The following is a 70,237-nucleotide window of genomic DNA, read 5'->3' on the forward strand; positions in this document are numbered from 1 at the left end:
TTTGGGGCTTTGGATTTTTAAATTTCACGTTGCAACAAATGGTGATCAGGCTAAAAGTAATACCTCTCTTATATATAGGCACATGTTGAAGTCAGGAAACATACACATATAATTCACATAGCAAGACACATGCTTTACTAATATGCCTGTAATGCCTGGGAAACACAAGAATGCAAGACCAGAAATGAGTTCCTCCAAGCAACTAAGAGTGCAATCACTTATCACATTGTTTTGTCAGGCATAGTATGCTAGAACATGAATATTCTAGCATTAAAATATGATATTCAAAGCAGGGTTCATAAATCTGAATATGACTTAGCATCCTGTGCACTAGACTCCTAGCTATTGTGTTAAAAGTTTCATGTGTACAAATAAGACACCCAAAAAAGAGTTAAAAGGTTTCATAGTACATCAAGTGGTGATATGTGTATTAATGATGAAAATGATACCAAAAAAGTGAAAACCACAGCTACAAGTAAAAAAGAGAGCCAGATTCTTTCAGAGAAAAACAGATTCGAGTACAAGAGCTTTCAAACACTTTGGCCACTAACGCTGAACAATTCTTAAGAAACAATCGGCAAACCTTGACATGACGGTAACATTTTAATGATTTGCATGTTCAAGGCAAGTGATAACAAAGTTCATAGCACTAATAATCACTCGGAAGACAAGAGTAGTAAAATATTACAATTGTACATATTACGACAGCTTAAGGATTTTGTATGAATTGTAACAAAAATGTCTTTAGTTTTAGGCTCAATCTTACCCAGGCCAAATACATTTTCCACTTGTAGGTTAAGTCTGCCCCAGTCTTTGTTTTATATTTGCAAATGAATGCACAGCTTTAGTTTGGACAGGTGAAAGGAATAACATTCTGAAATTATATCTTCACACTTTTTACTATATAAACACATACATGCCCATTATAGAATCCTATTTATAAAACATCCCTATAGAATACTAGCAGGATTCCTTGGGATCCCAGGATGATCCATTGTGCATGGTTCAAGGAACCCCATTTAAAATATTTAAAATATGTGTGCCTAGGGGCGCCTGGGTGGCTCAGTTGGTTAGGCGTCCGACTTCAGCTCAGGTCATGATCTCGCGGTGAGTTCGAGCCCTGCGTCAGGCCCTGTGCTGACAGCTCGGAGCCTGGAGCTAGCTTCAGATTCTGTGTCTCCCTCTCTCTCTGCCCCTCCCCTGCTCATGTTCTGTCTCTCTCTGTCTCAAAAAAAAATAAAATTAAATTAAAAAAATAAAACAAAATATGTGTGCCTACTTGTTTTTAGAGCTATTGGTGTATCAGGATGATTACAGCTCCAACTAAATGACACGACTTTTACTTACATTCATATTAGTATTAAGTCCTGAGTAGGACAGCTATATGGTCAGTTAATTCAGCAGCTTAACAAGATCATCAAAGACCGGGATTCTTTCTGTCATTCCACTCAGCTGTACCTTGCATATGGGAGCTTCCTTCATGGTCACAAGGTGGCTGCAACAGCTCCAGACATCACATTCCTTATGTCTTCAGAGGGTAAAACCCAAAAACTACAAGAGATAATAAAGACATAACCTCATCTTCTCTTTCTTTCTAAGAGTGAGGCAAACTATCCTGGATGCTCCACCCCAATCAGATTTCTCCTTATAAGGCTAAAAATAGTATCATGTGTTCATTCCTAAACTAATGCACCTTTATATTAATTACAGAATTTTTTTTACAATAGCCAAGATATGAAAACAGCCTGGTGTTTATCAATTGATGAATGGATAAAGAAATTGTGGTATGTGTATATGTATACACACAGAGAGGAATATTATTCAGCCATAAAAAAGAGGGAATCTTGTAATTTATGACAACATGGATTAGGCTTGGGGACATGATGCTAAGTGAAATAAAGCAGACAGAGAAAGACAAATACCCTAGAATCCCACTTGTATGTGGAATCTGAAAAACAAACAGACGAAACACTGAGAACAGATTGGTGGTTACCAGAGGTGGTGTTGGGGGTTAGGAAAATGGATCAAGGGGTCAAAAGGCATACAATTCCAGCTATAAAAGAAATAAGTCATGGTAATATAATGTACAACATGGTGACTATAGTTAGGTCATACTGTACTGCATATTTGAAAATTGCTAAGAGTGTAGATCTTAAAAGTTATTGCCCTAAGAAAAAAAAACTTTCTGGGTCGCCTTCGTGGCTCAGTCCATTGAGCATTGGACTCTTGATTTCGGTTCGGGTCATGATTCCAAGATCGCGGGATTGAGCCCCACATCAGGCCCCACACTGAGCTTGGAGCCTGCTTGGGATTCTCTCTCTCTCCCTCTGCCTTTCTCCCTTGCTCGCACTCTCTCTCTCTCTCAAGACTTATATTTGTGATCATCACTTCATAATACATATACATATCAAATCATTATGTTGTACACCTGAAACTAATATAATGCTGTATGTCAATTATACCTCAATAATAATGAAAATAATAATAAAACCAAACTTCTGAATAAAAAAGAAGGCAGTGAAATCAGTGACTAGTCTAATTCTTAGGTGAACCAAGATTCATCCCCTCGGGTAAGGGAGGGACCCAGCCTTTCTCCAAACCATGCCTGGTAACTAAAAACAATCAGGGTTCTGCTATCAAGGAAGTAGGGAGAGAACAGTTTTGTTAAGTTGACCATGGCATTGCGCAGATTTAAGAACTAGTTGGCGCTGAAGAAGCACCTGTCACTGGTGCATACTTATAAACACTGAAGATGATTTTCAGTTTTGAAGTCACAAGCGGTCTACTGCATAGTTGTTGGCCGTTAAAGAAAACGAATTCTTTCTTGTCTCCTTAGGCTCAGAGCTACTCAGACACGGAGAAGCAGGTTTGTCGAGATGACAGAGGACCAAGGTAATGGATTCCAGTGATGAAACAGGAAATTCATTCATGAGGACTGGGCACACCTCCAAGTTGACTACTGAGCCAGAAATGGAATGACTAGATTTTCCTACTTCTGTGTCATTATCCTCAGTGGGAATGACCAAATAAAGGACCAGATGGAACCTCAGAGAAAACCGTGGCTCCCATCCCATCCCATCCCATCAACCGGCCACACACTTTAAAAGGCAGAGGCATGGACAGGTTATGTAATTACTAGAGATTACATCAGGACCCTGAGGCCAAAGAAAGATCTTTTCTGCACCTTTCTCCAGCTCTGTCTTTGGTGCTCCTTCTTACAATGGTTTCGGTGCTTCTCTGATTGTAGTTCCGTGTATCTAAACCGAATGCTGTACAGGAGGCGCTAAATAAATGCGATGTCATGTTAACACTCAGTTCTCTAAAGAAACACACGGGGGCAGTAAATGTTTAGGAAAAACTTCCAGATCTACCTTCTAGATTTGGAAAGTGTTTAAAAAAGAGATTTTCCTGGGAGGGGGTTGGTTTGTTTATTTGATGGCATTGAGATTGCTCCTCAGTCCGTGTGCTTCAACACGGGACCGGAGATTTCAGAGAAAGTGGTAGTCACCGTGACTCATTTTGGCTTCCAAATATGCCACTGCTGATTATCAAACGCATTCCTTATAAATGGAACGTGTCTTCTCCAGAATGTTCGGTAATATTGAGCCACACCTTCCTTACGGAAGTTAATGAAATTTCATGTCACGTGAACTCATCAACTGAACTTACTGGTGAAGATTTCCTTCAGCTGTTAACATAACCCATTTTCATCGTTACGATTACTGATGAATCAAACACCCTCTGTTGGTACTTACTTCTAGTTTTCACTTCCCCACCCATTTAACGTTTTCTTTCTTATTTCCACTCGTTTCTTACCACTCTCTAATAATTCCCAAATAGTGATTCCGGGGATTAGTCCTGCCTTCCTGCCATCCCCGGTTACTACAAGTGGGGTTCTAATACTGGAATCGTGTGCTGTAAAATATCAAGCAGGCGTCTAGACAATGTTCAAGACACACGAATGAGACAGGTAGCTGCAGGCTTAGTCAGACTAGAAATTTTGTACAGTTTCTGGCTTTTTTTTTTTTATTTTTTTTTAACGTTTATTTATTTTTGAGACAGAGAGAGACAGAGCATGAACAGGGGAGGGGCAGATAGAGAGGGAGACACAGAATCCGAAACAGGCTCCAGGCTCTGAGCTGTCAGCACAGAGCCCGACACGGGGCTCGAACTCACGGACTATGAGATCATGACCTGAGCCGAAGTCGGACGTTTAACTGACCGAGCCACCCATAGTTTCTGGCTTTCTTGTAGCCTCCAGCGGAGGCTGAGCTCATTCGTAGGAAGCAGTCGTGATTGAAGCATCCACATTAGAACCAAGAGCCATCTCTCTAGCACCATCCAGCATCAAGGTTTTCGAGAGGTCACTTCTATCCACACACTCCATTCCCTGTCTGCAATTAACAACAGGGCATCTTTAATCCCAACCTCTGCAAAGCGGGTTGGATACCTAGGTTAACAAACATTTCGTCAAAAAGGTCTGTAATTAATCAGGCCTTTCATCCGGAACACAATCTAGGACACGGTGTCAGGGAACAGGTGTGGTGAGGGGAAAGGCCATCAGCGAGGACACCTTGTCCAGACTCCCTTGGCTACCAACAAGCTGAATGGTGTTGGGCTCAGAACACGTACTGCCAGTCCTGGGCTCAGGAGACAAACACCTGTGGTGAAGGGCATCATGATCAGAGCATCGTCGTAGGCTCTAAAACTCTGTGAAGTTTTGCTTTGTTAGCTTCTCTTTCGAGCAGTAAAAGAAAAAAAAAAGATGTTAAAAATCCTGTCAATATCCCGGGGGTTGTTGTGTAAATATTTGAATGCAATAAGAATATGCAAACTGGCTATGTATTTTTTTTTTTACGAGTTTTACTTAACCTGAATTGCATACGAATTGCTTGAGTGCTCCAACAACGAAGGGAGAAAATATGTAATTAAACAGTTTTTAGGTTTTATCCTTTCTTCGTACACTTGAAGGCTCCTCCAGCTGTAGTTTTAAGATAACTGGAGATTTAAATCAGCCAACTGCTATTGTCTGAGTCTCTGTTCAGAAAAAGTGTCTTGGGGCGCCTGGGTGGCCCAGTCGGTTAAGTGTCAGACTCTTGAATTCAGCTCAGGTAATGATCTCACGGTTTGTGGGATCGAGCCACACTTAGGGCTCTCTGCTGACAGCACCTAGTCTGCTTGGGATTCTCTCTTCCTCTCTCTCTCTGCCCCTCCCTGCTCTCTCTTCCTCTCTCTCTCTCTCAAAAATAAATAAACATTTCTTAAAAAGCATCTTAGTGATTTTGCCTTTAAACGTTCCTGAAGCAAATGAAATTGAGTTTTTCAAAAATGAGGAATAAACTATTTAAGCTGCAGACCCCAGTTAAGTTAGTATCCCATAACTTTGGTATTTTACATAGTAACTGTCAAAGAGGAGAGTCAAGTCAGAAAGGGACCGTGCGTATGAAATTGTCAGGTTCTGGTGTGTGTTTGCATTCACTTCCCAAGAAAAAACTTCCTCTTCCTTTTTCTCAGCACCACACTTCAAAGGGAAATTGTTTAATTCTCATATCCACAACACAAGGGCTGAAATTATCCAATTAGAAAGGCTGTGTAATTTACATTGTAAGATTTGGGGGGCAAAATACATTTTGAGTTTGGAAACAGATGAAGAGATGTATGCCATGCCCATTTTTTTCAAAGCCTCCCGTACTTGATCTGGCCTTGTTAAAGCGTCAACTTAAATTTCCAGTGCAACTTGCCACGTAGAAAGACGTACAGAAAAACACAATGCCAGTGGAGCAATGCCTCCGCCCAAGTTTCCAGAGACATGTTCAGTATCGTTTTATTGTGAAAATGATGATGATAATGATAATGATGAGGATGGTGTCTTCAAAAAATTATTTTTTTTTCTAGACTCGAGAAGCAAGATACATGCATTTTTGATTTTGGAATCTGTCATTGGAAATCCAGAGGTAGCTGGCCTGTTATTCTGAGATCCCTGACAAATAGTCTTGCACAGCTTCAAAACACACCCAGCAAAGCACCTTCCCTGTGGAGCAACCTTTCCAGCAGCACGTGAAAAGCAGGAAGTCTCCATCATTAGGAAATTACAAGAGACGAAAACATGGAACTCTTGACAGGTTTTAATGGCAACTTTAAAGTGTGCTCTTTTAAGGTCTGTGGCCGCTGGCCCAAAAACAGACACGCAGATCAATGGGACAGAATAGAGAACCCAGAAATGGGCCCACAAACATATGGCCAACTAATCCTTGACAAAGCAGGAAAGAACATCCAATGGGATAAATACAGTCTCTTCAGCAAATGATGCTGGGAAAACTGGGCAGCGACATGCAGAAGAATGAACCTGGACCACTTTCTTACACCATACATAAAAATAAACTCAAAATGGATGAAAGACCTAAACGTAAGACAGGAAGCCATCAAAATCCTCGAGGAGAAAGCAGGCAAAAAACCTCTTTGACCTCGGCCGCAGCAACATCTTATTCAGCAAGTCTCCAGAGGCAAAGGAAACAAAAGCAAAAATGAATTATTGGGACCTCATCAAAATAAAAAGCTTCTGCACGGCGAAGGAAACAATCAGCAAAACTAAAAGGCAAACGACGGAATGGGAGAAGACATTTGCAAACGACATATGAGATAAAGGGTTAGTATCCAAAATCTATACAGAACTTATAAACTCAACACCCAAAAAACAATCCAATGAAGAAATGGGCAAAAGACATGAATAGACACTTCTCCAAAGAAGACATCCAGATGGCTAACTGACACATGAAAAAATGCTCCACATCACTCATCATCGGGGAAATAGAAATCAAAACCACAATGAGATACCACCTTACACCTGTCAGAATGGCTAATATTAACAACTCAAGCAACAACAGATGTTGGCGAGGGTGCGGAGAAAGAGGATCTCTTTTGCATTGTTGGTGGCAATGCAAGCTGGTGCAGCCACTCCGGAAAACAGTATGGAGGTTGCTCAAAAAACTAAAAATAGAACTACCCTACGACCTAGCCATTGCACTACTAGACATTTATCCATGGGATACAGGTGTGCTGTTTTGAAGGGACACATGCACCTCCATGTTTATAGCAGCACTATCAACAATAGCCAAAGTATGGCAAGAGCCCAAATGTCCACCGATGGCAGAACGGATAAAGAAGATGTGGGATGTGTGTGTGTGTGTGTGTGTGTGTGTGTGTGTACACACACACACACACACACACACACACACACACACACTGGAGTATTACTCAGCAATCAAAAAGAATGAAATCTTGCCATTTGCAGCAATGTGGATGGAACTCGAGGGTATTATGCTGAGCGAAATTAGTCAGAGACAGACAAATATCATATGACTTCACTCATATGAGGACTTTAAGAGCCAAAACAGAGGCACATAAGGGAAGGGAAGCAAAAACAATATAAAAACAGGGAGGGGGACAAAACCTAACAGGCTCTTAACTATGGAGAACAAACAGGGTTGCTGGAGGGGTTCTGGGAGGGGGGAGGGGCTAAATGGCTAAGGGGCATTAAGGAATCAACTCCTGCTGGGCACATCCGCCGCAGATGCTCGGAAAGACGCAGCTAGTGATCGCCACCTTCTAAAAAGAAGGCCTTACCTCCTATTTCTAAGTTAAAGTGACAAATCCTTGAGAAAATCTCAGCGCGCGCAGGGCAGCCTGTCCTGACATCAGGCAACTAGGACAAACTGAAAGGAAACGGAGCCGCGTCGGAGTCCGGCCACGACCGCGGGCCCCTCCCGGCAGCAGCGGAACCGGGCGAACGTTCAAGGGCTCGCACGAAGGGCACCGGGACCGCGCCCCCCGACAGCCCCCGCTCTGCGTGGCAGGAAAGTTTTGAGGCGTCCTTCCCAGACTTTCGGGAGACTTGCAGCAATTTTGGAGACTCTCTGGCTCCAGCAGCCTCTGAATTCTGAATGGGAGGGAGCCCCGGCGGCTCCCCGCCCCCCGGCCCGCCGGGCTTTGGCGCCAGAGCGCCCCCTCCCACCCCCCTCCACCCCCTCCCCACCTCCGGCGGAGGCCCGAGCGCAGCGGGTTCAATCCGCCCGGCGGGGGCGCCCAACTCCGGGCGTGGCGCCCTCGCCTCCCGCTGCGGCCGCAAGGTCCGGCCTCGGGCCCCCCACCTCCCCGTCCCCCGCGGCCTCGCTTCCCCGGAGCTGATCCGGTCGACGGCACAAAGTGGCGGCGGCGGGAGCCTGGGAGCGCTGCTCGCCGGGGGCTCCCCCGCGCGCCCCTCCGCGCCGCCTGCGAGCGACGCCCACCTGTCTGCCCAGATACCGCCCTTTCCAAGGAAAGACCCTTGTAGCCCGAAAGGTGACGAGGCCCCAGCCGTGGCGCCGCCGGGCACCCGGGCGCGCACCCTGCTCTAGATTGCGTGGCCGGAGGGGCAGCTGCCTGGGAAGCCCCGAAGGCAGGGCGCGCTCGGGGCGGTGCCGGCTGCAACCGGGACCCGGCCGCGCAGGCCGCCTGCAGCCGGGAGAGGCGCCGAGCAGCTCCACCCAGCCAACCTAGCGCCTTTTAGGTACAGCTGGGGCAAGCTTGCCCTAGGGACCGCGTCGGGGGTGTCCGAGAGGGCGCGGCGGCTGGGTGCGCACCGCATCAGCAAACTTAACCCGACGGGTCTGGGAGCAAGATGGATCGGAGGGAGATTTCACTCCCCCGGTGCTGGAAGAAGTTGGCGAATGGCGGGAGAGCTGTGGTCGGACCTTAAATTCCCAGGACGGGTCCCAGACACATGGTCTGAGCGAGTGGGACAAAGCTGCCTAGTAGGGTTCAAGGAGTTGGGGGTTGGGGAGCGGGGAGAGAAAGTGTAGAGGAGGTTAGACTCGGAAGGAAAAAGAATCCCAGAGCTCAGAGGTTGGGTAAAAGTTGTATCTGGCCCCAAGTAAAACCCAGAAACCCAGGTGTGGTTTTAAACTGTATCCTGGCCGACGCCACCGACAGAGGCGGGGAAACGCTGAGTTTGTAGGCTCTTGTAGCACTGATGTTGAACTTGTTCTTAAGTTGGTTAATAATTCTAACGCAAGGCAAGTTGCTTGAGAGATTTACACCTCTCCATACCTAAGACCGAGATACGCCCTGCGTTCCCGAAGGATGGACAGACAGGTAAACGCTGGGGCTCTCAGTTTTTCATAAAGACAAAGATGAATAATTGCGGATTGGAAAGTCAGCCTCCAAACCCTGCCTCAAATACAGGCACACAATTCCCCAGTCAGTGGTTCCCAAAGGGGCTTTGAACGTGCACTAGCATCCGCTGGGAGGGCTGGTTACAATACTGATTTCAGGGCCCTCAGAATTTTCCGCAGAACAAAAGGGGTGCCTAAGAATTCGCATTTCTACTAATAAGTTCCCAGATGGTGTTGATCTTGCTGTTCTCTAGACCACACTGCCCTAAGCCATTGGTTCTCAAATTTGGCTGAACAATGCAATCGCTTGGGATATTTTAAAAAATATTTCTGCTTGGGACCTAACCCCCCCCCCAAATTCTAACTCCATTGATCAAGTGCATCAGGATTTTCAGTCTCTTTAGGTGATTCCAATATAGATCGAAGTTTGAATACCGCTCCCCTAAGTCATTTATTGCCCCAGGACAGCTTGTTTTGGGGGGTGCGGGGTGGAGAGGACAGGACCTTTTCTTACCCTGCTCTTGGAGATTCTGCCAGCATTGGATCTAACTTCCCAGTCCTGGGAAAGAAAAGTCCCTCCCCTTTCCATGTGGACTGTTTTCATCAACCATACAGGAATTATAAAGGATGGAACAATTCCCCCAAGGCCTTAAAAATGCATAGGATACCTTAACATTGATCATTCTGCCTGCCGGGGCTCAGGGATATCCCATTAGGAGCCAAAGTGATCTCTCAGGGTTAGTGATTGCTAGCTTTTCAGACTAACATCGTGGAGACCAAGAGTCCCAAATCCAAGTGCCTGTGGACACAAATTCACCAAATGGTGCCCTGCTACGTTAATGTGGGTTGCAGGGGAAATCACTCCCTTGACTAGGAGAGTGGGAGTGGGAGGAGTGGTATTGGACTTGAGGATCACCTTCGCACAAGCCCAAACTCTGCATTGTATTAATAAGTCGTGAATTACTGATAGAAGACTGGAGAAGTCTTCGCGTCGGAAGGGAAATGGGGAGGGTGGGGTGACAGTGGGAAAGGTTGCTCTTTTTGCCCTTCCGAGGGTGACACAAGAGGCAGGGACACCTCCACCCCAGAGGAAGCCCCCAGAGGTATTCCGCTGGACACAGATGGGTTTGGTTGCCTGAAGGGTTTCCCATCTACCTCTAGACAAGCCAGGAATGGAGATAATCCAAAAAGACTGGATGCCCACAGGGATTTCTTATAACTTCCCAACACTCCCCCCCCCGCCCCCCTCCCTCCCAGCCGTGGCCACTTTCCAGACCATTTGGTCAATATTGCCAGAGCATCCTTAAGGACACCCTCTTCAGCGACGAATTGTGGGGGGGGGGGGACACCATGGGGATTAGAGGGAGCAAAACCCTCCCCCACTGGTTAGGAATTACTGAAGACTATCTTGTGGGCCCTTCCGTGCCCCAACAGGGAGGGAAATCAAGATGGACCTCCTAGTTTCCAAGAACTCACTGTTTTCCCTTTCTGCCCATCTGTGGGGGTTGGGGGGTACGGCATCTTCAGAGACCCCAGGAAAGAAGGCATCCGGTCGGAGACTGCAAATGAGTGGATTCCAAAGAGCAAAGAGAGATTTGACGCTCTGTGGAACCCAGTCCTGGGCAGGGCTCCCCTGTCACACTCGGGGGCCAGCGCTGGGGCTACCGTCTGTCTCTCTCGGCCTGGAGAGACCCTGCCTGTCCTAGCGATTTACTCTGGAAGAGTTGGGAGAGTTCCCCCTTCCCTTTGCTCTCCCTGCTCCCCCCACCCCCAAGCGCGCATACCTACGCGAGCGCGCGCGTACACACACACACACACACACACACACACACACACACCACACCTCGCGGTTCTTCGCTAGGGTTTCCCTCCAGGGCAGATTACTTTATGACAGGGTGTGATAAGTGGTGATTTTGTTCCTCTTTTGATGGCAGGATTGCTTTGTAAACAGAAGCGCAAACTCGTTCCGATAGTGGTTCCGCACCGCTGAGCGGCGGCCGCCCTGGCACAGCGGGCGGCGGAGGCTGCCACTGCACCTGTCGCCTGGGGCCTGGAGGAACCGGGGCCACGCGTGGAGGGATCACGGGCCTATGGCCTCCAGGGCATGTCTAGGGTTTTGGCCTCTGGGCCACCTGTCTTACTGCCCCCTTGGGGCCTTCTGTACCCACTGCTCCAAGAACTCCCAGTTCCGAGTGCAAGCCTTGGAGGCACTTAGGTGAGCACACCTCAGGGTCACAGTTCCTCTCTTCTGCACTCTCCTTGGGCGCCTTTGGTAAAAGGTTTGGCTTCTTTCTTCTGTAGTGACCGGTAACCCTATTCCTTTGCCCTAATCCAGTGGGAGAGTTGAGAGGGCTTTGGGGTGCTGGAGGAATCCCTGGAGGGTCCTGGCGTGCCACGTCACTGCTCAACTCCCCTCGCTTCCTCCTCTGAGTAGTCAAACCTTCTCCCGTCCCTGCTCCGATCCTGGGGGCCAGTTTACTGCAGAGAGGGGCCCAAGAATGGCCCAGAGTTGACAGGCTCTGTCAGGCCCAAGGGCCAGAAAGAAAAGCTTCTGCAGAGGAAGAGGCACCAGGCACAATGAGCGGTCACTCAATCTGTCCCCAATAATCCCTGACCCCTCTAAGGGAGAAGCAAGCTGAGAAACCACAAGGTTGAAATTCTGAGTCAACCCATTGCTCAGATTTAAGTTGCAGTTTCAAAGTGCCTTAAGAAGCGTCCAATGCGGGGAGGGGAGCGCCGCGGGGGGGAGGGGGTGGCACTTGATGGTGAGTGGAAAAAAAGGTGAGTAAGCATCCTCAAAGTTTTGGGGTGGGGAGGAATGCAGTTCAAGCAAAGCTTGACCCTAAGGGAAAGATCCTTCCCGCCGCAACTTGGGAACTCATGAAGTTGGGTGGCAACTTACAGGGTAGGAATAGATTCCACCCGGATATCCCCGGACACCAGGGGCCTCAGAGAGCCTGAGCTCAGCATTACCTGAAGCTAGGAGGTTGGCACAATCTGACACCAAATCTTCCAGCCCCTTCCCGCAGGCTCCCAACGCCTCACTGAGCCGCGCACTGAAAAGTTTGCCATTGGGCCGAGAATCCCAGGACCTGTCAGCTGTGGAACCTGCTTTTCAGTGGTGGCGGCTGAGCAGGGAGAGGGGAGGATAATTCCTGCCGATCTCCCTTCCCTCGACCCAGTTAAAAAAAAAAAAAATCCCACTTTTCTCTGGTTCCCCGGAGGCCGGAGGCCACAGTTCTGGAGGCTGCAGGCTGCTAAGGTGCTGAGGTGGGTCGCCAAGAGCAGTCAGTGGCCTTGGGACAGCCCTGGCACTGGGTGCAGCTGGATCACTAGGGTGGCTGACTGGAGCCTAAGTTTGGGGTGAAGTTGGGAGGTGTCGCCCTGCCCGCGCCCCACCCCCCACCCCATGGCTCCCTCCTGCAGGTGGCAAAGTCAGGATGATGCGGGGCTAGGGAGGAGGTCGAGGTGGGGAAAGGCCCTGAGGGGAGAATCGGGAGCCACGGGGAGGGTCCGCTCCTGGGGAAGAGGAAGATTCCGCGGAGGGAGTCCCAGGAGGTGCAGTTGACCACGAGGTCTGACTGCGGGGCGCCTAAGGAAGGAACAAAGGAGTTGACCCCACCTAGAAGGAACCAGGCTCGGGTAACTATCAGGGTGGGGGGTGGGGCGGAGTAGACCGTCCTTGACGAGGCTCAGCAGCCTTCCCTGAGAGCGCATCTTGGGCTAGCGCTGTGCTGAGCGCTTGGCGCACACACTCCTCTAGTGAACTCTCACAACAAATTACCCATTCTACAAATGAGTAAAACTGAGGTTCAGACAAACTCAGCAACTTGCCTTAGAGCACTCAGCCTGTTGACTGTAAATGACCGAGCTGAGTTCGGACCCCAAGTGGTCATACGCCAAAGCTAACTTCTAGCTCGCGGCCGCTTCCGGATTGCCCCTTCTCTCCCCTCTCCCCCCACCCCGATCCCAGCCACAGCCCCGGTCATCTGAACAGACACCTTCATGCCCAAGGCCTGGGCCGCTTCGCTTCCAAATCTTTCTGTCTGCTCCCATCCAACCCAGAGCGGCGGCTTGCCTTCGCGCTCAAGGGCACTGTTGCCTTCTCTTTCCCGCACAAGCCCTGCCACCCCCCCCCCCAAAGGTACCAAAGTTAGAGACTAGAGGCGCCCCACCCCAGCCCTAGCACACGTCCTCCCGTCCCAGCTCGGCCTGGCCCAGCCAGCCGGGTCCCACGTCCCTCCAGCTCTAGTTCCACGGAGGCGCGCGAGTAGCGAGGCTGCAGGGGCCAGAAACCGTGCTCATTTCTAAGAGACTACAGCGCCCCCCGCCGGAATCTTGAAAAGCTACAGGCGCGTCTTCCCCTTCTCTCTTGGACTTAAAAGAATTCGGTTTTCACCAACCTATTTCGACAGTGTGGAAAAAGCCGGGAAAGTGAAGTGGAAACACTAGGAGTTAAAAAAAAAAAAAAAACACGCCGTAATTTAAATTCTTTGAAATTCTCGCAAGGAAAAACAAAAAAGCACCCACAAACGTGTTGAGCAAGGTTCTAAGGCAGGTCCGAGAAAGTTTTAAATCCACAGTCGGCGCCGGGATGGGAGTCCCGCAGTCCAGGGACGCCCCAAATGCCTAGGCGACACGGGGACTCCTTGAGAGACACCAACCACACCACTACCGCCCAGGCTGGGAGGGTGCAGGGCCACTGAGGCCGTCCGCCAGGGATGGAGGGAGCCTTGGTACCGGGACAAGTCTTCACTCCCCAGCGCGGAGCTGACCCTTTACACACTTTGGCCTGACGTGTCCTAGACGATGTGAAGCCGGTTCTTTCTTTGTTCATCTTAGTCCCCGCGACGACAGCAGGAGGGGATAACCGAGCCTGTCCCGGGAGTTCCAGGCCCCAGCCCTGGATCCGCAGACCTCAGACCTCGCGGCTGCCGGAGTGGGGCCGGCACGGTGGCGGAGGAGTGCGCGGCCCGAGGCTAAGCTCCTCACCCGGGCCTCCCTCCCGACCAGGTGTGGTTCCTGACGGAGTGGCGAGCTCCTCGGGAGCCCCAAATCCTGTGGCTTCTTTTAAATCTCCCTTCTAATTAGAAGCAGCGGTGGAATCACTTGAGTGATTTTATCTGTCATGGGAAAGCAAACCCCAAGCCCAAACCTCAGCTGCCCATCCCAGAACCACCAACGCCCCCGTTCTCCCTTTAAAAAGTTATTAGTGGAAAAGATAAAGGGCTGGGAAGCCATAGAGGAGTGGGGGAGGGGCTCACCTTAAATAGAAGTGTAAGTGTATGAGTGTGCAAGTGTGTGTGTGCGTGTGTCTGCGGTGGGAGGAGACTAGACCTAGAAGCCAGAAATGAAACAATCGCGAACGTTTTCACCTACTGAGAAACACTTTGATCTGGGATCGGACGCTTGAAGCAGCCCTGGGGCTCGCAGATTCGGATCCGCGAGGGCCGGGGGGTGTCCTGAACCTCGTGGGCCGGTGAGGAGGCCCGGACCGGGGTCTGGCCCTACAGCTTGCAGCCAGGTGCGCGGGACCTATCCGGTCGGGCCCAATCTCCGGGCCTTGCTCTCTTCTTCCACCCCACCCCCACCCCCCCCCTTCCCGGATCCTTCCCCCCTCGGGGTGGAGACTCTCCTAGCCCCAAAGTTCCGAGGGGGGAGGAGAGTCGACGGAAGAGCGCGTAGATGCCCCCATTGCTTGAGTGTGAAAACACACCCACTCACGCTCGCATCGCGCCCTGCACACCCCAGCAGGCAGTCTGCCTCGGTTCCCCGGTCAGGCACTGACCGGGAAAGCGGGTTGGGGCTGTTGGGAAAAGCAGGAGCTGATGGCGAGATTGCCGCGGCTATAAATCCATCACTTCCCAGGTCAGCTCTGCGAGGCGCTGGGACTAGAGCTGGCGGAGTGAATTCCTGGGCTAGCGCGCATGCGTCGGCAGGTAGCAACCCAGCTCTTTATGACCAGGTGAGATGTTGGTGAGCAGGTAAAAAAGGAGGATTTGCCTAAGCGATTCCAGGGAGCGGGCCCGGCCGAGCCCTCCAGCCCATGCCCGGCGGGGACCCGTCGCCAGGAGCGCCGAGCCGCGATGTCCATACTTGCCAAAATGGGGGACTGGCAGGTACGGGGGTTTGCCTTGGCTGGGGTTGAAGTGGGCGGGGGTGGAGCGGGGGAGGGGGCCGGCAGGGGGGGAGGCGGAGAGGAAGAGCCTTGGCCCAGGGCAGGGAGAGTCGTAAGTGAGGCGCGCCTGGCAGCGCCCAGGAGTGTTCCCAGGAGAGAAAGAGGGCAGAAAAAAACACGCGCTGCCGGCGGCCCGGAGCTGGGGAAAGTCCGGCGCACGCTCCACAGGTGGCCCCGGGGGGTCACTTGTGGTTTGCGCTAGAGCTTTTCATGCCCCCCCCCCACAGCAGAAACAAGGGTGGATGACTAATTCGGGAGGGGGAAGGGCGCCGGGCGGGGGTTGCAGTGCGTGGTAAGGAAGGTTCCCGGCTCGGTCCGCCCTCCGTTCTTGCCCTAGACCCCAGGGCTACGCATGTGGTGGGGTTCTGGTGCACCTGTCTTCCTGCCTCCCAAGTTTGGGGGACCTAGTGGGGGGTGGAGAATGCAGAGGGGTCCGGATGGACGGGTCGCGCCGGCGAGAATGTTCTTTGGGGAAATACTTAAGAGTTTGCACAAAGTTTAGCCTCTCAGTCGGAGTCGTGAAGCTCGTTTGCGCCGCTTGGGCTACGGATTGGGGTGACTGGAGGAGGAGTGGATGGTGGGGGATAAGGCAGGTCCAAAATTCTTCCAAACGAACGCCTGCCAAACTCGGCCCTACTAGGCCGCCCGTATTACAAGGCCAACTGGGCCCTGGACCTTGGGGTCCCTGAGCTGCGGACCCGACCTAGGCCACAGGAGCATTCTTGTAGCTCTCGGCTTCTAACTTCCAGACATTTCCCCTACGGAAACCCGGGCAGCTCTGGCCAGGTTGGTGAGGGTAGCAGCCTCTCTTGTCTGTGGCCAATTTCATAATGGGAGCTGAGGGACCCTCTCCCCCCCAACCCCCAACCCCCAACCCGGGGCCCAGAGAGGCCTGGTTAGGGCGAGATTCTGGGTGCCTAGAAGCCTGTAGGGCAATTCGAACAGAACGCCCTGAACTTCCAGAGAAAAGTCGAGGTCCTGCTCTTTCTGGGGCGAGTTCCTTTTCTTGTTTCAGACAGGTCAGAGAAGTCCCACCTTTACCACATTCCCTGGAGTTGGGGAAAGGAATTCGTCTTGCAATTTTTATTTCTTTCCTTGTATTTATAATTTTTATTAACACTGAGCTTTTTTCTGCCTCTCCCCCCAAGTTAAACCTCACTGAAATGCAATTTCAGCCCCAACGTTAGACTGCCTTTGGGGTTTAAGGGTGCAAATACCCACACCAACACAAACGTTAGAAATCCACACTTCTTCCTCCCTTGCCCCCGTGGGCCTCAGGACCCTACTTCGTTCTCTTCTCTGGAGGGTGTAGACTCCGGGAAGTCTTTGGCTGAGGGCTCTGCAGGTTTCTCCGCAAGCAAGCCGAGTGGACTTCACAGCAGAACGCCTCGGGTCTGAGAAAGTGCCAGTAGCACAGCCTCGGTGGAGGTCCGAGCTTCCAAAGGGCCTCAGGTTCCGAAGCGGTGAGATCCTGGCCTCAAGGAGAAGAGAGTGAACCCTGGGCCTAGCTCCTGCGGGCTCACAGTTTGGCAAGAGGTGGGAAGCCTGCCTCTAGGGTGGGGCCCATGGATTTGGGGCCTGGAGGGGTTGGATCCTTCAGGCTTGGCCTGTTGGGCTCTTGGGTCCCACTGGGTGGTGACAACCAGAGAAAATAGCCATTCAGGCCCCTTGCTGTCTCTTTGTTCCTTGGGTGTCTCCGTCTCACACTGGTACTCATTTTTCCCTCCAAGGCCCTCTCCACGCCCCCACTCGAGGCCTGGACCCCCGACCTCTATCCCCAGGCCTGGCGCTACTATCCCGGGGCGCTGGTGAGGACCGAGCATTGACATGCAATGAAGCGACTTGTCGTGGTAATGACGTTCACACAAACGCGGCTCGGCTGGCTCCAGGGGCTCCTGGGGCTCGGGCTTGGGCCTTTCTTCAACGCCCGTAACTCGGGCGGTGGCGCTGAGCCCGCAGGCCCCAATCTGCACCTCAAAGGCACCCTCGGCGGGAATACAACAACAGTGTAGCAGCCCCCGCGGGTGCGGAGCCAGAGATCTGCGGGGCACGGGTCAGCCGGGGTGGGGGTGGGGGGCAGTGGAGAAGATAAAGGGCCTTGAATGCCTTCCCCAGCCAACAAACTGAAAAAGCGAAACTTGAAGTTCCCTTAAGCACACTGTGGCGACGGCTGAGGGTGTAAAAATCCCATGCTCCCAGGCTTAGGATTTGGCCTACAGATCACGCTCGGCGGCTGCGGCTGCCGTTAGGAAGGTGGAAATGCTCGCGGCGGCCCATCGCCCGACTTCTAGGGACTTGTAGGCCCCGCGGTGCGCGGAGGGCCCCGGGGCAGCCCCTTAGGGTGCGTGGTGCCAGCCCCGGACGGTCACCGTTTCCCCCGGTGGAGCGGACTGTGTACAGCCACAGAGCCGTGCTAGGTGGCCGAAAGGAGCGTGGGGAGCGCCCCGGCTGTCCGGGAAATGTCCCGAGCTCTAAATCCCCCTTCAAGCTCAAGTCTTCTTCCCAAGTTTTGGGAGGGGCCTCTGGCCTACTCTGCCTAGCTTGAGGAATTTGCGGGGGTCACCCAGAAGGAGAATTGCCCTTTTACAGATTTGGGGGGAAGGGGGGTTCTCCCTCTTCTCGTCTTCCTTCCACCTGTTAAGAAATGCTCGAATTGTTAACAGCCTCCGCCCTTCTGTAAGGACACCCCGTGGAAACCCGGGAGGCCTGGAAGTTTGCAAGAAACAGGCCTAGATGGAACCAGAAGTCATTACTAGAGCAATTCGGAGGCAGACCTACTACTGCTTAGTGAGTTTGCAGTATTCAAGAGCGAGAAAGACACACAAAAACTTTTTCATGGAGGACAGATGAGGAGCTCAGCCAGAGAAATTAATTACTCTGTATTTCGAAGGATTACATCACGTCTTTCTTGTTAGTTTCTCCCTTAAAATAATTTACTAAAACAGCAGAGAGAGAAAATAATAATAATGATAATAATAATAATAATAATAATAAGCCCCGGTGGGGCGAGCAGGTCCCTGTGTGGAGCCGGAGAGCCCAGACTGGCCAACCTGGACTCGGGGGTGGCCCCGGGGCCTCCGGGTTCCGCGTCAGCCGGGCACTGCGCCGCGAGCGCGCCCGCTTTAGTAACATCACCAAATCATGAAGGAACTCTCCCTGCTTTAATTAAAAAGGGGGATCTTGGGAAAACTGGAGCAGATTAGCACAGCGAAGAGTTGGTTCCCAGCGATTTATTTTGATGCATGAATGACACGGCGCACACATGTCGGTATATCGGCTCGACTCCAGAAGCGACTGTGAGACTCCATAGGAGTTCTGTATTTTGTCCACATCGCACCTAGGAAACCCTTAGCCCAAACACCACGTTGAATTATCAGTCAGCTCTAGCTTCATACAAACGAGAGGAAAATCATTTAACCCCTGGAGCTGTCAACTAACCTCTTCAGGGTACAATTTTTATTTTACACGCGGCAATTAAAGGATCGCAAACCCCAGCCGAGCCACTGGAGCCGTTTGGCAAAATCTTCAACTTGGGGGTGGGGGGGGGGGAGCGCAAAGCCAATAAAACTCCCAAGGCGCTGGGGCCCGAGGTGGAGGCTGCCGCGAGCGGAGGCGATCTCTTGTTGGGCAAAAATCCTGGAGTGACTTTGCCGGTCTTGGTTTGGTGATTATATTTAATTGCGAAAGGGATAATAATTTCTAATAAAATTGGACGGGGCCGAAAGCACCGCGCGGTTAGCGGTGGTAGGGGTGAGGGAGAGGTGCTGAAAGCTGGGCCCCAGGCGCAGCCGCTCGGACCCTGCACAGTGCAGGTTTTTTGTTGTTGTTGTTGTTGTTGTTGTTGCGGAGGGCATCTCCCTGGAGGAGGAGACGGAGAGGAAGGGGAGTGGGGTGGAATGGGGCAGCGGCGGGGGCTGGGGGATGACTGGGGCAGGGGCGCGCGGCTGGTCTCCGGGGAGATTCCGTCCGCTCACAGGCAGGCGTGCGCTCTAGGAGCAAGTTCGCGGCTTGGAGAGGCCTTTATACCTGGGTCGGAGCGGCCGGCCGCAGATTGCGGTGCTGGCGAGCAATTGGACTATTGTTGATATGCTAATGAGGCGATTAGGCTGTTGGTAAAGAGCTGGAAAAGGGAAAAGTTTCTACCATTAGAGGGAGATCTCCGAGCGCACACGGGAGCTCTTTCCCTTCTCGCCTCCTCCTCCTCACCCTCCTCCTCCTCGCCCTCCTCCTCCTCCTTTTTGCCCTCCTCCTCCTCCTCCTCCTCCTCCTCGCCCTCCTCCTCCTCCTCGCCCTCCTCCTCCTCCTCCTCCTCCTCCTCGCCCTCCTCCTCCTCCTCCTGCGCTCACCGCCGGCAGCCGGCACTTTGCGCTTACCCAGAGAGTAGCTCCACTTGGGTGCGAGGCGGAGAAGGGGGCAAATCCGTTCACGCCGATCCATGAAAATGCTTTGGAAACTGACGGATAATATCAAGTACGAGGACTGCGAGGTAAGCGCGGCGCCGGGTATCTTTGCGGCCGCAGGCTCGGAGCGCTACCTTCCCGCTCCTCCTCCTCTCCTCGCAGCCAGCTGCGAAATGCGGGTGGGACAAACTTTCCCCAGCGCGGCGCCTGCCTCTCCGATTCGCCCGAAGAACGCAAGGGAGAAGCTGGAGAGGAAGGATGTGGACGCTGCCTTCTTTCATTTCCCTCCTTCGAAGCTCGTGTCCCACTTTACCCCCCCCCCCCCATTTTTTTCCTGACCAGTTTTGGGTCTGCCTAAGAGTGGAGCGAAGACACGAGCTTGGGTTTTTGAAGCAGTTGCTGGCAATTAGGCACGCGTCTGTGCACCCGGCGTGTGTCTCCAGCGAGATCCTGGGGGCTCGACTCACCAGGAAGAGAAAACCCCTTTTCCTCTTTAACTTCCTCTCCGATCTTTAATATTCCTTCTTTTATTGATTCCTTTTTTTACTTCCTCCCTATCTTCCCCCTCCCCCCCCCCTTTCTAAAAAGGCTCCTTTCTGTTTGGAGAAGGGGCCCGCACACTTCTCCCTGAGCTGGGTTGCACCTCCCGGTTATGCGGTTCAGTTTGGAATCACTCCTCTCCCACGTTGCTTCGGGGCTCGCTCCAGGTATCTCTGTTACTGAAGAAGTTGTAAGCAGCTTCTCCCTCTGTGGGACGCTCGGAGAGCATCCCTGGGGTGGCGGTGGGGAGGCTGCGCGGTGCGGAGCCGGCCGGCCGCGGGGTCCTCCAGCTTCGGCCCCTGCAGCCGCCCGGCGCTCGGCTGCGTGACCGTGGGAATCCTGGCGGGGCTGCACGGGGCCTCTGGTGCGGGGAGCCCGCGGGGCCGATAGAGCGCGCCTCGTTGGAGCCCGTTTTACAAGCCAGGGTCTCCGGAGCTCGGCTTCTTGCGGCAGCCGGGGAAGCCCCAGCACCGCCGCTCCGCCCGCGGGAGGCGCTGGGAACCCGCCTGGCTGCGGCGGCCGTGAACTCCTTCGCAACCCCCGCTGAAATACGCGGAGGGGTCACGGGAGGGGGAGGAGGGCCGCGGCCGATGATTACCTAAATAGGTGGTAGTCCCTGCCTTTGCTGTGTTGTTTTGTATTCTCTTTTCTTTCTCTTTGACATTTGGAGCTGGAAATGTCTGGCGCAGAGGTCTGTGCGGGCGCAGCAGCGTGGGTCTTGTCTTCACTTGAAATCAGAACCCGGGTTGAGGTGAACGATGTGTCACCCGTTCCCTTCCCCCTCTCCTTTCCGTCGGCTATTTTAAATCTTTCTCCTTTCCCGGGCCCTCCCTTCACCCCACGGGGCACGAGGTGACATCCCACGGGGACCGGCGCTTCTCTGGGGGCTCCTGCCGTGCGCGGTGCCGGGCTCAGCGACCCCAGGGCAGACCAGCCGCTTTGTTTTCAGGCCTGGGGTGGGGGGTGGGGGTGGCTCTGCGAACTGGTCCGAGTGCAACTGAGCCCCTCAGTCGAGAGCGAATTGTCCCCGCCAGGGCTGCGAGCCCGAGGCTCGGGCATTTCACCCTCGCGGAGGCCGAGCCCTAGGCGGGCGGGGTCCGGACCTCTGCGCGGCGCTGGGCGCCTGCGACACTCAGGTGGGAGGCGAAGAACTTGCTCCCTCTGAGAGGGATCCTGTGGGGGCGCGTGTGAATGTGTGTAAGCGAGGCCAAAAAGAGAGAGAGGAGAACAGAGTGAGGGCTGTTTCAACAACTTTGACTGCGGTGGGCGAGCGCCGGAGCAGGGATTTCGGGTTTCCGAGCCGGCTCGGGGCTGTCTAATTATGTCGGGGCTCTGCAGGGACACGCAGGAGGCGAGGTGCCGCTTGTTCTGACAACCCAGCGGGCGGACTGGCAGCGGCGGCAGCCGGGCCGCGCTGGGAGAGAGCGAGCCGTGTCATCCGGGCGGGGGTGGGGGGTGGGGGGGGGGCGTCGGGCGGGAGTGGCCCAGCCAGTCGGACGGGTTTGCGCCGGGAGCCGGTGCCAGCGGCGCCCGGGCTGGGCCGCCTAGCGTCTCTGCGCGCCCCGGGCCGCGTCCCGGCTCCCCTGCCCCGGAGAGCCGAGGGCGGGGCGGCAGCTGCCGCAGAGCGGAGCGGCCCGGGCCGTCCGAGGGGAGCTCGAGCGGCGGCCGAGGCGAGGGCCGGTGGTGGAGCGGGAGGGCCGGTCCCGGGCGGGGCGCCGGGCCATGGAGCAGCGGCGCGGCGGCGGGCGGCCGAACCCCGAGTCCCAGGCCCGGCTGCGGAGCGGAGGAGCCCGCGGCCGGAGAGGTCCGGGCAGCACCTCCCGTGCCGAGAGCCCGATGAATGCCCGGACGCGGTCCCCGGCAGCTCCGGCCCGCGACGCGCGGCCCCCACGGTATCCCGAGGTCTGCCCCAGCCTTTTAGGTCTGATTGTCCTCGCTCGCTTCCTCTCCCCCCCCCCTCGCTCCCTCCCCCTCCCCCGCGGCCTCCCCCTCCGTGCGCTCCGGCTCGGCCCCCTCCCCCTCCTTCCCTCCCTCCCTCTTTCCCTCCCTTCCTCCTCCCGGGCTCTCCCTCCTTTCCTCCCTCCCCTCTCCCCACTCCGGGCTCCCCTCTCTCACCCACACTTTCTTTCTCACACACGCACGCAGACACATTCTCCCTCTCTGCGCTCTCTCCCTCGGTTTCCCTCTCTCCCTCTTTCTCTTTCACTTTTGCATGCCCTGCAACCTTTTAAAATGTTGCCCCTTCCCTGTGATTCGCCAGACGCCGCGCCGCGGCCCCCCGCGCGCTCGCCCGCTCCCTCTCTCGCCCGCTTTTTGTCTCTCGCGCTCCCTCTCCCCACCTCCGATTTGCTACACTGAGGCTCCCGTCAATGGACTGCATTGAGAGCCGGCTCCGGCGCGAGTTGCCTCTCCGCTTCACGCTCGATTTCCAGGCATTCTTCCCTTATTAAGTATTCGTGTAATATTAATAGTCATGAATATCTGCTATTAGGAGGCTCCAGGAACGCTGCCCAGCGCGGTTATTAGAAGCTCAAGCGAAGCCGCCGCTAAGAAAAGAGGGGAGACACGGATTAAGGAACACGCACATACACACAGACACACACACACTTTTTTTTTTTTTCTTTTTTCTCTTTCGGGGTTTTTTTCTTTTTTTAAGGAACTTTGAATCCTAACCGCTCGCGGCAGGATAGAGACCGTGGGCTCGACCAGCTGAAGGCGCCGCTCCAATCGGTGGTTCAAGTTCGGATGGACCAGAGCGGGGCTCCAGCGCTCGCGGGAGCGTCTGCGCCGTGACCGGAGTCCTGGGTGGCGCGGGGCTCTCGGCGCCTTTTGTGTGGGGCGCGCTCGGGCGGCGGGGCAGCCGGGCTCTCCAGGCTTGCTTGTTTTTTTCCACCCTGACTCGTTACCCCAGACTCTTCGCAGATGTTAGTTCACAGTTTTTCAGCTATGGTGAGTCCCATCCCCACCCCCATCCCTGTTTTCCTTAGGAATTCTGTTCTGGAAACCGGGTGCGGCGGGGCTGCCCGCAACCTCGGGTTTCGCGCCCAGGTTTCCTTCAGGGCACCCCCCCCCTTTCCATTTGCATTTCTCTCTTTCCTCCTTTCTCTCGCTTTTTTCATTCTTAAATCGAATGCATTACCCCCTCCCCCCTGCTCGACCTCTCCCGGCGCGCAGTCCTACCTCGCCGCTACTTCCCCAGGCGTGTTCCTCACCACGTTCATCGTTATTTCCTCGCGTATTCACTTGTTCCCGAGGTGTTCTCAACCTTTGGTGCTTAATCCATCTGCAGGAAGAACGCGGCCCGGTGTGCCCCCTACCCTCGGAGCCCGGGGCTCAACCTCCGAGGGTTCCCACTCCCTGGAATCAACTCTGTTCGCCTGTTTTGCAAGCGAATTGCAATACAGGGACATAAAGTCAGGCGTGTCTTCTGCCCTTTGGGGCTGGGGTGCAAGGGGCGGGAGCCTCCGCCCCGGGGTACACCTCTCTCTTTTAAACCCAACAAGGCTGAATCTTTCTATTTTAAACCTTGACTTGACGTCCCCTTTTCCCCCATCCGTATCCTAAAATCGACCCTGTCGAGAAAAAGGCTCCCAACTGAGGAAGCGGAAAAGACAGAGACCCCCATCCTGCAGTTAAAACCTTCTTTAAGCTGGTAATTTAAACGTGTGCTTTCGTTGCAGCCCCTCTAGGAGATGTTTCTATTTAAATAGTCATGAAATGGTAATGGTCTTTGAACGTGTGTGATTTTTTTTTTTTCCTCCAAATAAATGGACAGGGTGTAAACAATAACGCAGTGGCAGGCAGGTTCAAATCCGGGGGAAAAAGGAAAGGCCGCTTCTGCTGTTTAATATTTAGCAGGAATTTTCATTTTGCTTAAGGGAGGTTTCACGCTGCAGCTAAACGGAGTGTATTCTGGGAGGCCTTTTTCTGTCTCCCCCCCCCCCCCTTTCAAAGAAACGCCTAAGCAGAGCCTCTTATGCCCCCACATTTGCACCATCTAATTCCCTGCGTTTTGGAAAGAGCCCGCCTCACTTCTGGGGTATTTTCCGAAATGAACAAGTTGGAGCCCATTTCTCTCGGCGGCCTGCGGGTGGGAGTGAGCGGTTCCCCACGCAGTCTTGCGGAGTGGATTTAGAGTGGACAGCTGTAACTCGACGCCTGATTTCTCGTTCTTTCCCCTTCCCCTCTCTCTCCCTCTTGTAGGACCGTCACGACGGCACCAGCAACGGGACGGCACGGTTGCCCCAGCTGGGCACTGTAGGTCAATCTCCCTACACGAGCGCCCCGCCGCTGTCCCACACCCCCAATGCCGACTTCCAGCCCCCCTACTTCCCCCCGCCCTACCAGCCTATCTACCCCCAGTCGCAAGATCCTTACTCCCACGTCAACGACCCCTACAGCCTGAACCCCCTGCACGCCCAGCCGCAGCCGCAGCACCCGGGCTGGCCCGGCCAGAGGCAGAGCCAGGAGTCTGGGCTCCTGCACACGCACCGGGGGCTGCCCCACCAGCTTTCGGGCCTGGATCCTCGCAGGGACTACCGGCGGCACGAAGACCTCCTGCACGGCCCACACGGGCTTAGCTCAGGACTCGGAGACCTCCCGATCCACTCCTTACCTCACGCCATCGAGGACGTCCCGGTAAGAGGCCGCGCGGGGGGCGCGAGAGGGGACCGCAGCCCCTGCTCACCCACCCCCAGAGAAGATAATCGGGACGTGCGGCGGGTGGGCCTGAGGTTCCCGCGATGGCGTTTACTTTTCCAAAATTTCATATTATTTTTTGGGGGCGGACGTTTTGAGAACCCACGACAACGACCGAATTAAAAAAAAAAAAAAAAAAGTAGTTGAGAGTTCTATAGCCTAGAACAAAGGTTCCTGGAGCTCCTGCAAACAATGCCTGCGTTACCATTTCCACCAACACAGAAATAAATCAGACGAATGTCACCATTAACAATATCTGCCCCTCTCCACGACAGTAAACTGTTTCGATTGGGAGAGGATCTAATTCCACCGCTGCGTCTGGCGTGGGGATTTCTGTCTGTCCTGAAAAAGACGTTAAATCCGACCAGAAGAGCTCATTAAATGCCCCGGCAGTTTAACATAAAGTGTAAACGACACCCTAAGAAAATCATTTTTGCCGGGTTTTATAAGCACTGGTGATAACTAAAAGTTATGTGTGTACCCTACCCTGATTAAAGAATAGTAAGTAGCAAATCGGAGCAGGGGACATTAAAATGCAGCCTCCTTCTCCTCCTAGGGGTGCTAAGTGCTGACCTCATAAATCATTAGCTGGGTTCCCAACGCCTATCAGAACCTGCTACACCCCATATTAAATTAAATGTTTTGAGACTATTGGGCAATACATTATTTGAGTTCTGATTCAGTTATCGATAAATGCAGTTTAAAATGATTTCTGAATAAGCATGGTATTAGCACATGTACTATTTACAATGTAAACCTATTGATAATTTGAAAGTACTTTCTGAAATTAAATTTAAACCAGCATCTCTGTTTCAATTCTACGTATTTATGGTTTCCTCACAACCTTCCTGAAATGGAATTAGAATGAGCCAATAATTTTATTAAAGCTGTAAAGGCTCTGTTAATGCTACTTTTCTTTGGAGAGGAAATGTATCTGGATGTGATTTTTACTAAAATGCTATTTCAAATTAGTGCATCAAATATTGCAGCAATATGTCCGTTGACAGTTTAATGATTACTGCATTAGATTGCAAAGAAAATGGTCAGATGAACTTACCTGCTTGCTTGGTGAATTTAAAACATTATTTAAGTTACATAGGAAAATAGAAAATTTATTACAGCTCTCACTTGGCCCAGTTAATCACTGAAATTTGTTGGTTATGTTGAGCAGCCTTGCATGGAAAGCAAGAAAGTAGGCACTTGATCCATTGTGGGATTTAGTAAGCATGGTGTGCGTTTGTCTGTGCTCATAAATGTTTTTGGAGACTGATACTAAAGGGTACATTTCTTGGGAAGTAAAATGAGAGAAGCAATAGTTGAGAAAAGCGCAATTAAAAAACCAACCTGGAAGTTGTGATCATTTTAGTTCCCCTTCCCAAAGAGCCTCTGAATCCTTTTCCTAGCCTGCTCTGTGGAAATATTTGAATTGCAAAATGCATTGCAAAACCTTTTGGAATTACTGTGAATTAGGATTGCTCTCCTTTGCAGAAATTCCAAAGTGGCTGGTGTGAATTCTTAGCACCTGTATAGTCACTCTTTGTGGTGAAATTAGTCAGTAGGAGAAATTAACCAAAAGATCATATAAAAGCAAGGAAACTCAGTTGCAGCTCTTCCCCCCACCCTCCCCCACCTATTAAGAAAAAAATTCTTTCAAAGGAATTTGGGTCAGGAAAAGGGTTGTTTCCAATTTTCCCATTGCTGCAACAGTTAACCTTTAATAAGAATGACTGCTAAATATTTAAGAAAATCAAATTGATGGTGAAAATTATTTAATCATTAATATCTCAGTGGGGTTTTAAACTTAACAGTCTTCCCTGTATGGACAAGGTCTAGAAATAACACAAATAAAAGTATAATGCCACACTACATTTACTTTATGGGTTGAGGGTGCATGCATAAAGGGATCATATTTCCCCATATAGTTAAAACACAAGAACTGCAGCAGTAGTCATTTCTGAACATTTCTCAATTTAATTATACTTAAATCCAGAAGCACTTTAGGCAAGTTACAAATGAGAGCATTGAGTATAATAAAACCTGTAATAAAGCAACTTAGTACCATCCACCCGGAATCATTGCGATCAGGCACAATTAACAGGAGCATAAATCCAAGACAGAATGGAAAATGTTCGAATCAGTATTATTGTTGGACAAAGACTAGAGAAGGAAGTAATAGTTTTTTAAATGGTAATGCCTGTGTTTGGTAACGATTGCGAAATCTTGTATCTCAGCAGCCCTGGTGCTAATTTGTAAACACAGCCAGACATTATATTGCCTGTCAGTTTCTGCATTAGAAAACATGATTTCATTTTACTTTCTAATCACGTTTTGACTCTAGCACACACGTATACCCATCCATCTGTAAAAAAAAAAAAAAAGAGAGAGAGAAGAAAAAATAAGAAAAAAACCCAACATATCTGCTGCTGGACAACAGGGGGAAAAAACCGCAAAGGTTTTGTTTTTTGTATTTTTTTTTTTTAAAACCATTTTCATATTCCTTTCTGATACCCGGTTTAGGCAGTAGTCTTCTTTAAAAAATTATTTTTAGTGTTCCGTAAGTGAAGGTGTGTATATGCATTTGCTTTTTATCACACTACCTAAAACGTTTAAAATGCTCCCTTGTTACTCCCGCCTCTGTCATTTCTATTGTGTTTCTCTGGCTTTTGCTGCCCGAACACTCGAATCGCTAAGGTCCGAAGCCGCTGAGGCGCCAAAATAAAGCCAGGTGCATTTTTAAAGGTTGAACTGACTTTGTGAGAAAGATTAGGTGCTCCAAAACTTGGTTTCATTTCCAAAGAAAGTTTTATTCCCCACCCCCACCTCCTTCAAACATGGATTATTTGCTGGGGGAGGAGAAATGGGCCGTGGGTGTGCAGTGAAACCTCTTGAGTTGCAAAGCCTCAAATTCCAATAAGCCAAGATGAGATGTTTATATATAAATGTCACTATTTGGGAGGGGGAAATTTTGATTCTAACCCTTCCCCTCCCCCATGTTGCATGGAATATTCATTTCCTTTTGTTTTGATTATACACTTACATCCATGTGTATCCTTTTGTTGCAGCATGTAGAAGACCCGGGTATTAACATCCCAGATCAAACTGTAATTAAGAAAGGTAAGCCATTTCCTTCTACATTCCAGGCATGTCCTTACAGGCATAGTGCTATTTAAAAGAACTTGCAGAGCTGTATTTATTTTTTTCAAATAGGATTTCCTAAAGGCTCAGAATTAGCAAATAGATGGGCTTGGAACAGCAATGCTTAAGTGATCGGCTCTCAGTATGTTAGTAATGGCAACAGGCTAGCCGTGTTCATGATTTGACCATTTAATTTAATTTAATGATACATGGACAAACACATGAAACGTGTAAGAGTCGAACTGATTTGGAAGTGGCATTTCAGTTTTCAAATGGTTTAATAGTTTATTTCATCTGTTGTGTGCGTGGCTATGAGTGTTAAGAAGGGGTGTAATGCTAAAACGGTGCAAATAATTCAACGTTAACAGAAGGGCAGTTGTGTCTTTGGTAACACTCCTTAGCAGAGGAAGAAGAAACTTTCATGTTCTTCAATTTAATTTCTCATTAGCTGTTTAAGGGGTTTTAAACTTTGTGAATTAGGTTAACAAAAATTTGGCTTTTGGTTAAAATTAGCATCTTGAAAATGTCGGGATTATTAGCATAATTGTTCAGAGCAGAAATTGTTTTTAAAAAGTGTCAAGTGACTTGGATGGATTTGTAATTTGTATTGTGTTTAGTGAGTAGAAATAAAGTTTACTGGATTAAATGCTATTCACAGCAGCTTTTGTTGTTGTTGTTATGGTGGCAATGTTACATTTCAGGATTCTAGGCACCACCAGAGGACGGTGCTATATAAAACTGTTCTCATTTCTAACCCCAATCAGTATATTGTTAGCCAGTTTAAAGTTTCATTTTTTGCATCTGTGAAGTCTTTGTCACGTCAAATTAGATGTGCAAGGGATAAATCTTAAGAGATGCTCTTTCCAAGTCGACATGATAATTGGCTCTTTTATTAGTAATCTCTCAAGAGTTCGTTTAACTCCTATTGTCTCTATTAGCCTCCCCAGAGCTATTAATGTCACAAGTGATCTATCCAAAACCTAGAGCCCCCTACCTCCCCATACGTCTAGAATATCCCCATTAAAGAGGGAGGAGTACTGTGAATAGAATGTGTGCATATTATTATATATGTCTCCTTGTGGAATTTTAAAATACAAATGCATACTGTACTTAAATGGTTGTGAATGCATCTGAACTCTATTGGTGTTGAGAAATGTAACATGGTAGTACACTTTCTGCTGGCCTTGGCTTTTTTCTCTAACTATGGTGGGGCCGACCATGAAGAGCTTATGATTTGAACCAGCAAGAATATATCCTCTCCCCTTCCCAATGAGTACTCTTAAGCAGACAAGGGCATTAACGATTTGCTGGACAACAGGGCATACTGCTAATATCCTATGGTAGGCCTATTTATCCTTTTTTTTCTCCCAGTTCAAAATGGGGCTTTGGGATGGATTTCCACAACTCGGGTCTTTTTCACAACTAAACCTAGGAAAGGGCTTATTCCTCAAAAGGATGGGTGGGGCACGTGTGGTGTGTGACAAGCGAATCGACCGCCTCCCAGCTTGGTGCCTTAACTGCAATGCTCACTTACAGGCCGCTTCAGCCACCTAAACTCTCTGCTGATTTTAATTATAAGTCTCTGAAGAAATCTCTTCCCAACACTAAGCCCCCCACCACCCCACAAAAACTCCAAAGTACACACAGCTTGCTCTCGGGTGTGCAAACTTAATCCCCTCCCCTGCACCCTGACCCTATGCTCCAGCACCTCAACTGGGGCCACTGTCCTCAGATGAGAGCCCAGGGGGTCACAATGTCACTACCATTTATAGACAGCACCCTTGCGGCTAACAGGAAAGGGTTCAGCCGGAAGCTCGGGCCTGGCTGGTGGCGCGAGGTGGGGCGCCTGCCGGCCGCCGGGTGAGGTGCGCCGAGGGCCAGAGGCTCGATCCCCAGGACTGGCGAACACCAGGGAATAGGAGAGAAGAGGGGATTTTCTGGGCTGGCAGGAAACGGGGGGGGGGGGTTGCAGCGCAAACCCGGGCGAGCGCCGGGGTCGGGAAGGACTTGGGAGTGACCCTCGACGCCCACACGCAGCTTCCCCGTCTATCTCCACAGGCCCCGTGTCCCTGTCCAAATCCAACAGCAACGCCGTCTCCGCCATCCCCATAAACAAGGACAACCTCTTCGGCGGCGTCGTGAACCCCAACGAAGTCTTCTGTTCAGTTCCGGGTCGCCTCTCGCTCCTCAGCTCCACCTCGAAGTACAAGGTCACGGTGGCGGAAGTACAGCGGCGCCTCTCACCGCCCGAGTGTCTCAACGCTTCGCTGCTGGGCGGAGTGCTGCGGAGGTGAGGCCCGGCTCCGCCCAGCCCGCCCCGCCTCGCGGCCGCGGGAAACAATGCGCCTGCGCGGGGGCGACGACGCAAACGGGCCTCGCGCCACCGCCCTCCCTTCGCGGGAAAAGAAAGGGGCGGGGAGAAGAGCGCCAAACCCGGTGGGTGGGAGCTGGGGGCGGGACGAGGCGGCGCGCGCTTGCGCCCTTCGCAGGCTTCCCGCGCGCTCGGCGTTCTGGCGCGCGCCCGGGTCCGCCGCCGCAGCGCGCTCCCCGCGCCCTCCGCCCCCAACCCAACTCCCCGCGCGCACGCGCAGCTCTTTGCACCGCGCGTTCAGTCCCGGCTGCTGCAGCGGCGGGGCGCCGTGCAGCCACCTTTTTACTCCCGCGAACACCTTGCAAACCCTGGAAAACTTCCTCTCAGGCGCCTTACTTTGCCTTACCTCCGTGTAGGGTCTCCGACGGAAATCCACCGCCCCTTGAATAGATAGGGTTTTTAAGTGGAAGACGGTGGCTTTCTCTTGAGTCCGCCGCCCTTCCTGCCCCCTCCGCTCCCCCCCTCTCACTGTCACCTCTGGCCAGACGGCGACTCCCCGTGCCTAAGGCACACGCATTAGTGGTTCCCGTGTACTGCGGCCGCGATGTGCTCCAGGCAGTGTGCAAGATACGGTTACGTGCATCATTCTGTGTAGTCGTTGCCCACGAGTGCGTGTTACATACGTGGCTAGGGATACACATCTCACCCCTGTGAGGCCGGAATGATTCGTTTCGTAGATAAGATTTTATAAGGGTCTGCAAGGTGAAGCACCTTCCCTTAGGGCAGATTTCTCCCTCCCTTGAGCTGCGTCCTCCTAGGGTTCCACCCAACTTTGTGAGTGGTGGGTGTTGGGTGGAAGTTTCCCACATGATCTTTTCCTTTTTTTTTTCTTTTTAAATAAGAAAGTAGACCAAGAACTTCACTGTTTTGCCATTTATTCATTTGTGTATCTATGGACCCACAGGCCCACTCTGATGGGTATATCCCATGCAAAACCTTACAAAGCCGTTTTTGGAAGGTTTTAACATCAGTTTTTCTAATCTTTTCTTTCTCCTCCAGTCATTTTGCTTCCCTTTGTAATCTTTCACTGACAGAGATCTGAATCCGCCCTCTGCTTTTTCCTCCCCTTCCCCCATCCCCAATATTGGAGACTGTTTACCTAGGGGAGTATAATCTAATCCACACAATTAAAGAGCACTTGAGTAGGGAATAAAATCTGAAATTAATTAATTTGCTGTTTTATTTAAACAATTTATCTTAACCACTTTCTGATTATGGGAGTCTATTTAGACATCTATTTAGAACCACCCCCATTGTCGCTGAAATCAGTGAAATTTTTAAAGGCTGATCTCAGCTTTTGACATTTCCAGTTAGGCTGGTGACATGGCATGTAAACAGTTGGTGAAATGAATTTCCCACCGGGGCTAAAGCCAGAGCAAGAAACGTGAGAGTGATGATAACTTTGGTTACTCTGAACAACCTAACAGCAGTCCTTGCAAAGACAATTTAAAGACCCCACTGGGATTTGTGTGATTGTAACAACAGGGAAAATATACAGCAATCAGTTGAACTCAAGAATACCTCAAACCCTAGAGATGAGAGTTGTGTTTGTTTGTTTGTGGTTCTTCTTGAGAGATTTGGGAAATCAAACCCTTCTAACCTGCCACGGTTGCCGCAATCATAACTGCACGCGGGGGTGCTTCACAGTCAAGCATTTGTCTTCTATGATCTTTCTGTACCATTCCTTCCTAGATTTCCCTCCCTTAAGTATCTCGGGGCCACGATTCTTGACTGTGAAAAGCACATTTTAGGAAGTTTTCAAAATGAAAATAATGTGATGTAGAGCAACCCAGTGTTTTCTCAATCCCTTTCTTGCATATATTTGTGAAACAGGGCGAAGTCTAAAAATGGAGGAAGATCTTTAAGAGAAAAACTGGACAAAATAGGATTAAATCTGCCAGCAGGGAGACGTAAAGCTGCCAATGTCACTCTGCTCACATCACTAGTGGAGGGTAAGCGAGTCCACTTGCTAACAAGAAGGGAACTGTCTTGTGGGAAAATGGATAATACTTAGTGGCCATTTGGTTGTGTTTTGTGTCAACTGGGCAGTTTCGTTTTTTCCAGAGGCTGTAATGGAAGTGAACGGAATCCTTGCATGTCGAACAACTATTTGCATATATTCCTGTCCTCCTTTTTTCTTTCCCTCCGCCACAAAATTCCACCTCCGTAGCTCAGTATGGACCTAAACAATGTGAAAATTTAAGAACTGCATATATCCCAAGTTCCTGTCTCCTTCAGAGAGCTCAGCAGTAAATCACTTAAGCTATTCTGACATCTGCGTTTGAGAAATGCGTGACCATTACTTCCTGAATTAATTTGGGAATCTTTGACCTGCATCCTGATTTAAGACCGTTCTGAAAGCTCAGGGTTATATGCCCTTTCAGGTTTTTGTTTTCCAAACATATGCTCCCTTATCTCTTATTTAATTGTGCTTCTCTAGTGGAGGGGAAGAAAAGTGAGCAATTTTAGATTTTGAATTGTTTGGCTAGGAAAGAAAAAAGAAATGGAAGCATTGCAGAAAGTTTCTCATGGCAGTTTTTAACACACACACACACACACACACACACACACACACACACTTCCAAACCCTTCAAAACAAAAGCTACTCCTGTTCTCACTCCATGCTATAGATACCCTGTCACCAGAACCCACTTACATTCCTGCTTCCTTTAGATTCCTGTTAACTTCTTCTGATACTGAATTGGCTTAAGTTTAGATGTGCTGGGAATGAATGTGTAAGCTTTCTTGTGTTTTCCTATGCGTTAGGTTGAAGATGTTTTATGCCCATAGGGAAAAAAAAAAGACACATTACCAGGTAGATTTCAAAACTGCCATTTCTATTTCAAGAAGGCATTTTGTGTTATTTACATCTTGCACTTGAGGAGATACATTACAATTGGACTCGAGCTCCAGCTTATAAGTAACTAAAAAAAGTTTAAACCCGTAAATTTGAGAAAGAATCCTATGAAGCATTTGTTAATGGCGTTGAGGACGATACTATAATTGTTAAATAATAAGCGAGTGTTCAGTGCCAGAAACTCAATTACAGTAGCATTACGTTAAAAATAACATCAGTACATAAGAGAACCCACTATCCATACCCCCCCCCCCAGAATTACATGCAAAGGAAATGATAGCAGTGGCAGTAGTGGATTCGGGTATAGTGTGAGCCAGTGTATGGGCTTGGGGGTTGAGTCCTGTAGCAGGGAGGCAGTTTCTGGAGAACTGTTATTGTTTGCGATCCGCTCCATTTTATGGAAACGAGCTCTGCAGAGAGGGCTTTGATGCTCTAATTGGCGCATGCGTTCTTCCGGAGCTGGAGCTAATGGCAGGAAGCCCTGCAGTAAAAACCAACTGGTTCAGGAAATTAAAACCAAAGATTCGAAAATCAACAACACAGACAGACTCAGTGGAGTGACCCTCAAATCCTCTTGGTTAATCGGTTTGGATGAACAGATAATTATATGCGATCAAGTTAAAATGTAAACCTTTAGTTGTTCCCTCGAAGAAAAGCTCAGCGAGTAATTATGAATATCATTTATGAATGTGTTGATAGGTGTGAGGTTGGAGTACAAGAAACATTTAAAAAGAGAAGTTGGGAAAATGTCATCAGGGTGGGGGAGGGGACTCGCGGGTGGGGGAGGGGACTTACATTTTCAATCCCTCCTGGCCTTCTAGGCCAAGTGGCCATTTTTTTTTTTTTCCTGATAAATTCATCTGCCAGATACTACAGAGAAGGAAATACAATTCCTGAAATGAGAAAACAAGTAGTTTGTGTTTTCTTCAACATCTGGATTAAGAAAATAAGGGAGTTGGGAGGAAATTTTGATTTTCAACCTTTTGTCACACTGCCTCTCCTCTCTCCCCTCTTGCCAGGAGAAGCCGTCCACCTAGCCAGGGACTTTGGGTACGTGTGCGAAACCGAATTTCCTGCCAAAGCAGTAGCTGAATTTCTCAACCGACAACATTCCGATCCCAATGAGCAAGTGACAAGAAAAAACATGCTCCTGGCTACAAAGTAAGGCATTTACCTTACCTCTTCCGGGGTCTCTCTGTGTCTGTTGTCCAGAGAAACAAAAATCGAAATTGTTTCTGGTCTCTCCGGCTTTTCCCCGGCTTCTTTTGTGTTAATCAGCTTTGTTGTTGTAAATAACTGAAATTAACAACACGCTCTTATTAAACCATACCGTTTTAAAGGGAAGTGTAGGCGGGATTGTCCTGTGTTTCCATCTTAATCCTCTCTTCTGCTCCACCTCATTTTTTAAAAAATGAGTGTGGGGGGGGGGAGGGGGGTAATGTAGGGATTTGATAGAAGCTCAGTGTGAATTGGTGACTCTGTCTTTTCAGAAAGCCCAGCATCAAGTCCTTAAATGGGGACGAGGCTTGCCTATATCAGTTTTTGTCTCCTATCAGTATGGTCTCTGAGGGCAAGGATTAAGCAATGGTCTGCAAAATGTGCAAGCCGGAGTCCTAGTTTCAACCTTAATCCCTTATCCCATTTCTTGCCTTTCTTTCTCCTCCCTCCTTAAAAGTGACACACACACACACACACACACACACACACACACACACACACCCACAAGTCTTAGCCTACAGGCGAGATGTCAAATAGGTTTCAAAATGGCCCAAGTTATATTCCCATCAGTGCTTGGGCTGAATAGGCCCCTCCAGGTGGTGTGTGAAAAGAAAATTACTGTTTTGATATGTTTTCTGGAAATTAAAAGGCCTGTTCGGAAGCCCTTAATTATCAAAGTCTGTGTCACAGGAGGGCATGGAACCAGAGGGCAGAGGCTGGGGCCTCAGGCGGGATAGTTTCTGACCTGAGGGCATCAGCTGGACTTGGAGAAGGCGGCCTAGCAGTGCTCCCCATTCTCCCTCCTCTCCCTCCCCCCCCCCACCCCCTCCAGGCTGCTGCTGCCTCAGGGAGGCCCCAGCAAGTCCTTCCTTCCCAGATTCAGAGACAGCTTCCAGCATACAGGCCTCATCTGCCTGTATTTCTGACTTTTCGAGACCCTTGTTGAAATGCCAACTTTTTCTCTTCCCTTAGCTTCCTAAGCCCACCCGTATTCACAGTTTCCCTAGAGATTTTTCGGGGGCTGAGGGTTGGGGGGTGGGAAAAGAGGTGGAAGGAGAAATTGAAATTGAAGGGTCGATTTCTTCTCAAAAATCAGTCTGAGTTGTCCCCAGGTAACAGGTTTTCTGTGACCTTTTTTTTTTTTTTAAGGCAAAATAATCCCAAGAAAAGTTTTGCCTTCCTGTCTGCATCCAACCTGATTTGCAGGTGAATGAGTGGAGACCATCCCACCAACTGAGGTCTCTCTAGACCTCTAGAGCAGGAAGAGGGTCTGTCTAGTATTTTGAACAGGACAGCTGATGGCTGTGTGCTCTTGGCCATTGGCGAGATGCCTGTGTTCCTGACTCCTGCCCGTCTTACTCTCTTTTGTTTCTCTTCTAACGTGTGAAATGTGTTTCTGTGTCTGGGGCCGTTTGGTATGAGTGAGAAAAGAGGCGGTTAGCAGTTAAGGGTAGCTGAGGGGTGAGAGCGAGAGGAGAGAGAGAGAGAGAGAGAGAGAGAGAGAGAGCGAGAGAGACATTTGTGAAGGCAGGAAAGGCATGCATTGACGGAAGGAGCCATGTTTCAGTGGACACTGAGGGGTGACTCGGTCTTTCCCCAAGTCTGTCTCTGGGGCCTGGGGTCAGGTCGGGGTTCCCCGGAATCCCCTGGGGGTGACTGCAGGGAGAAGGGTTTTCTCTTTGCTGCTGGTACTGCCCACAGGGGAGCCTCATCTCTCTCTCTCTCTCTCTTTCTCCCTCCCCCACCACTCTCTCTGTCTGTCTCTCTGTCTCTCTCTCTTTCTCTGCTTCACTTGTGCTGCAGACAGATATGCAAAGAGTTCACTGACCTGCTGGCTCAGGACCGATCTCCCCTGGGGAACTCACGGCCCAACCCCATCCTGGAGCCCGGCATCCAGAGCTGTTTGACCCACTTCAACCTCATCTCCCACGGCTTCGGCAGCCCAGCGGTGTGCGCCGCGGTCACGGCCCTGCAGAACTATCTCACCGAGGCCCTCAAGGCCATGGACAAAATGTACCTCAGCAACAACCCCAACAGCCACACGGACAACAGCGCCAAAAGCAGTGACAAAGAGGAGAAACACAGAAAGTGAGGCTGTCCTCCCGCCCTGCGTCTCCCCGCCCAGCGAGCCCACCCACTCGGTCGTCTCCCCCCACCTACCACCGCAGGCAGGTGACAGCTTCGGAATCAGCGAACCCCACTGCTGCTACTGCTGTTGCTGCTGCCGCCGCCCACCCACAGCCCTCCAGAGTCCGGGGGCCCTCTCTCTTCCGGCAGCGGGACCGCCCCTGCTGACTCCGCCCCCCCTGCCTCGACTTCCCCTCCCCCCCCCCCACCAGCACCAACTCCCCCGCCCTTTGCCCTCCTGTGGAGCCTAAGAGAACAGAACAGGCCTAGAAGCCAGCAAAGAAAAGTTCTGTCCAAGTGTGTGAACCTTTTTTAAAAAACAAAAACACAGAACAGAAAAACCAACAGGAACCCAACAGTGACAACCACCACAAAAAAAAAAAAAAAGAAAAACTTTTTTTTTTTTTTCTAAAAAAAAGAACATAAAAATGAAAAAAAAAAAAAGATACGAGCTTCATGGGACTGAGTCACCACCTTCCCTTACATACTTCGGTTCAGATTGTAGCCATACTAAAAAAAAAAAAAAAAAAAAAAAAAAAAGGCCAAAAGGATAATGACATTTTTATCAGTATTGTGAATAAACTTGAACACAAACACAGGAATTTCCATGTCATGTCTTCAGTTGTAGAAGTTTTTCCTCTTCAAGGTAAAGCGACCAACTTGAACTTTCTCTGGCAACACGATTCACAGTTATATAAGGGAATCAGTGTTCACGTCTCTGTATATATTTATTTATGTGTAATTTAATGGGAATTGTAAATATGGTGAGTCTGTTTTAAGCCTCTTTTTTTTTTTTTTTTTTTTAATTTATCTGGTGATCTCGTTTACCTCTTGTTTAGTGGGTTTTGAATCTTCCCTATTAGTTCTTCATGTGGTTCATGGTACTTATTTAGAAATTCAAGGTTTGGGGGATTTTTTTTTTTTCCCCTCTGGGATTCATGAATTTAGCCCTGTTGTAGCATGTTAAAGACGACAAGGAGACAGCTGAACGAAGAAAAAAAAAAAAAAGCCAACTAAAATTTTATATATAATTAGTATTACATTTAGCTTTCCATCGAACTGAAAGAAAAAAAGTGGTATCGGACCCTGGAAAGAGTTTTAAACTTGAGTGGTTTGATGACCCTTCTATGTATTGTGGGGAGAAAAAAAAAAAGTTTATCTTATTCCACTATCCTCCCTTGAAAGGATCATTCCAGCAATAAATGAGCATTGTCTTTAAACCAAGGGTAAGGGATTCCCCCCCCCCCCCCACCTCCCTCTCTCTTTCTCTCTCTCTTTTTGTTGAAAGAACTTCAAACATTTGGGACCACCTGGTATTCTGTATTTTCACTGGCCATTTGGAAGCAGTTCTAGTTGTATTGTATTGACTTGTGCTGGCAGTAGTTTTCATGCCTGTCAATGTATCATAGTCCTTTGTTGCCCAGATAAATAAATATTTGATACGCTTTATGTCGATTTTTTTTTATTCAGGGGCTGTCTTTACCCAGGCGTATTTTTGTTCTTGGCAGTATTTTTTATTCAGTATGGTTACAGTAATTGAGTTTAACTCTCCCTTGGCAATTGTTCCGCGCAATAAGCAGCTGAACCCATTGTTTCCCTCAAGTATAATAAAAACTTACTTTCAACTTGGAGTTCAGAGCAGGGTATCATTTAGATATTCCACCGAGTCTGTATTCAGACAAATGACACAATAAAACCCAATGTATTCTTTTGGATAAAAGATTGTTTGTACTGCTAAAGGAATGACATACTCTCTTTTCCTGACTAGAAACATTAATTTTATTATTAAAAATAAAGTTTTATTTTATTTATGGTGACCCTTTAGGTTTTCGTTTGTGTTTTGGAAACCGCAATATAAAACCTTCAGAACCAAACTGTTAAGGATGACCGGGAAGATGGAGAACAGAACAGAAGACACCCCCCCCCCCCCCATAACTGCTCTGGAACCTGTCTCAGAGGATAACTGAAATTTGAATTGTTAGTTCATTAGCACAAAGGAAATACCACGTAAACCTTCACTTGACTGGCTCAAGCTTCTCAGTGGCTAAGACACGTCAATGAGCAAGACCCAGCTCTGGTTTTCTGGGAAGGGAAAAGGAATGGTTAAACTCATGTGGAGCAGGGAAAGAGAGGGTACACTGCCTCCCATTTATTTTAGTATTTTATTTAGGGCTGAGTTCACTACTCTGCTGTTCTTAGGATCTCCTGAGGTAGCAGAGGTGAGTGGCAATGAGGTTCATTCCCAGGGTCTTTTCTGCCTGCCCCCTAAATGCCGACCCACCCTTTTCTATCACCTCGGGGCTCCTCCTAGGACCTTTCAGAAATAGAAACTGTGCCCTGAGGTGGGGTGGAGAGGGTGGGGGAGGGCTGTGAATCCTGCCCCTACAGACTATCCTATCTGTCTTCTACAGTAACAGGACTATATGCTTAGCTCTTAAAGCAGGAAGGACTTCCTGTACCTAAAAATGGTGAATTCAGAGCTTTGGGAAAGTCTGATTTGGAAAGTCTTTGCTTTGGAAGTGAAGGGGATTTTTTAATGGTTTTTAAGAAGAAAATGGAGGTAGTTAACTGGAAGGTTTATAGGAAAGGTCATAGGAAATGTGTCTAGCTATACATACTGGAGGAGATTTAACAATTGTTCGTCCGGTTTGACATTCCGAAGGACTAAGGAAGCAAAGCATTAGACAGTGTCCATTTTGCAGCCTTTTGCTTTCTAATCTCCTTATGGAAGGCTGTGTAAAATCAATCTCGACAGACGAACGAGAGCTGGTGGAGTCTAAATTCTATTTTCCAAAGCCAGAGAATTCATAACAATGGTGGTTTTTTTTTTTTTAATTTCAAATGGAAAGTGTATTCTCCGAACGCAACGCAGCAATTGTTTTTTAAAGCGGTTATTTATTATTTCCTAGAGAGACTGGTTAACTGTAACGTAGATGTAACAAAATAATGAGGCGAATGAACCCTAACTGTACATACTCTTGACAGAAATGAAACGCACACAGCATCGTAGCAGGTGAAGTGAAGCATTGTCTATCAGGGCTGTTTTTCTTGGCTGCATCTCAGATTGTGTGGGGGATCCTAACCTCAGGCACAATAGCATTCATAAACAGCCATACATTGCTGCTTTCTCCAACGACACATAAATACTCATTTTAAAACGAAAACAATCTTATTAAATACCATTCATTCATATCTGGATTTACAGATGCTTGTTATGTTGGAAAACCTGAACCCAATATAATCCTTGCATCCTGAGAAAGATAGAAAGGAAATAGTGGGTTAGAACATTACAAGGTCATAATAAACAATGGTTTCCAAATGCACAGAATTAGGTATTTTTATTCCGTAGTTAGACATTTTGAGGATCAGGATATTGTGACTTTCCTTTCCTTTTTCTTTTTTTTTTTTTTTTAATATTTAAAAGAAGTTATATCTATTTCTAGGGGGTGGGAGGATTAGAGCAGTTATTATTAAAAATAATTTCTATGGGTCTAACTGAAGATTATATGGATTTTGACTTTATCTGTTGTGACCAATGTGTATTTTTTAAAGCACATGGTGATTGCTTGACAGGTCACATGTTTATATACTAACAACCATGATTCTCTGTAGATTAACTCAAATTAGGGTACATACTTGAGTTATAAGGATGCTTGCTAGGCTATGCTAATTACCACGCCCAATTTTTATGAAAACACAATGCTCCTTTATTACCTCTTCTGTTCCCCAACACCCTTTAAAAATCACAATCCAATCCATTCCTCCCCAAAATCGAATATTAATATAATTTGAGTTCTTGATGGAACTACCATCAGGACTGCAATGCCCCGCAGCTGAAATAATATTTAAAATAGAAGGGATTTGACATTTGAGAAGTCAGTGGCTTGAAATACCCAGTTGTACTTAGCTAATTCAGTCCTTAACCTCTGGTTTCAAATAAATCAATTACAGTCGATTCCACTTCAGTTCAGAAGTGCACAGGGTTTTAGTTAATTGAATACATTTTATTCACTTGCTAGGAATATTCATTTATCAAAATTCCAAATTTAATGTACATTTCTTTACAACTCAGGTTACGTGAGACTGCGCAATCAGATCAAATTTGCCCTGGTTTCCTCAAATCCTCTAAAAATCTGAATTTCACCAGCCTTTATGAAACAGTCTCCCCACTTCTTTCTCAATCAAAAGTAAATTCATAATAATTCCATGTCAGGTAAGAGAGCTGCTTCCCCCCCCTCCCCAAAGAAAAAAATCACATGTGGTCATCAACCTTGTGTTAAGTTTAAATAGGTTAAGAACAGAGCTGGATTAATTAAGTTTTAAAAAAGTACTGACCTGAAATTAAAAAAAAAAAATTACGCATGGTTTTCATTAGAGCTTAACTTTGCTGCAGCTGACAGGTATGACAAGCGTTTTGTTGTTGTTGGGTTTGTGTTTTGTTTTGTTTTGTTTTGTTTTTGTTTTTGTGGTCTTAAAGCTGCAGGCTCCTTTTCTTAACCCTCTCTCTTCCTCTGCCTCCTCCCTCCTCCGGCTTTTGGAGAAGTGCTTGAGTAAATAGTGAAATTGTTAACTGAAAGCAGTATGGTTAAATGTGCCCAAATGAAGTTGTGCTTTAAACAGATATTGATGTATGCAGTGTTTTATATTTATTGTTTGTAGCATCCTGCTGGCAGCCGTTTACTGTTTGGAAAGGAAAGGGGTTAATTAGCGTCATTATCAATCACTAATGCTTGCCTAACGTGTCCAAAGAATAATCAAGTTAGAGGGCGGCATGAAGCCAACAGCTGCTTCATCCCAGTTACAGATCTCCTCCTAAGCCACTCAGTTATGGGGTTGGTTGGGCGTGGGGGGAGGTGAAGTGAGGGGAAGAATCCTCATTGCTTGGGTAAAAGGGCTATAAAAATCGGGTCAAGTCGCTAGAGATCCAAGAGGCAGAAAGTACAACATAAATAACCAGGGTTTTCATTCTTTGAGTTACAGGTGCAGCGATGGCAATGATCCTGAGGCGAGAGTAGTGAAATTTGTTCTTTAATTTGCTTGATTATCCAAGTTGGGCATTTGAAGAAACACAGCCACGTTTCCCCATCGCTTAGTGCTATGTGGTAAAGAGAAATACCTAAAATGCAAGGAGATAAGAAGAAAATACCCCACATACCACAGACAAACCCAAGCCAACTCCTCACATCACCCCAGCATCCACCCCAGAAGAATGAAACCACACAACACGCCAGGTAATAACAGTTCTCACACCTCTGCATCACCTCTTGGGGTGCTCAGGGATATTTTTCCTTGCGAATTTCAATGAACAATTCCTTTCTTATATTAAACTTGATGGCTGCACAGGTATGGCATGTCAGTTTCCAAGTGTTACACTACTCTTAAGGATACTGTCCTCCTTGGAACGCACCATGGGAGAGAAACTGACAAAGTTTGACCTTGTTATGGGTTCCTCTTAGAAGTTTTATTTGCCAAGTTAACCCCGAGTTAGAACCGAAAACCCCATTAATGATCAGAGTTTACTCAACTGTGTTTCTGAAGGCAGGGATGAATTAGTCCGAGGTGGAGTATTTATAAACAGAGAGCAGTTGTATGATTGAACGTGACATTGATTTCTTTCTACGAAACCAGTAGCCCAAACTCATCTTTGCCCACATGGACATAGATGAGAAACATTCTCAATCAAATTGCCAACACAAGTTAAGTCTTCCTCCAAGAAGTAACTGTTTCCCATTGAGGGCGGCAGGGTGGCCATGAGAGTAGAGAGAGAATATTGGGATGGAAACCTACGCAATTCATGTACACAGGAGGTTCCTGTGTTTGAAAAATAACATTCTGCTCTTTAGGGTCATGATTGAAACAGGAAAGGAGAGAGTGAAGGAGATTTTAGGCTGAACCTGAGGGCCCTATGACTAAACTTTAACTGTTATTCCCACGTAAAACTGTGTATCTTTGATATCTTTGGCGTCTGAAAAGGACAGCACAAAGCCAACTTTGCTTTCACAGGGAGATTTATTTCTCGAGAAAAAAAGCAACACTTAGGATATTGCTAGAGAAATCTATGTTGGAGGAGAAGGAAATGCAGAGGAGATGAACTTTCCATAGTAGATACTTAAGGTATTTATAACAGAGATTCCCTTCCTTCCTTCCTTCCTTCCTTCCTTCCTTCCTTCCTAACTTCCTTCCTTCCTAACTTCCTTCCTTCCTTCCTTCCTTCCTTCCTTCCTTCCTAACTTCCTTCCTTCCTAACTTCCTTCCTTCCTTCCTTCCTTCCTTCCTTCCTTCCTTCCTTCCTTCCTTCTTTCCTTCCTAACTTCCTTCCTTCCTTCCCTCCTTCCTTTCTTCCTCCTTAACTTCCTTCTTCTTTCCTTCTCTCTCTCTCCCTCCCTCCTTCTCACTCCCCCCCCCCTTTTCCTCCCTCCTTCCTTCCTTTTCTCTCTGTCTCTCTGTTTTTAATGAGGAGTCTGACCATCTTTGGGGAAACTTCGTGGAATTAGCTTGACTTTCCATATTAACTTCCACTTGGAGATGGGAATATTTTCAACAGCAGGACAGGCATTTTCCTTCTTTCTTTTCTTCTTCTTTTAAGTGGCCCAATTCCAGGCTATGCCTTCTCTGCACATGATTTTTCTATGGAAATCACGAAATTCCAGCAACAATCCTAAACCCGAAACTTCAAACTGAAGTGGAGTTTGGTGGTCCAGCCTCTGTATGACCATGCCCTGCTGTTCAGCTGTCCACCCCCAACTCTAAACTTTTGCAAGTAAAGAAGCCAGGACCCCTATTTCTGTCAGGGCACACATCTCCCTGAGCTCTCTTTTGAATTGTTCTTGCTCATCACCCTTTTAGAATCCAACCTACCCTGGGGAAATATACACATTTATGTATACAGATTTATTTATATTTTTATTTGAACGGTTTGGTCAAACTAAATTTAGCTAATATAGCTTAAAAGATTTTTTTTTTTCCTAAGGCGCTGAGTTAATGCTAGGATCAAATTTCCGTCTGCTTTGTCAGCTACCAAATCCTATTTCAGGATCCCCCCTGTCTTTTTTGGAGCCCCCAAGTCTGGGCTGCGCCTTTGTCCACAGCAAGGAGGCGGTCCCCAATGCCTGATCTCAGCTCCGGGCGCCAGGACCCCCGCGCTGGAGGAGGCGGCACGGTCCGCACCCCCTCGGTGCGCCCCGCCGCCGGATCCACCCCCGCCCCCGCCCCCGCCCCCGCCCGCCGGCCCCCGCGCAGTCCTAGCTACATTCGCCCCCCAAATCCCGTCGCGCGCCTCTTTGGATCAGAAGCAACGCGCAACTTGATTTTGAAGGTCTGGCCTTGGAGGTGGGAGGCGAGGGCGGTGACCGTGGAAAAGAGGACTGACGGTTCGAGCCCAGCTCGGGGTTGGATGGAGGCGGGGGTGGGGACTGTTAGGGAGGGTGGGGACCGTAGGGGGCCAAGACGACAGCCCCGGCAAGGGGCGCGGGCGGCCTGGGCGGCTGTCACCGGCGCTCGCGACCGGGTGAGACCCAATTAAGCTGCAGTCGAACCCTGAGAGAGGTTTGGGACTTGCGTGCGCCCCCCGCCTCCCTTCGCGCGCTCGCCGGTGCAGTGAGCGAGAGCCGGGAGGCTCAGGTCAGAGTTTTAAGGGCCTTTTCCGCAGGAGCGGTGCTTTAATTAATGGTTGGAGGCAGGATCTGGGAAACTTTCTGGCTCCACGACTCCCGAGGCGGCGCGCAGTTTTAGCAACCCTGGCCCGGGTCTCTAAGCAACTCGAGCGGCGTGGGACTCGACCCCGGCACCCCCACCCTTTCTTTCCGTCCAGGCCTCCCCGAGCTGTTTTCACTCGCCACGCATCTCGCCCAAAACCTCACTCTCTGACCGCCCTCCCGGGGCCTTTCCTTCACCTAGACCCACCCAGAGGCCAGGAACCCGCGTCGCCCGCTCAGCGCCTCCCGCGACACTGTCCATTAGCCACTTGAATCTTTAAAAAGGCATGAAGATCTTGTTTTATTGCAACAATTTTGGTTGACCTTCCAATACCCGTTTGGGCGAACATCCTGGGCCGAACTACTTAAGCAGTGGGAAGGAAAGGCTACTGGGGAAGCGGTTAGCCGACCCCCTCTGAATCTCAACGCCCAAGCATGGATCTCCCATTAGGATGACCCGAGATGAAAGCCTTGGGTGGCGCTTCTCGCCAATCCCAGGCCCATTTGCACTTCTGGGCATCCCTTCCCCCCTCCCTCCCTCCCTCCCTCCTCCTCCGCCTCCTCCCCTCTTTGTAAAAATGCGCTCTGACTTTTCTGGGCGGGGGCGGGGAGACTGGCTGGGCTGGGCTGGGGAGGGGGGCTTCGCAGATAGTTGATATTCCGGGTCCAGCAGCTCTCCGCGCTCCCATTCTCTAAGCTCAGCCGGGGGGAAGTGTCGCCCCGGGCCAAACATATGCTTCTTTCCAGCGCGCTAATCCACCTTCAGCGTGGAGGCATAATTGCTCGAGTGTCCATGGATTCGCGGCGCTTTGTCCCTCGCTGGCTCCCATCAGCCCTGGCACACGCCATTTCAATCAAATCTTTTCAGAAAACTGTCTCCTTTTATCAAGTCCCAGCCCCTGCGAACGACGGGAGCATTTAACAAAACACCCTGCGTGTTCCGCCCTTCTCCCTGGGCCCTGGCGGAGCAGGGAGCTGCGATTATTGCAACAACTTTTCATTGAGTTCGGCCTCAGAGAAGACAGAGAGGAGAGGGAGAGGCGAAGAGAGAGACGGACAGACGGAGAGAAAGCAACGTCAGCATCCCAGGCCTAAACGGGTTTTATTCTAAAACCCTGGTGTCAGGTGTATTGGAAAGGGAAAGGTCAGAGGTCACCCTCAAAGAGAAAACATGTTTCATCTCAGTTTTTTTTTTTTTTTTCTTCCTTTGGAATTACAGAAATTGACTGGCTCTGTGGAGTGCTGGGGCAGTGTAGTGGGAGAAAAAGACCGCAAAAATGGGCAGATAACAGGGAAGGACCCTGTCTGAAGGACATTACGGGTAGTCCCTTTATCAAAAAACTCCGACAAAAAAGATCCCTGATGCTGATTCGCTTGTACATACCCCATATCTCTTTTGTTGCCGGTGACAGGCACAGCTAAAGTTGGATCTGAAGATCTCTGCCTTATGATAATACCCTCTTGGTAAATACCGGAAGTCCTACGCGCTCCGGATTTAATAGTTTGACTGGATTTCTAGCTTCAGGAGAAAAAGCTTTCATTGATTAGGAGAAAAAGAGAGAATGACAGAGTGGAAAGATGAACTCTAGAGAAGACCTTAGAAGCAGAGATACAAAATATTTTTGATGCTGGTGTGGGGGGGGGGGAGGGAATGAAGCCAAATGCAAAAGAGGAAGCTTGAGGTTTGATTTTGTGTAGCAATTATTATGCAAATATACACCAACAGTAGACACTGTAGTTCTATTATAGGAACACAGCTTTGTGGCTTGTTTCTAAAATGAGAACGTCAGAGCAATTGAACAGTTTTCTTCAAATCTCACTCACCCTACATTGAGAGGGATTTCAGGGACTTAGGTATTTTCCTTTTGCAGCAATTTATTTCATGATGATCAAGGAGGAGAAAGGCAACACAAATGGACTTGCTGCATATTTTATGGTCTTCAAATGCAGTGGGCTTCAGGGCATGATACACCATGGGGCTCTCTGGTCTTTCCCTTTACTCTGCACAAGCCCAGGCTATGAAGTGCTCGAAAAGGGATGTGTTCTTCCCACTCATAGGGACGTGTCAACGCTGGTCCCGCTAGCCCTGATCCACATCTGGAGTCAAATGAAACCCTTGAGGTCTCCTGGATGAGCCGGATTTGCTGTTGGTGTCAAGGTCCAGTTGTTTACGTTGTCAGACCTCCGTGACCACAGTTTTAATAGGTGACTGGAAATGTTCCTGCCTTAACTCCCCTAAAAAGTTCAGGCTGTTGGGAAGGGAAGTGATAGGATTTGGGGGAGAAGGCTGCTGTACTCATCCTGGAAAGTGGAAAGCGAAATACATCTTTTAGCTAAGTAGCTTTGTATCTTGAATGCAAGAAATTACTCTGTATGGTTATATCAAACACTAAAGTATGGTTAGAATCCTTCAGAACCTAAACCATGAGGATTGGGGGGGGGGGTAGAGAGAGAGACAATAAGGCATTTTTAAGTTCTTATTCATTTGCTTCTATTATGATCTTTTTGTAATTATACAACAAAGGAAGACAGTAACATCAAGACCTTCTCAGACCCTCTTGTCACCCCTGCAGTAAGATTGGAGGATGGGAAGGGAATTCAGAAGGAATCTTGGGGAGGAGAAAGAAGTTAAATACTACAGACCAGGATGTCAAGGACTGGGAGAACCCTCTCATGGTGCTCAGCAAGCATTATTGTTGCATATTCGATTTCTCACACGCACACTCTCAATAGCCAGTTGAACAGAAGGACCCAAGTTCAAGGAAGGGAACTGTTTTCTGGAATATCAGGGAACATGGGAGTGATGAGTCCTACCTTGGAGGGTATTTCTGCAAGCCAAAAGGGTCTTGGGAATCCCCCATGCAGTTTGGAGGCTGGGAATTGAGTGGGTTTCCTCTCTTGCATCATGAGACATAAAGTGGTGGCTCCAGCTTCCAGGGTTGGCTGAAACGAGGTGGCAGTGGGGAAGGCCATTCTGATGGTGAACTCCAGGGGTCTTCTAACCATCCCTGGGACTGTGCCTATAAAAGCTTCGGGAACAACAGAATAGAGGGAAGTTTGGAGGAGGAAAATCTAAAATTCAATCAGCCTGTTGATAGACCAGTCTTAAAGAGGTTTTTCTTCTTTTTCTTTCTTTTTTTTTACATGACATTTATTGTCACATTGGTTTCCATACAACAGCCCGTGCTCATCCCAACAGGTGCCCTCCTCAACGCCCATCACCCACTTTCCCCTCCTTCCCACCCCCATCAACCCTGTTTGTTCTCAGTATTTAAGATTCTCTATGGTTTTTCTTTGTCAAACACTCAAAGAGATATTCTCCCCAACCCCCGCCTGCACCGCCGTCGAACTCTGCTACAAGGTTGAGCAGCAGCTTGCTGGGAAGCCAGGGGGAGGGCTGGCACGGATGTCTGCACCGGCCCGGCCCCTACAGCAACATGGCTTACCTGCATGTTGCCGAAGGAACCTTTGGCTCCCCAGAGCAAGCCTGGAGCTGAGAGAGCAGGGGGCTGCTTCAGAGAATCTTGGGGCTGGAAAGTCCCTTGCTGTCCTCTCTAGTATAACTCCCAGCCACATCAAGAGAATCAAGTCACTGGTCGGTGACCACGCAATGCTAGAGCTACTTGGGAAAGCTGTCTCAATGGGTCTTAGTTTGGAGAAAGCTCTTCCAAGGAGAGGAATCTAGAAAGAAACAAAAGTTCAGGGAATCCTCTTGAATTTCCCTCCCACCCCATCTTCTTCATCCTCTCTCCCCACTGAGCATTTTGGCTGAACTTAGTGTTTCTTTGTATTTCCCTCTTTTGCTGAGAAAACCTTAAGAACCTTCTACTAGGCTTAGATTTAACCACAACCCTTACAGAATCTGGTTTATGAAAACCAGACTTCTCTAAGAGACGGGTCTTCTGGCAACAATTAGTCTGACTTTTCTTTAACAAAATTCTTTGTAACGCCATTCAGAAAACGGGTGGGTAGGACTTTTGTGGCAGGCAGTGTGTATGTGTGTGGGTGGGTATGGGAGGGGATCCTTGGGGTGGGGGATGGTGTTACAGAAGGCCAATTTGTATGACTTGGTGGGGGAAGAAAATCCCAATGGTAACACATTAAATTTGGAAGCTGTGAAATATTTAATTAGTGCACGGGTTGGGATCCTATGAAAACTGGCTCTGTTTCTGAAGACTGTCCTGAAGATCTGTTTGCTGCTTTCCTCTGTGCAGAGTGTATGAAACTCTCTTCTTGCCATCTCTCTTTGCTACTGAACTATTTCAGTTTGCCAAAGTGATATGTTTTCGCAAGCAGGACTGCCTGGAACGGGCCACGAAAGCTCCAATTCGCAAATACCCGAAAGTAGGGGATTCCAATGGGTGGACGCGCCCGAGGAGTGAGGACATGTGGAGAGGCAAGGAACAATAGTCTGTTACCATCCCAGCAGTGACTTCTCTGCTTCTGACTCATGGGCAGCAACACAGTCCTGGATGTGGCCTCCCACTGCCCTCCTCCCCTACCTGTATTTAAAAGTCCAATCCGACAACACATACAACAAACAAGAGACCTATTCATTGAAGTCTGCAAAGGCACCTTCTTCTCCTCCTTATGCAAATACTAAATTGAATCAACTGACTATAGCATTCATGCCATTGCTGAAATATGATAGAAAAAAAAAAGTGGAGTATTCCAAGGAAATTGATTCCAACAGTTCGTTTGCAGTGGGGTGGATGTCTGTGTGTCTGAGGTGGAGACACAAATACATCTTGTTAAAATTGTGGCTGCCCTTCTGAGAAGCAGCCTACAGTTTTAGATACCCCGCCCCTTCCACCTCTTCTAGGGAGCTAAGAATTTGAGCCCTTTAACAGGCAAGACCGAAAATTTGGGGCAGCTGTCCCTTGGGGGGGCGGGGGTGAGAGGGCCCCTCTCTGAACTCCTTCTGGTCCTGGTTTCCCTGCCTTTGGCTGGGCAAGAGGTCCGGAGGGCCATTTGAATTGAAGGTCTATCTCAAGAGGGGAAAGAGGTCAGCTCCTGCCTCCAGTCCTGGCCTAGAGGAAGGAAGGATGTGGAGACCGCCCGAGAAGCTCTGGTCCGAGAACACATGCTCTCCTTACCCTTCGGACTTGGGGCGCAGGGACCTTCTTGCGGCTCTCAGGAGAACTTGGGCTTGTTCCCCCAAACCTAGGAATACCCTAGAGGAGAAAGTCTAGCCCCACCCCCCCCCACACCCCCGCCGGAGTCGCTAACTTCTCGAACTTCAGACAACCATCCATGCTTGCCGTACCTCAGTTTCCCCTAAATGTGGGGACAAACGCAGGAAGTTTGAGGGGACTGGGGGCACTTGTTCTGCGGGAAATCAAAGTAGGGGCAGGCACAAGGAAAGGGATCAGCCTTTCTCGTAGTCCAAGGCAGTGTTCTCCGGGGCGCGGGACCTTGGGCAGAGCCCCGGTAACCCTACCCCAGCCCAGAACAATAAGGGCAAAAGACACAACGCTTGCCCTCCGCCACCAACTCCATCTTTAGCAATGCAAAAAAAAAAAAAAAAAAAAAAAAAAAAAAAAAAATCCAATCTTTTTGAACACCCAATACATCATTTCAATAAGAATGACTTCACTTTAATAAAGATTTAATACGTTAAATCTGTCTTTGTCGCTGATCGATGCTTCTTTGTCTCGAAAACGATTTGGGTTTCACTGATCAAGAATTCTGGGGGAAATGCTGTAACTCCGAGTCGGGGGGTTATTATTATTGTTTGAGAACACTTCCCGAGGAGGAAAAAAAAAAAAAAACCCGCGTGCGCACTGACGCACACGCGCGCTCTCACACTCAGGCCCGCTTGCTTTTTCTCCCCGGGCTCTCCAGCTTGGAAAGCCAGCAAGCTGTCCAGAGCTGCCCGGGACGAGGGGGAAGGGGCGCGCCGGGAGGGGCGGGGAGGGGAGGGGAGGGGAGGGGAGGCGCGGGCCGGGAGGGGTAGGGTGCGGAGCGCAGCGTCTGCCAGAGAATCATTTGCCCTGAATCACAAATTTTCACGGCTTAAAAAGAAAAGGTAAAGCTAATGTCTGGCTCAATTAATAAACATGGTAATTTCACACCCGGAGAAGGACATAATTTCATCCGAGCGCTATCTGCGCCATCACAAAGGGTCAGGGCGCAGCTGCGGCGAACCCGGGTCATTACGGAGTCGCCGAGCGGCTCCCGCGCCCCGGCCCAGCGCGCGCCTCGAGGCGAAGGATGGCTGCGGGCGAGGCCGGGGCTTCCCCCGATAAAGGACTTACCCACCGTGCGGGAAATGGAGCCGCTTTCAGACGGGGAGTAATCAGCTCGCAGACGTAGAGCCCGCCACGGTCCCCCTCCCTCCCCTCCCCTCCCCCCCCACGGCCATTTACTTTTTAAAAATGAGAGATAAAACAGGCGAACACCCTCTCGCTCTCATCGCTTGTCTTCTCCTCTTCCCTTCTAATGTCCTTTCACAATAAAACCACGACCTGTATGATACAGATACGCGCATACATATTTTTACTTACTTATTTATCTTTAGAGGTTGTTTTTGATCCGCTGTCAATAGAAACCTATTGTATCTGTAAATTTCAGGACAGTTGTAGTTGATAAATTTCTGGTGTCAAGATTGGGGGCCAGGAGCTGGGAGACAAGATATTAGCTTCAATCTCATAATCTCTTAATCACATTACACTTTAAGTGAGCATGTGTAATTTCACCCATCAATGATTTATTTAAGCATTTGGAGCACAATTACTTGTCTCATACACAAATACTGACTGGAGCATTGTTTGCTAGAAAGAAACACTGACATATAGGGGGAAAGAACGTATCTTTTCCGTTTCATTACGTGTCCCACCTCGGAATCAAAATTCATCTGTAATCGAGACCCGCAGGACCCGTCTCCAGAAAGGAAGGGGCCCCAGAGGCAAATTCACCCGAACCACAAGCGGGGGGTCGGGGAAGGGGGAGGGGGCGCCCCACCCCCACCTCTTTTCTGGGCTTAGATTTTTAAGCAGATCTTCAAAGCTAAAATAAATGCCCATTAAATAGCCGCATGCAAATAGGATGAAGCTGGGCAGCTAAACACACAAAGCCCATCTCACATAAAACAAAAGCATGATTGATGGCAACCCGGATGCTCGTGTGTTTGGGAAAAAAATTATACTTGTCCAGTCTCCCAGGTGTCTAAATTATTGAAGAGCGATGTGCATATTTCAACGGGAAAAGGTGGCCGAGGTTAGGGACCGGCGGTTGGGGCCGCAAGTGCCCTGGTGTGGTATATTTGGGTCTGGGGAAGGCCTCCCGTGCAATTTTTAACACATTCTTCTCTGGGTGGCCGAGGAGGCAGCGCTAACCTGACAGCTCTCGGGCAAATGGTTAGAGAAAATGGATCGCTTTCCTGGGCCGGGGACCTCACTTCCCGGGCCTGCGGGCGGCTCTGCAAAGCTGCCCGCTCCGCTCTGCGAGCCCTGCAGGCCGCAGAGGGCGGCGGGCAGGGCCCGGGCGGCGCCGCGGTGGGGCGGTCCCGCGGTGCCCAGCCCAGCCGTGAACTTCCGCCCGCCAAGTGCTTGGGGGCCTTTTCAGCCCGGCTCAGCCTAGAGGTCCGACTCTGAGGCCGGGGCCCACGGGGCTCCTTCGGTACTGGAGGCGCTCGCGGCGTCGGTTCTTTGTTCTGGCACTTTCAGGGCCTCCTGAAAGTCGCCCCGTCGGGTGGGGAGACCCGACCAGGCAGGCCTGGCTCAGAGCCGGAGGCACGGTTGCGGGAGTGGTGTTGGAACCCAGCAGCCACTGTGTGTGTGTGTGTGTGTGTGTGTGTGTGTGCGCGCGCGCGCCCGCGCGCGGGGGGGTGGGGGTGGGGGGGTGTTTAATAATGCAGGGCGTGGTAAAACAAATGGGAAATGGTGGGAACTTTCCAATATCTCATTTTAAATGTAGCACGGGAACACCTGAAAATAAGCAAGCTCCCCTCCTTGTCTCTTCGTTCTTTGTCTCTGAACTCTCTCCAAACCAATGTCTCTCTCTCTTTCACCCTGTCCTCAACTCTCTAGCCCGTCTCTCTGTTTCTGAATCTTCCTTTTCTCCCTCCCTCCCTCCCTCGTCGTCCCTCTTCATAAATATGCATACGAGAAAAAAGAGCCTCAGCGATTCCTGCTCTCAGAGAGTGGATCCACAGCGGTGTGGGGCTCAGGTTTAACGGCCTCTTGTCAGCCAGGGAACCCCAGGGGCGCTCTTTTCTTGCTGGGCTGGTGGGGGCGGCGAGAGACAGATGCGTGGGCCCAGGGCCCTCAGCGTGGGGAGCAGTCAGTATTTCCCACGCATCGAGTCCTAACCCCAAACTTGAATCCATTTTGCTGTTCAAGTCAGGCTCGGCGGATTCATAATAGCGACGACAAAGAGTAATTACATATTAGAAAACAAAACAATAATTACACTACCAAGTCGACACATCAGTCAGCGAAGCACAGTCGCCTGGGTTTGAAACAGCAAAGCCCGCGGCGCCGGCGGCTGACTCAGCAAATCGGAAAAGCCCCGGGACCCGCGTCCACACCGGCTGATGCGGAGAATCTGTCCGGAGGCTGAACAGCAGACGCGCTCCAGCCTCTGCCCCAGTCACCTGCTGAAAGGTCTTAGAGGTCATAAGATCTGGTTTGGGAGCCGTCTGGCAGAAAACCATGTCACAAGCACCAAATCAGCGGTTGCTTGGAGAGCTGAGTCTTGTTTTTTTGTTTTTTAACCTAGGTGGGCACACAGATTGCGGAGTTTGAACCACTGTTTTACATTTTTACGCTTAGAAGAGAGAAAGGTCGTTCTTACATGTTAGTTTCCCCCAGCACCTGTCACCTGGCTCCTTGGTTACTTTACAGCGCCCTCAGGCCTCGGCGTCTTCGGGTTTCCGCTTTATTCCCCCAAGTGTTAGGGCCACCATGCCCTTTTCACCTCTTCCCCGGCACCCAGAGGCAGGTTGCTGGGACAGAGTGTGTCCCTCACCAAAGCCCATCAGCAATCGCTGCGATACCCCCCAGTTCCCTTGGATCAGCCGTCGGGGAGGTTCTTCTTTCCGGCATCGCTCTCCCATGCCTTCTTCGGGGCTCCGGCACGTCCTCTGGTGGGTCCCGGGGCCCAGGTCCGGGGGGTGGATGCGGGATTGGGGGGCTGGGGGCAGGGGGCTGGCGAGTGCAGGCGTCGCCCGCAGCCGGACCGACTCCCGGCCGCCCGCTGCCCACCGAGGCCGGCTCCGCTCGCATTCCGGGTGTGAAAAGAAACACAGTCTTTTCGGGCCAGGAGGCCGTGGCTGGACGATGCAGCTAAGCTTGAAATGTGGGGAAGGGCTTTTAAAAGACTCTATTCGGATCTCTCCTCCCACTTCCCCCCCGGGCCTTTCTTCCGGGGCTGGAGCCTGCCTCCCAGGCAAGGGGGCTTGGGTGGGGGGCGCCAGTGCGCCTTTGCCGAGGGTGGTGTCCTAGGGCGAGAGCCGAGCTGGGGACAGTCCTCGCCGGGCGTGGGAATGCCTTGCACAGTCGGCCGGGGACAAAGCCCGGGGGCACCCTTTTAGGCCCCAGGTATGAGCTGCATTCAGGCCGGCGGACCACCCCCTGCCACCCTCCACCCCACCCCGCCCTCAGCCAGGCGACCTCATCCGCAGGCGGGAAAGGAGTCAGACGTGGCCCAGGAGGCAGAAGGGCGTAGGGACCCAGAGCGGGTACGTGGGACCGGTGGAGTCTGAGAAGCCGGTGGGTAACGCCAGGCGGAAGCGAGCGGGAAGCCCGCGCTCGGTCTAGCGCCCTCTATAGGGCTCATGAGCCCCGCCGACTGTGGACGGTTTTCCTTTCATCCCCCAGGGCTCAGGGAAGGACAAAGGACCTATAAAAAAAAAAAAAATCCAACAACAAAAAAAAATATCAGCTTGACCCCCAAAAGAACACTGTTTAATGAGGTGGAAAATTCTTCCACACAAATTGCTTTTTCTACTACTTTATGAGAGTTCATAAATGTTAATGAAATCCAGTTACCAAAAAGTAACATACATCATTGCCGCTGAAGGAAGGCAGAGGAAGGAAGGTGGTAGTTAACGTACAATCATAATTAAAATAACAGCAGCGGCAGCAACAATGCGGCCTATGGCTAATGTGGTTGGAGCCCTAGTCCGGCGATGCACCATTGCATCCGACCTGGGTCGGACGCTGGCGTCTCACGGGACAGGATCAGCTACCATGTAACCGCTGCAGCGCCACAACCAAAAATGTAGGGGTGTGGGAGCTGCTGGATGGGAGTGAGCGGAGACACGAAATGCCCTTCTGTTTCTTTTCTTTGGCAACAGAATGCCTGTTATTGACACGAACGTACTCAACATTCACGCACAAGAGGAGCTCAAAGGAAACGCCTGGGAGAGGAGGATAGGTGGCAAGTTCATTGTCTTCTACAACCTGCAGGACGCCATTGCTCCTTCCTTCCTCTCTGCCACGGGACTGTAAGCTCCCAGAGGGGGAGATCTGATTCTGGTATTTCTATCCTCAGCATCCAGCGCCGCATTCGGCACGCAGAAGGTGGTGAATAGCTGTGTGCCGAATAAGGAAATGATTAAATGGACCCGTAACAGAAAGTTAAGTAAGTCAATGGATGATCCACTTGGTAACATCTGAAGATGGACCAAGGTGCTCCAGCAGTCAATGTTTGCAATATTCAACAGATATTTCTTTTTAATGACTTACTATATACAGGGATAGTTCTTGCCACTGGGGATACTGCAGCCAACAAAACAGGCAAAAATCCCTTCCCTCATGAAGTTTACAGTTTGCTTTGGCTGTTTCGGTAGATGTATTGCTTTACGAGGCTAGGCAAATGGCTCCTTATCTAATTTTGGGAAAATGCTTCAGTTCCCACCTTCCAGATCCCTCTTTACTACCTGGAGTTCAGGAGAAGACATTTGAGGTCTGCGGGTGAAAGTCATTATAGAAAGCATATGTTTTTGTTTTCTTCCAGCTTTATCGATAAAGAATTGACAAATACGGGGATGCCTGGGGGCTTAGTTGGTTGAGTGGCCGACTCTTGATTTTGGCTCAGGTCATGGTCCCAGGGTTGTGGGATCGAGCCTCTTGCCAGCTCTGAGCTGATGGTGGAGCCTGCTTGAGATTGTCGCTACCCTCCCTGACTTTCTCCCTCTGCCCCTCCCCCACTCCCTCTCTATCTTTCTCTCGATTAAAAAAAAAAAAAGAATTGACAAGAATACAACTTGGTATTTTGATATACATACAAATTGTGAAATGACCACCACACTCAAACTAACATACCCATGACCTCACTTTGTGTGTGTGTGTGACAATATTCAAGATCTACCCTCTTAGCAAATTTCAAGTATATAAAAAGTATTATTAACTGTGATCACCATGCTGTACATTAGGTTCGTTCATCTTTTGTAACTGAAACTTTGTACCCTGTAACTAACATCTCATCATTTCCCTCTACCCCCAGCCCCTGGCAACAACCATTGTATTCTCTGCTTCTGTTAAGTTCAACTATTTTAGATTCCACATATAAATGAACTCATGCAATATTTGTCTTTCTGTGTCTGGCTTATGTCACTTAGCATAATGTCCTCCAGGTTCACGCATACTGTCACAAATGGCAAGATTTCCTTGTTTTTTAAGGCTGACTAATACTCGTGTGTGTGTGTGTGTGTATGTGTGTGTGTGTACCACATTTTAAAGAATATGTTTTGAAGGAAGATGTTTTATATTTCTTTAATGGGGTCATTTTGTCTTAAGGCTTTATTTCTTCTGAAGGAGAAAAACAGGTTTATTTTTTGTAAATATCTAGGACAATGAATATTTTCCTGTTTCCTTTGAGAGCTGCTGAAATCAAGTCATTTTAGCTTTGCATACATTGCTTAATATTTCATGTCTTCCAAATATGAGTACTAATACTAATAACTATCATTTTTTTTAACTTGTATCTTTTGCCAGTCGCTCAGTGCCTTATAGGTTTTACCTCATTCAAACTCTCAACTTTTTTAGATAGATGCTATTGTTGGTATTATTTTATTTTATTATTTTTTTAATGTTTATTTTTGAGAGAGAGAGAGGCAGAGCGTGAGCGAGGGAGGGGCAGAGAGAGAGGGAGACACAGAATCCGAAGCAGGTGCCAGGCTCTGAGTTGTCAGCACAGAGCCCGACGCAAGGATTGAACTCAGGAACCCTGAGATCATGACCTGAGCCAGAGTCAGATGCTTATCTGACTGAGCCACCCAGGCACCCCTATTTTTTTTATTTGAGAGAGCGAGCAAGCGGTGGGGAGGGGCAGAGGGAGAGAGAGAGAATCTTAAGTAGGCTCTATACTCAGCACAGAGTCTGACTCAAAGCTCTATCCCACAACCCTGGGATCATCACCTGAGCGGAGAAATCAAGAGTCAGATGCTCAACCGATGGGGCCACCCAGGCACTCCGGTATCTTTATTTTTTAAATGAGGGAACCAGGGAGCCTGGGTGGCTCAGTTGGTTAAGCATCTGACTTCAGCTCAGGTTGCGATCTCCCGGTTTGTGAGTCTGAGCCCCCCTCAGGCTCCCTGCTCTCGGCGAAGAGCCTTCTTCGGATTCTCTGTCCCCCTATCTCACTGCCCCTCCCTGAGGGCCTGTTCATGCACTCTGACTCTCTCAAGTATAAATAAACAGTACATAAAATAAAATAAAAATAAAATAAAATAAAATAAAATAAAGTGAGGGAACGAAGCTGAAAGAGCCTAAGTGACCTTAGGCCACCAGTGAGTAACTGCTGATTCGCAGTCTGGAATCCATCCAAGACACTAGAATGGAGAGTGCACCCCCACAGGACTTTCAGTCGTTTGCCATCAGCTTTCTTGTCCATAAAAGGCAGTGAATGTCGGTCTAGTCTATGTTGTGTACACAGTGTGTGGTGAAGATAAAATTTGATCTGGGGTACCTGGGGGGCTCCGTCGGTTGAGCATCCGACTTCAGCTCAGGTCGTGATCTCATGGTTCATGAGTTCCAGCCCCGCATCAGACTCTGTGCTGCCAGCTCGGAGCCTGGAGCCTGCTTTGGATTCTGTCTCTCTCACTCTCTCTCTCTCTCTCTCTCTCAAAAATAAATAAGCATTAAAAAAAGATAAAATTTGGGGTGCCTGGGTGGCGCAGTCGGTTAAGCGTCCGACTTCAGCCAGGTCACGATCTCGCGGTCCGGGAGTTCGAGCCCCGCGTCGGGCTCTGGGCTGATGGCTCAGAGCCTGGAGCCTGTTTCCCATTCTGTGTCTCCCTCTCTCTCTGCCCCTCCCCCGTTCATGCTCTGTCTCTCTCTGTCCCAAAAAAAAATAAAAATGCTGAAAAAAAAAAAAAAAGATAAAATTTGATCCTTATGAAATTTCTCTGTAAACGTAAAATGCTGCATGAATATATGGTACTTTATTATTTTAATTAATCAAATCAAATAAAATTTAATTTAATTTTAAAGATTTTATTTATTTTAATTTTAATTTTTTAAAGATTACGCTTTCTTTTTTTAAAATTTTTTTTTAACGTTTATTTATTTTTGAGACAGAGAGAGACAGAGCATGAATGCGGGAGGGTCAGAGAGACAGAGGGAGATACAGAATCCGAAACAGGCTCCACGCTCTGAGCTGTCAGCACAGAGCCTGATGTGGGGCTCGAACTCACTGACCTGAGCCGAAGTCGGATGCTTAACCGACCGAGCCACCCAGGCGCCCCTAAAGATTCAATTTTTTTTTTAAATTTTTTTTTCAACATTTATTTATTTTTTGGGGGACAGAGAGAGACAGAGCATGAACGGGGGCGGGGCAGAGAGAGAGGGAGACACAGAATCGGAAACAAGCTCCAGGATCTGAGCCATCAGCCCAGAGCCCGACGCGGGGCTCGAACTCACGGACTGCGAGATCGTGACCTGGCTGAAGTCGGATGCTTAACCGACTGCGCCACCCAGGCGCCCCTAAAGATTCAATTTTAAAGTAACCTCTGCACCCAACATGCGGATCGAACATACAACCCAGAGATCAAGAGTCTCATGCTCTACTGACTTAGCCAGGCAGGTGCCTTGGTACTTTTGTTGCTGCTATAGTTGTTGTTGTTATTATTACTGTTATGTGCTGTTTCTTATCCATAATAGCTAGTACCTCCGGTAACCTACTCTGCAACAGCCATTAGTGAAATTGATTGAACTTTGGTTGGGCAAATTGGAGATGTGGGTGGCGATGGGTCGGGTGGGAAAGGAGGTAGACAGACGGTGCTGGTTGAATGGGAGAAACACCACTGGCAGGGATTTGGCTCTTCTTGACAAATCTCCCTACATCCTGTGGCACCTCGGGGTCTGGGGGGTGTGGGTGTCTGAGGCCCCCTGGCCACCCAGCGTAGTATCCTTAGGAATCTCCTCCCTCCTAATTGCAGGGTGCTCTGTTCCGCTCTGCCCAGGCCATTAGCCCTACTGTTGGCCATCACTCTTAGCAGCTAGGCCAAGCACAACAGTGAGAAAGGTGAGGTGTTCATTTTGGTGAGTAAATTTGCCATGCTGCTTCGAGACAACATAATTGCTACTTCCCACGCCTTATTGCATCTGGTAGAGAAATGGTCACAAAGACATCAAACAAGCATCAGGTCTCTGTCACCGCCTGCTACACCACCTGTCGTCCTCCAAAACGTGGGCAAGACCTCGCGGCTGTTTGGAAAACCTTTAGCGCTTTTTCACGCTAGTCCCTGGGCTGGGGCAATCCCCGGAGATGGTCTTTAATGTTTGAAGCTTGGGTCGGCTGGTCAAGGAAGAAAGAGGCAGAGCGATTAAGGACATACCGGGCCCTTACTTTTTGTAGTATTCAGCCTTTATAGCTCATGTTTTCATCTGTTCGTTGACTTATTCAACATTTCTGAGCTGTTTGCTAGGAACAAATTCCCCTGAGAAGCTTCCAGGCTGGTGGGGAGGCAGATGAATAAAAATATAATTATAGACACTGAAGTGAGTTGTAACAGGGATTTATGCATAGAGTGGGGGTGGACTGATAAATCATTATGATATATAGAATTAGGTAAAAACATGCATTCTCAGTTGGGGTGATATTGCCCTTAAAGGGGCAAAAATTGGTTCTTTGGGGGCAAAAAATCTTAGAGATTATAGTGGCTTGTGGCCCTCCAAGCTCAATCCGATGTGACAAAATCTTATTCCTTTCTATTTAATTTTTCTTGTCAGATAGACTTTAAGTTAAATTTATTTTTTCTCCTTAGAGGATGAGATAGTAGTAATAATAATAAAGGGTATAACCATGGGGACTAGGTAGATGAATTTGCCTCAGTAACTCAGGCTGTCTGTCTAAGACTACCAAGTTGGTTTTCGTGGCTGTCTTCCGGTTAGTTTAATGTTTATTTATTTTTGAGAGAGAGAGAGACAGGGTGCAAGTGGGGGAGGGGCCGAAAGAAGGAGACACAGAATCTGAAGAAGGCTCCAGGCTCTAAGCTGTTAGCACAGAGCCCAAGGTGGGGTTTGAACCCACAAACCATGAGATAGTGACCCAGACTGAAGTTGGATACTTAACCGACTGAGCCACCCAGGTGCCCAATGTCCTCTAGTTAGTTTAAAAGCCACAATATGGATTTGGCTGACGTGCCCAAAAATTTATCCTTATTGTAACTGTATTAAAATTCTCCTGATTCGTGGCCTGATATAGAGCGACCCCCTCCTCCAGTCTCATAAAATAGGAAAGTGAATTCTCAACCATTCCTCTAGTTCCCTCAGACATTAGTTACCTCTGGAGAAGCACGGAAAACCAACTTTTGACCTCACTCTCTCTGCTGCAAAACAAAACTCCTAGATCAAATGTTGACACACGTAGAAAGGAGAGGTTTGGGATAGATGATATTCCATATTATTAATTGCGAACAGATAATGGTTGAATTTGCAAACATGTTTCCTTCCACTCATGCAGAGGTTAAGATATCAAATTTTAATACACAGGGAAAGCAATAAAATCCCATCGCAAGGTTGTAAGTATTTTCTTCTTTTCGTTTGCAGTTTTTATCCTTTGGGCTAACTGTAATTACCACTTCTGTATCTTGCCCAAAGCGTAACTTCAGAAATTGCTGAGCCCAATATCTGAGATTTTTGGAGCCAGCTTTGAAAGGACTTTTTTTTTTTTCCCCACTATATAAAGACATTGAAGCAGGAGAACATAAGGCAAGTTGGAAAATGTAGCAGGTGTTGGATTCTACCAACCAGGAAAGCAACCATGATACTTATGGAGCAACTCGAGCGAAGGAGGAGAAAACAGGTGGCCTCAGGGGGATGCAAGAATGAAAACGGTCACCAAAGTTGCTTTACCTGAAATGACTTTGTGGAAAAAGAATAGCAGAACTCCCTCTTCCCCCTTCCACCAAAGTTTAAACAGTAAAAGGCCCTACCACCCACGAAGATGTCTTGGGTAGGCGTGAGGAGTCGTCGAATGCGTTAGGGAGTGTGAGCAGAAAACCTGGCTTAGGGACTCATTGCCAACAAAAGACAGAGCCAGCCAGCTGGAGCCGTGGCCTCCAGAAACAGGGCCCAGTGGGGAGGGGGGTGGGACCACCACAGTGCTTCTTGAATAGCATTTCAATCCCTCTGGGCCAGAAGGGGCTACTGTAGATACAAACCTTTACATATAAGCCCTTCTTGTGTGAAGTAGCCACTTGTGCAGTCACATACCATAGTCACGCAGACAGGGACACAAAAGCCGTTTGTGAACGCTTCAGACAAGGCTGAAGGGGAGTCATGAGAAGGTTGACCCGCATTCCTAGGGAACGTAACACACAATTCTTCTCATTCACACCATATTAGTATCGACTGTTTTATTGGAGCCTTGTTATTGTGGCTGTTACTCCTTTCATGACACCATTTTCCAAAGTTTAAAAGTTGACTGCTAACATTTGCTTCACTTTAAATCTTGGTGTGAAAGTTTTTTGGGTGTGTGTGTTTGGGGGGGGGGGGGCGCGCGCGCGTCTGCGTCTCGCACGCAAGGATGACCAAAGAGTCATTTTTGTGTAAAGCAAACGGTTTCCCCAAAGCCCAGATATCTCCATCTTTTTATCCACAGCGCTAGGTATGTTTGAGTCAGTGACTCACATTGTCAACTAAAGATGGACATATTTGGAGGTGGCTGTGGTTTGGTGGAGAGAGGAGTGGATTCAGCAGCAGAGGAGGTGCTGGTTTTTAGCCGTGGGCAAACCAGTTAACATGGGTGAGCTTTCATATCCTCATCTGTAAAATGGGTGTGCTGCTATCTGTTTTATAGGAATTCGATAGAATAACGGATGCCGGAAAACTGCAGAGTGTTTGGAAGCTGTAAGTGGCTTTATAATTAGGCTGCAATGAGCCAGCACTTCCGCGTCCCCTCTGAGATCTTCGGACACAGCTCTTCTCCACTCCAGTTCAACTGCCACATTGGATCCACGCTGAGCATTGTACATAGCCTGGAGTTCTAGTCCTGAACGTAGGTCTCATGATCTCAATCTCCTCTCCAACAAAACGGTCACAGTTTCCCTTTCATAAAGATTATCTTCTAAAACTCTTCTCTTAGGGCCGCCTGGGTGGCGCAGTCAGTTAAGCGTCCGACTTCAGCCAGGTCACGATCTCGCGGTCCGTGGGTTCGAGCCCCGTGTCGGGCTCTGGGCTGATGGCTCGGAGCCTGGAGCCTGTTTCCGATTCTGTGTCTCCCTCTCTCTCTCTGCCCCTCCCCCGTTCATGCTCTGTCTCTCTCTGTCCCAAAAATAAATAAACGTTGAAAACAAAAACAAAACAAAAAAAAAAACTCTACTACTGGCAGGTCCTCCTTGAGCCAACCCCAAACCGCTTTTGCAGACTGCTGCTGGCGATGTGCTTCCAAATACCCCGATGCGTTGGCTGCTCCCAACTTTTGCCTTGCCTGGAATATACCAGGAACTTACAAGACTCCTTCTGACCTTTGCTCAGTTTGGGACGCCATTCCTCCCACTCAGGGAAAAAAAAAAATATCATTTAAATCCCGAATTACAAATTCATCTTACCCTAATCAGAAGCAATTGTCTCTTCTCCCCACTCCTCAGAGCATAGTTTTTGTAACTTTATTTAACCCTGTTTTAATTCTTTTTTTTTTTTAATTTTTTTTTTCAACGTTTATTTATTTTTGGGACAGAGACAGAGCATGAACGGGGGAGGGGCAGAGAGAGAGGGAGACACAGAATCGGAAACAGGCTCCAGGCTCTGAGCCATCAGCCCAGAGCCTGACGCGGGGGCTCGAACTCACGGACCGCGAAATCGTGACCTGGCTGAAGTCGGACGCTTAACCGACTGCGCCACCCAGGCGCCCCAACCCTGTTTTAATTCTATTTAAACCCATTTGCTGTGAACCTACGGTTACCATCACTATTTACTGAACATCTTATATCTTTGTAATAAAGTTAATAAATGTAACACTGGGTGTGTGCTTCAGGTACAATAAGGCCTGTTAAATAAAACACGACGGATACTCACATTCTACTTTGTGTTTGGTTACCTGTTTATTTCTTCACCAGATGGCAAGTATATCAGGGGCAAGGCCTATGATTTATTTAGGTCCCTGTTCTCTCCAGTGATTGGCAAAGAGCCTTGGATGCATTGGTAACGAAAGCAACAACAAAATGTTAGGTTAATAAGATACATATGATAAAGGTTTAGATCTTTCAGTGGGAAAAATGTTAAACAGAGGGCAATAATCAGATGTGATTTGGAAATGGGTATAGTTCGAGAGAGGATGTGTTCCTGAAAAGAAATGACTAAGTTGGATATTTTTTTTTGCATGTGAAAATGGGCTCTGAGGTTTCAATTTATTTTATTTTTTTTTCAATATATGAAGTTTATTGTCAACTTCATTTCCCTACAACACCCAGTGCTCATCCCAAAAGGTGCCCTCCTCAATACCCATCACTCACCCTCCCCTCACTCCCACCGCCCAACAACCCACTGAGGTTTCAATTTATTTTATTTTATTTTATTTTATTTTATTTTATTTTATTTTATTAAAAAATTTTTTTAATCTTTATTTATTTTGAGAGAGAGAGAGAGAGAGAGAGAGAGAGACAGAGCATGAGCAGGGGAGGAACAGAGAGAGAGAAGGAGACACAGAATCCGAAGCAGGCTCCAGGCTCTGAGCTGTCAGCACAGAGCCCGACGCGGGGCTTGAACCCACAAACTGTGACCTGAGCCAAAGTCAGACACCTAACCGACTGAGCCACCCAGGCGCCCCTGAGGTTTCAATTTAAAAGAGGATCTTTTTTTTTTTTTTTAATTTTTTTTTTCAACGTTTTTATTTATTTTTGGGACAGAGAGAGACAGAGCATGAACGGGGGAGGGGCAGAGAGAGAGGGAGACGCAGAATCGGAAACAGGCTCCAGGCTCCGAGCCATCAACCCAGAGCCTGACGCGGGGCTCGAACTCACGGACCGGGAGATCGTGACCTGGCTGAAGTCGGATGCTTAACTGACTGCGCCACCCAGGCGCCCCAAAGAGGATCTTTTTAAAAGAACCCCACCTCCCTCATGTTGACTTCTTTTGTAAGTGAAGACGGTGCTAGGTTTCCGTGTTGGGTTCTCGGTGAGCAGAGAATTCTTATCTCGTCTCCCTGAAAGCCCCACAACTCTGAATTGTGGCCAGCAAACAATTTAACTCCTTTTTCATTTTGACAAACGAACTCCTCCAGGATATCACGGTTGAAATATCAGCTGCTGTGTGGCCCATGGCCTTCTGGTGTGATTTCCTATGGCTTTCTACGTGGATGGGTGCCATCTGAATTAATGATAAAGCCATTCCATTTTATTGGGTAATTAATAAATGCTGGGGAAGGAGGATCTTGGATGATACATATTTGCTTCTTCCTGTATTTACAGGAGAGAAACATAAACCAAAATGAAGGCTACTTTGGGCCACTTCTACTAAAGTGACTCTGGACCAGTTGGGTCCCATTATGACTGTGCCAAGGTCATGAAAAGACCGGGGCTCCTGACAGCTTGTGTAAATATGCATACACTTCCTTAGCCTGTAGTCTTTACTTTTCCTTTAGCATCCTCGGTGGGGGGAACCCTAACCCCCCCCCCCCCCCCCCCCCCCCCCCCCCGCAAACACAAGCGCAGGCGGAATTCACATACAGTGTGGTTTCGGAATGCAGTTTGTATGGAGAGTCGTCTTTCCCAACAGGGCACTGGTTGGTTTGTGATGGTGGTCTTTTGTATTTCCAAATGTTATGCGTTTCTCTTTTGCACTTGACATGAAAAAATAAGACAGTGTGAAAAGAGACACTATGAAAACTTCTCCCCAACCCATCTGTTACGGGTCCTGTAGTGTCCCTCCCACCCAAGATATGTGTGAGTCCTAACCCCAGCCTGTAACCTTGGTTGGAGATCACATCATTGCAGATGTGATTAGTTAAGTTGAGGTCATACTGGAGTTGGGTGTGTCCTTAATGCAATAGGATTGGTGTCCTTACAGGAGGGGGGAAATTTGGACAGAGTCACAGAGGGAGAAGGTCATGTGGTGACAGAGGCAGAGGTTAGAGCCGTGCAACTGTAAACCAAGGAGTGTTCAGGATTGCCAGCCACCTCTAGAAGTTAGCAAGAGGCAAGAAAGGGTCTATCCAGAGTTTTAGAGGAAGCGAGGCGCTGCTGACACCTTGGTTTTGGACTTGAAGCTTCCAGAACTGTAAGAGAATAAATTTCTATTGTTGTAAGTTGTCCAGTTTGTGATTCTTTGTTATGGAGCTAGGAAACTCACATCCTATCTTCCCCCCATCCCTTTGGTTTTTCTGTCTAGAGGCAAATCATGTTAACACTTTTGATGGTAATACTTTATTTTAATTTAAAAATCAATGTGTTTGATTTTTGAATAGATGGTACATTCACATGGGTCCAAAAAAATACAGAAAAACTTACACGGTGAAAAAAAATCTCCCTGTTAATCCACCCCTCTTCTGCCCATCTTTTTTTTTTTTTTAACATTTATTTATTTTTTGAGAGAGAGAGAGAGAGAGAGAGCTAATGGGGGAGGGGCAGAAAGAGAGGGAGACACAGAATCCAAAGCAGGCTCCAGGCTCTGAGCTGTGAGCACAGAGCCCAATGCAGGGTTTGAACTCGGAACAGCGAGATCATGACCGGAGCCGAAGTCGGACGCCCAACCAACTGAGCCACCCAGGCGCCCCTCATCTGCCCATCTTGCCTCTGTCTCTCTATCATACTCACTCATCTTGTTAGTTAATTTATACACATACATATTGTAGATTTTTATCTCCCCTTTACTAGGAATCTATTACATCACTGTCCTTCACCTTGCCTTTTTTTTTCTTATAAAAAGTATTCTCCAGTCCTTTTCCGATCGACAGTTCCATGGCCTAGACACTGATGAATATAGTTACTGTGACAGGGTAAAGGAGAAGAAAGTGTGGACTTAGTTAAGGTCCCCTTCCATCTCAGAATTGGGCTGACTCTTGGGGCGCCTGTGTGGCTCAGTCAGTTAAGCATCTGGCTCTTGATCTTAGCTCAGGTCTCGATCTCAGAGTTGGGAGTTCAAGCCCTGCGTTGGGCTCCACATTGGGCATGAAGCCTACCTAAAAAAAAAAAAAAAAAAAAGGGCTGACTCTTTAGTGTCTGTGCTTATGGGCTCCTAAGTTGTAGGAAAGGTTATATCCGTCAAGGCTGAAATGTCTAGAACACGACTTCTCACACCAGAAGCTGTAGATGCAGGGAAATCAGGGGAGGCTGAGACTCGATCTTCCGGGCCCCAAGTAGACATCTGGCATTGGTGGCAGTGAATTCGGGACAGCGTGGATGAGCTGGCCGTTGTCTCTCGTGTCTCTTGGGGGTCTTCATGGCAGGAGGAATGCTTCAAGGCTTCTAGACCTCTGCCATTCCATTTTGGTGGGCATCCAGTTTTCTGATTTGAGAAGGAAGGGGACAATGGAGAATGGGGATCAGTGAAAAGCATTGACTTTGGAATCAGATGCTTGGGTTTGAATTCCTATTACCAGCTGGTGACTTGGCCTAGTTACTCTCTAGATTGCAAAATGACAATTGTTATGAGAAGTAAAGGAAATCTTTGGTTCGAGGGTTAATACTCTGCCCTACGCTTTAGTGTCAAGATGGAGACCAGGAGATGACAGTTAGCAATGCTGGGGGGTAAAAACTGAAAGCCACTGGCTTAGGCTGGGCCAAGGCAAGGGTTTTTTATTTTTTATTTTTCTTTAATTTAGGTTAAAAAATTTTTTCTGAATAGGTTAGCCTCGGGAGAGGCTAGAGGGGACTGGGGATGCATATAATGAAAATCCACAGGCTCAGGGGAGTTTGCGTTTATTTTGACTTCAATTAACTTATATAAGACACTTTATGCAAATTAGTGCCAATTAGTTTCTGATGATGACGGTTGGTGGGTCGGTTTGCAGTCTTGACATCTGCATTATGCTGGGTCTGTGATGCTCGATCTGTGATGTCCCACACTGGGCCATCTCCTGGAACCCAGCTGTACCCACCTTCCGCTGACGTCTTAGCCAACTGCGGGGACTATTTTCATATTTATTCTTTGTTCAGATTCGGACTGCCCTTTATACTTCCTTATTGCCTCGAATTGGTAATATAGCAAGCACTCATGAGGTCATAAAAATGTTGCCTTTGAACATCACCAGCGGGAGTGACTGGGGAGGTAGCAAATTCACATTGTGTACCCGTAGAGGTTTTCAAAGCATCTTTTGGGGTTTCAATGCACAATTTCTGTTAAAGATTGCTGTAAGTGGAGTTCAAACCCTCAGAAATCCTTGTATAGCAAGGGTCCCTTAGATCTCTTTTAGGGTAGGAGTTGTCTCTCTCTCTCTCTTTTTAATTAATTAATTAATTTTGAGAGAGAGAGTGTGTATGAGCACAAGCAGGCAAGGGGGGAGAGAGAGAGAGAGAGAGAGAGAGAGAGAGAGAGGGAATCCCAAGCAGGCTCCACATTGTCCACACAGAGCCCCATGTGGGCCTCAAACTCACAAACTGCGAGATCATGACCTGAGCCAAAATCAGACACTTAATCAACAGAGCCACCCAGGCGCCCCAAGCATTCTCTGAATTCACATATTTGGAAAAATCCATTCAAGGAAAAAACTGTGATAGTCCAGGCAACACCATTTGTCTGTGCATTCAACACCCGTTCATTGAGTAGTTCATAGATGCCAGGCTCCTTAAGAATGAGAGCGATCTAGTGACACCTGGGTGGCTCAGTCGGTTAAGTGTCCAACTTCAGCTCAGGTCATGATCTCATGGCTCATGGGTTCGGTTCCCGCATTGGGCTCTCTGTTCTCAGCACGGCACGGAGACTGCTTGGGATTCTCTCTCTCCCCCCCCCCTCTGTCCCTCCCCCACTCATGCTCTCTCTCTCTTTCTCTCTCTCTTAAAAATAAACAAACATTAAAAAAGAATGATGGCTATTTAGATGAGGGAAAAGCTACTGGCATCTTTGAGAAATACAATACAGTAAAACCCCGGATTGTGAGTAACTTGTTCTGCGAGGGTCCCGCAAGACGAGCGAACGTTTCTAATAAATTTTAACTTGACGAACGAGCAATGTGGTCCATGACACTGAACGTCACATGATCACAACTGAACAAATGGTTCTCTCTCTCGCTGTGGGATTGTGGGTGATCGTCTCCCATGCTCGGACGCTCGGTCTCAGGCCACAGTATTTGGCAGAAATGGGGGATTTTTCAGAATGCTGGAAGGTGCCCACTGGTGTATTTTTGTCACTTCAAAGCACCTCTGGACAGTCCTTTGCTGTTCCCGACAAGAGGAAGCTTAGGAACGCTTTGCTTCATTCTAGGTCAGGCTGCCTGCAGATTGAGACCCTTTCCTCTGCTGCCTTATTGGCAGTGACGTTAAATACAGATGAGAAGAATTTATTAATACTGTACTGTAGTCAACATCCTGCGAGCGTATACAATGGCCCCCCTGCAGAAAGATTCCATAGAGACAATAGGTAACAGTGATTCCGTTAGTGATAGTGAAAGTCGTCCTACGCAATAACCCTCCTCTCTCTCGTCTCCCTCACACCACCATGATGGTTTTCAAAGGTAAATACGGGTTAGTTTATGTTTCTTTATATTTTGTATTTCCTTTATTATTTTGATCATATTACAGTATTGTAATCATTTTTATATGAATATTTTTGGGTTGTGGGATGAATCATCTGAGTTTCCATCGTTTCTTATGGGGAAATCTGCTTTGATCTACAAGTGCTTTGGATTACAAGCATGTTTTTGGAATGTGTTATGCTCGCAAAACAAGGTTTTACTGTATATTGTTAAAACAAACATCCTTTTCTATTAATTGGCGTTACCAATGTCTTAGGTCCTAAGGTTTACTGGAGACTTTTTTAAAAATTCTTTTTTATTTGTTTCATTTATGTTTTTATTTCTTATTTTTATTTTAATTAATTAATTTTTTTAAGTAGGCTGCATGCCCTGTTCAGAGCCCCGTGTGGGGCTTGAACTCATGACCCTGAGATCAAGACCTGAGCTGAGATCGAGTCAGATGCTTAACAGACTGAGCCACCCAGGCGTCCCTTCATTTATTTTTTTAAAGTAAACTCTAGGGGCGCCTGGTTGGCTCAGTTGGTTTCGTGTCTGACTTTGGCTCAGGTCATGATCTCATGGTTCATGAGTTCAAGCCCTGCATTGGGCTCTGTGCTGACATTTCAGAGCCTGGAGCCTGCTTCAGGTTCTGTGTCTCCCTCTCTCTCTGCCCCTCCCCTGCTCATGCTCTCTCTCTCTCTCTCTCTCTCTCTCAAAAATGAATAAATGTAAAAAAAAAAAAAAGACCACCATTTTTAAAAAATAAACTACGCCCAACGTGGGACTCAACCTCAAGTATCCTGAGATCAAGAGCCACATCCTCTACAGACTGAGCCAGCCGCGTGCCCCTGTAATGGAGACATTTTTCTGTCAAATTTATCTCATGAGGGGAAAGCCTCTATGAACGGTGTAGCAGAGAGAACCTGGATAGGAGCTGAACCAAGAATCCTCCGCTTGGATAATAATACTAAGCCTGGAAGAAATTAAGGCGAGGTAACAGCCTCTCACCTTGTGCACATCCAAGGACGATCCGCCCCCTGCCCCCCCACAGGAAGCAAGGATTCCCACATAAAGCTGTTTGACTAAATTTGATTCACCTAGAACCATATTATCATCCAACTTACGTTTCTCTATCAACACCACGAGGGTAAAAGAGATTTTATCAAGACTTTAAAAAGCTTGAGGTATTCCTGTTGAAAATATTCTTTAGGCTGGTAATCTTGCATGAAAAGGAAATGAACTCTCTGGGGTGTTCTTAGTGAACCCTTACTGATTTGCTGTGATCTTATCTTCTTTTTCTTGTGTTCACAAGGTTTCCCCTCACCCTTGTGTTTACTTTTCTAGAATTTTGGCAATGAAAAAATGTCAGATTCACTGATCTAAATTTGCAGAGCATCGCCTTTCGTAAGACCCCATACCTTATTTTGATCTGATTCTCCAGAATCTCATCTGATTTCCAGTACTCCTCAAAGACTACCATCCGACTTTCCGGTGAAAATTTGTTGCCTTAACTGTTTCAATTCTTGAAGTTGAGTTTCTTTGCTTTATACCACAAAACTGGTCTGCTCAATGTTTTCCTTATAGAGAATACTTTTGATCACAAATGTCACTTTCTAGCACATGATGACAGAAAACCATCAGATAAGAAGGTTTTGAGATGTTCCAATAAATCATTATGTTTAGGGTCAACAGCCTTGACCTAAAAATCTCTAGAAAGATTGGATCAAGGAACCAGTAGAATGGACTAAGAATTCTTTTAGTGTGGCTATGAGCTACTGAAATATCGGACATTTCTGGCCTTGTGTCTTTATGT

General features: G+C 48.5%; 1 protein-coding gene and 3 long non-coding RNA genes across 7 annotated transcripts; 1 reads left to right on the top strand and 3 right to left on the bottom strand.

Moving 5' to 3' along the window:
• The first annotated feature begins 15,120 nt into the window (after positions 1 to 15,120).
• On the top strand, positions 15,121 to 38,122 carry TFAP2A (transcription factor AP-2 alpha). Of its 4 annotated transcripts, none has more exons than XM_045057140.1 (7): positions 15,121 to 15,268; positions 24,471 to 24,905; positions 28,028 to 28,079; positions 30,159 to 30,390; positions 32,305 to 32,423; positions 34,348 to 34,489; positions 36,350 to 38,122. In XM_045057140.1, the coding sequence occupies exons 1-7, from the start codon at positions 15,236 to 15,238 to the stop codon at positions 36,636 to 36,638; spliced, it is 1,302 nt and encodes a 433-aa protein (XP_044913075.1). In that variant the 5' UTR covers positions 15,121 to 15,235; the 3' UTR covers positions 36,639 to 38,122. The 4 variants fall into 4 exon arrangements, with proteins under 4 accessions (XP_044913075.1, XP_023109459.2, XP_044913077.1 ...); XM_023253691.2 differs by lacking the exon at positions 15,121 to 15,268 and adding an exon at positions 19,643 to 19,813; XM_045057142.1 differs by lacking the exon at positions 15,121 to 15,268 and adding an exon at positions 21,975 to 22,169 and having other exon boundaries at positions 36,354 to 36,552.
• On the bottom strand, positions 18,188 to 19,841 carry LOC111560422. The gene is made up of 2 exons (XR_002742191.2): positions 19,701 to 19,841; positions 18,188 to 19,447 (listed from the first exon to the last, which is right to left on the bottom strand). It is a non-coding gene; the product is annotated as an uncharacterized LOC111560422 (long non-coding RNA).
• Positions 33,288 to 36,834, bottom strand: LOC109499573. Its single transcript, XR_002156904.3, has 4 exons — positions 36,707 to 36,834; positions 34,508 to 34,624; positions 34,124 to 34,221; positions 33,288 to 33,809 (listed from the first exon to the last, which is right to left on the bottom strand). It is a non-coding gene; the product is annotated as an uncharacterized LOC109499573 (long non-coding RNA).
• Positions 38,123 to 46,222: 8,100 nt separating the features above from the next.
• Positions 46,223 to 47,391, bottom strand: LOC109499574. Its single transcript, XR_002742596.2, has 2 exons — positions 47,182 to 47,391; positions 46,223 to 46,668 (listed from the first exon to the last, which is right to left on the bottom strand). It is a non-coding gene; the product is annotated as an uncharacterized LOC109499574 (long non-coding RNA).
• Between the last annotated feature and the right edge of the window lie 22,846 nt (positions 47,392 to 70,237).

Source organism: Felis catus, chromosome B2 (assembly GCF_018350175.1).
Source record: "Felis catus isolate Fca126 chromosome B2, F.catus_Fca126_mat1.0, whole genome shotgun sequence".
In the NCBI taxonomy this organism is placed as follows: Eukaryota; Metazoa; Chordata; class Mammalia; order Carnivora; family Felidae; genus Felis; species Felis catus.

Coding starts and splice junctions, on each gene's coding strand:
- TFAP2A (XM_023253691.2), top strand. CDS start 19,763: ATGAAAATGCTTTGGAAACTGACGGATAATATCAAGTACGAGGACTGC. Junction 30,391..32,304: donor CTGGGCGGAGTGCTGCGGAG/GTGAGGCCCGGC, acceptor TTTGTGAAACAG/GGCGAAGTCTAAAAATGGAG. Junction 34,490..36,349: donor AACATGCTCCTGGCTACAAA/GTAAGGCATTTA, acceptor CTTGTGCTGCAG/ACAGATATGCAAAGAGTTCA.